The sequence below is a fragment of the Phalacrocorax carbo genome, chromosome 26 (genome assembly GCF_963921805.1).
Source record: "Phalacrocorax carbo chromosome 26, bPhaCar2.1, whole genome shotgun sequence".
NCBI classification, from domain to species: Eukaryota; Metazoa; Chordata; class Aves; order Suliformes; family Phalacrocoracidae; genus Phalacrocorax; species Phalacrocorax carbo.
The window spans coordinates 1536807-1606853 of record NC_087538.1 but is presented as its reverse complement, the minus strand read 5'-3'; the positions used below and the strand labels follow the sequence as shown (position 1 = coordinate 1606853).

The 70047-nt window shown below is 49.2% G+C and overlaps 3 protein-coding genes across 3 annotated transcripts; 2 read left to right on the top strand and 1 right to left on the bottom strand.

Moving 5' to 3' along the window:
* Positions 1–28315: 28315 nt before the first annotated feature.
* On the top strand, positions 28316–52410 carry LOC135317465 (protein ELYS-like; the record flags this gene model as incomplete). Its single annotated transcript, XM_064473759.1, has 19 exons — positions 28316–28436; positions 29643–29896; positions 32461–32641; positions 33429–33636; positions 34907–35023; positions 35983–36067; positions 38048–38198; positions 40639–40771; positions 40859–41040; positions 41515–41576; positions 45073–45160; positions 45928–46021; positions 47506–47629; positions 47759–47815; positions 49029–49175; positions 49924–50111; positions 50283–50427; positions 50522–50635; positions 52282–52410. Coding segments are annotated over exons 1-19 (2580 nt in total), but the record flags the coding sequence as incomplete, so codon positions are not given.
* Positions 52411–60543: 8133 nt separating this feature from the next.
* Positions 60544–61503, top strand: LOC135317539 (olfactory receptor 14C36-like). Its single transcript, XM_064473829.1, has one exon. The coding sequence runs from the start codon at positions 60544–60546 to the stop codon at positions 61501–61503; it is 960 nt and encodes a 319-aa protein (XP_064329899.1).
* A 5892-nt stretch (positions 61504–67395) lies between these two features.
* LOC135317464 (olfactory receptor 14A16-like) lies at positions 67396–68373 on the bottom strand. Its single transcript, XM_064473758.1, has one exon. It carries the CDS (start codon positions 68371–68373, stop codon positions 67396–67398), a length of 978 nt encoding a protein of 325 aa, XP_064329828.1.
* Positions 68374–70047: the final 1674 nt, after the last annotated feature.

Genomic DNA, 70047 nt, shown 5'->3' with positions numbered 1-70047 from the left:
AGGACTTATAGTTAGGACTGCAAACCTCACTGCTAGGGTCCAAACCCCTCCTTTTCAGGGACAAACCCTCTTTTTTAAATTCCAGACCCTTACTTCTATTACCCAAACCCCTCTTTTAACGCTCAGTGCCTCATTTTTAGGTCACAAACCCTCATTTTTAGCATCGAACTTGGACTTTTTATGGTCAAACCATCATTGTTTTGTTCCAAATAGTAATTTTTAGAGTCCAAACCCCTCTTTCAAGGCTCAAAGCCTCATTTTTTAAGTTCCAAACCTTCACTTTCAGCGTCCAAAACCTTCTTTTACTGCTCAGTGCCTCATTTTTAGGTCCAAACCCCCTGCATTTAGCATCCAGGCCTTCACTTTCAGGTACCAAACCATCATTATTAATGGCCAAAGCCCTCTTTTACTGCTCAAAGCCTCAATTTTAACACCCAAACATGCACTTTCAGGGTCCAAACCCCTCTTTTAAATGCACAGTGCCTCATTTTTAAGTCCCAAACCCTCATTTTCAGGGTCCAAACCCCTCTTTTATTGCTCAATGCCTTATAATTAGGACTGCAAACCTCACTTTTAGTGTCTCAACCCCGGTTTTAAAGCTCAAAGCCTCATTTTTAACAGCCAAACCCTCACTTTTAGGACCTAAAGCCCTCTTTTAACACTCAAAGCCTCAGTTTTAACACTCAAAGCCGCACTTTCAGGGTCCAAACCCCTCTTTTAACGCTCAGTGCCTCATTTTCAGGTCCCCAAAACTCACTTTAAAACACCCAAACACCTCTTTTAACATCAAGGACTTATAGTTAGGACTGCAAACCTCACTGCTAGGGTCCAAACCCCTCCTTTTTAGGGACATACCCTCATTTTCACGTCCCAAAGACTTACTTTAAAGCACCCAAACCCCTCTTTTAATGCTCAAAGCCTTATAGTTAGGACCGCAAACCTCACTGCTAGGGTCCAAACCTCTCTCTTAAAGCTCAAAGCCTCATTTTTAACAGCCAAACCCTCACTTTTAGGACCTAAAGCCCTCTTTTAACACTCAAAGCCTCAGTTTTAACACCCAAACATGCACTTTCAGGGTCCAAACCCCTCTTTTAACGCTCAGTGCCTCATTTTCAGGTCCCCAAAACTCACTTTAAAACACCCAAACACCTCTTTTAACATCAAGGACTTATAGTTAGGACTGCAAACCTCACTGCTAGGGTCCAAACCCCTCCTTTTTAGGGACATACCCTCATTTTCACGTCCCAAAGACTTACTTTAAAGCACCCAAACCCCTCTTTTAATGCTCAAAGCCTTATAGTTAGGACCGCAAACCTCACTGCTAGGGTCCAAACCTCTCTCTTAAAGCTCAAAGCCTCATTTTTAACAGCCAAACCCTCACTTTTAGGACCTAAAGCCCTCTTTTAACACTCAAAGCCTCAGTTTTAACACTCAAAGCCGCACTTTCAGGGTCCAAACCCCTCTTTTAACGCTCAGTGCCTCATTTTCAGGTCCCCAAAACTCACTTTAAAACACCCAAACACCTCTTTTAACATCAAGGACTTATAGTTAGGACTGCAAACCTCACTGCTAGGGTCCAAACCCCTCCTTTTCAGGGACAAACCCTCTTTTTTAAATTCCAGACCCTTACTTCTATTACCCAAACCCCTCTTTTAACACTCAGTGCCTCATTTTTAGGTCACAAACCCTCATTTTTAGCATCGAACTTGGACTTTTTATGGTCAAACCATCATTGTTTTGTTCCAAATAGTAATTTTTAGAGTCCAAACCCCTCTTTCAAGGCTCAAAGCCTCATTTTTTAAGTTCCAAACCTTCACTTTCAGCGTCCAAACCCTTCTTTTACTGCTCAGTGCCTCATTTTTAGGTCCAAACCCCCTGCTTTTAGCATCCAGGCCTTCACTTTCAGGTACCAAACCATCATTATTAATGGCCAAAGCCCTCTTTTACTGCTCAAAGCCTCAATTTTAACACCCAAACATGCACTTTCAGGGTCCAAACCCCTCTTTTAAATGCACAGTGCCTCATTTTTAAGTCCCAAACCCTCATTTTCAGGGTCCAAACCCCTCTTTTATTGCTCAATGCCTTATAATTAGGACTGCAAACCTCACTTTTAGTGTCTCAACCCCGGTTTTAAAGCTCAAAGCCTCATTTTTAACAGCCAAACCCTCACTTTTAGGACCTAAAGCCCTCTTTTAACACTCAAAGCCTCAGTTTTAACACTCAAAGCCGCACTTTCAGGGTCCAAACCCCTCTTTTAACGCTCAGTGCCTCATTTTCAGGTCCCCAAAACTCACTTTAAAACACCCAAACACCTCTTTTAACATCAAGGACTTATAGTTAGGACTGCAAACCTCACTGCTAGGGTCCAAACCCCTCCTTTTTAGGGACATACCCTCATTTTCACGTCCCAAAGACTTACTTTAAAGCACCCAAACCCCTCTTTTAATGCTCAAAGCCTTATAGTTAGGACCGCAAACCTCACTGCTAGGGTCCAAACCTCTCTCTTAAAGCTCAAAGCCTCATTTTTAACAGCCAAACCCTCACTTTTCGGACCTAAAGCCCTCTTTTAACACTCAAAGCCTCAGTTTTAACACTCAAAGCCGCACTTTCAGGGTCCAAACCCCTCTTTTAACGCTCAGTGCCTCATTTTCAGGTCCCCAAAACTCACTTGAAAACACCCAAACACCTCTTTTAACATCAAGGACTTATAGTTAGGACTGCAAACCTCACTGCTAGGGTCCAAACCCCTCCTTTTCAGGGACAAACCCTCTTTTTTAAATTCCAGACCCTTACTTCTATTACCCAAACCCCTCTTTTAACGCTCAGTGCCTCATTTTTAGGTCACAAACCCTCATTTTTAGCATCGAACTTGGACTTTTTATGGTCAAACCATCATTGTTTTGTTCCAAATAGTAATTTTTAGAGTCCAAACCCCTCTTTCAAGGCTCAAAGCCTCATTTTTTAAGTTCCAAACCTTCACTTTCAGCGTCCAAACCCTTCTTTTACTGCTCAGTGCCTCATTTTTAGGTCCAAACCCCCTGCTTTTAGCATCCAGGCCTTCACTTTCAGGTACCAAACCATCATTATTAATGGCCAAAGCCCTCTTTTACTGCTCAAAGCCTCAATTTTAACACCCAAACATGCACTTTCAGGGTCCAAACCCCTCTTTTAAATGCACAGTGCCTCATTTTTAAGTCCCAAACCCTCATTTTCAGGGTCCAAACCCCTCTTTTATTGCTCAATGCCTTATAATTAGGACTGCAAACCTCACTTTTAGTGTCTCAACCCCGGTTTTAAAGCTCAAAGCCTCATTTTTAACAGCCAAACCCTCACTTTTAGGACCTAAAGCCCTCTTTTAACACTCAAAGCCTCAGTTTTAACACTCAAAGCCGCACTTTCAGGGTCCAAACCCCTCTTTTAACGCTCAGTGCCTCATTTTCAGGTCCCCAAAACTCACTTGAAAACACCCAAACACCTCTTTTAACATCAAGGACTTATAGTTAGGACTGCAAACCTCACTGCTAGGGTCCAAACCCCTCCTTTTCAGGGACAAACCCTCTTTTTTAAATTCCAGACCCTTACTTCTATTACCCAAACCCCTCTTTTAACACTCAGTGCCTCATTTTTAGGTCACAAACCCTCATTTTTAGCATCGAACTTGGACTTTTTATGGTCAAACCATCATTGTTTTGTTCCAAATAGTAATTTTTAGAGTCCAAACCCCTCTTTCAAGGCTCAAAGCCTCATTTTTTAAGTTCCAAACCTTCACTTTCAGCGTCCAAACCCTTCTTTTACTGCTCAGTGCCTCATTTTTAGGTCCAAACCCCCTGCTTTTAGCATCCAGGCCTTCACTTTCAGGTACCAAACCATCATTATTAATGGCCAAAGCCCTCTTTTACTGCTCAAAGCCTCAATTTTAACACCCAAACATGCACTTTCAGGGTCCAAACCCCTCTTTTAAATGCACAGTGCCTCATTTTTAAGTCCCAAACCCTCATTTTCAGGGTCCAAACCCCTCTTTTATTGCTCAATGCCTTATAATTAGGACTGCAAACCTCACTTTTAGTGTCTCAACCCCGGTTTTAAAGCTCAAAGCCTCATTTTTAACAGCCAAACCCTCACTTTTAGGACCTAAAGCCCTCTTTTAACACTCAAAGCCTCAGTTTTAACACTCAAAGCCGCACTTTCAGGGTCCAAACCCCTCTTTTAACGCTCAGTGCCTCATTTTCAGGTCCCCAAAACTCACTTTAAAACACCCAAACACCTCTTTTAACATCAAGGACTTATAGTTAGGACTGCAAACCTCACTGCTAGGGTCCAAACCCCTCCTTTTTAGGGACATACCCTCATTTTCACGTCCCAAAGACTTACTTTAAAGCACCCAAACCCCTCTTTTAATGCTCAAAGCCTTATAGTTAGGACCGCAAACCTCACTGCTAGGGTCCAAACCTCTCTCTTAAAGCTCAAAGCCTCATTTTTAACAGCCAAACCCTCACTTTTAGGACCTAAAGCCCTCTTTTAACACTCAAAGCCTCAGTTTTAACACTCAAAGCCGCACTTTCAGGGTCCAAACCCCTCTTTTAACGCTCAGTGCCTCATTTTCAGGTCCCCAAAACTCACTTTAAAACACCCAAACACCTCTTTTAACATCAAGGACTTATAGTTAGGACTGCAAACCTCACTGCTAGGGTCCAAACCCCTCCTTTTTAGGGACATACCCTCATTTTCACGTCCCAAAGACTTACTTTAAAGCACCCAAACCCCTCTTTTAATGCTCAAAGCCTTATAGTTAGGACCGCAAACCTCACTGCTAGGGTCCAAACCTCTCTCTTAAAGCTCAAAGCCTCATTTTTAACAGCCAAACCCTCACTTTTAGGACCTAAAGCCCTCTTTTAACACTCAAAGCCTCAGTTTTAACACTCAAAGCCGCACTTTCAGGGTCCAAACCCCTCTTTTAACGCTCAGTGCCTCATTTTCAGGTCCCCAAAACTCACTTGAAAACACCCAAACACCTCTTTTAACATCAAGGACTTATAGTTAGGACTGCAAACCTCACTGCTAGGGTCCAAACCCCTCCTTTTCAGGGACAAACCCTCTTTTTTAAATTCCAGACCCTTACTTCTATTACCCAAACCCGTCTTTTAACGCTCAGTGCCTCATTTTTAGGTCACAAACCCTCATTTTTAGCATCGAACTTGGACTTTTTATGGTCAAACCATCATTGTTTTGTTCCAAATAGTAATTTTTAGAGTCCAAACCCCTCTTTCAAGGCTCAAAGCCTCATTTTTTAAGTTCCAAACCTTCACTTTCAGCGTCCAAACCCTTCTTTTACTGCTCAGTGCCTCATTTTTAGGTCCAAACCCCCTGCTTTTAGCATCCAGGCCTTCACTTTCAGGTACCAAACCATCATTATTAATGGCCAAAGCCCTCTTTTACTGCTCAAAGCCTCAATTTTAACACCCAAACATGCACTTTCAGGGTCCAAACCCCTCTTTTAAATGCACAGTGCCTCATTTTTAAGTCCCAAACCCTCATTTTCAGGGTCCAAACCCCTCTTTTATTGCTCAATGCCTTATAATTAGGACTGCAAACCTCACTTTTAGTGTCTCAACCCCGGTTTTAAAGCTCAAAGCCTCATTTTTAACAGCCAAACCCTCACTTTTAGGACCTAAAGCCCTCTTTTAACACTCAAAGCCTCAGTTTTAACACTCAAAGCCGCACTTTCAGGGTCCAAACCCCTCTTTTAACGCTCAGTGCCTCATTTTCAGGTCCCCAAAACTCACTTTAAAACACCCAAACACCTCTTTTAACATCAAGGACTTATAGTTAGGACTGCAAACCTCACTGCTAGGGTCCAAACCCCTCCTTTTTAGGGACATACCCTCATTTTCACGTCCCAAAGACTTACTTTAAAGCACCCAAACCCCTCTTTTAATGCTCAAAGCCTTATAGTTAGGACCGCAAACCTCACTGCTAGGGTCCAAACCTCTCTCTTAAAGCTCAAAGCCTCATTTTTAACAGCCAAACCCTCACTTTTAGGACCTAAAGCTCTCTTTTAACACTCCAACCACTCAGTTTTAACACCCAAACATGCACTTTCAGGGTCCAAACCCCTCTTTTAAATGCACAGTGCCTCATTTTTAAGTCCCAAACCCTCATTTTCAGGGTCCAAACCCCTCTTTTATTGCTCAATGCCTTATAATTAGGACCGCAAACCTCACTTTTAGTGTCTCAACCCCGGTTTTAAAGCTCAAAGCCTCATTTTTAACAGCCAAACCCTCACTTTTAGGACCTAAAGCCCTCTTTTAACACTCAAAGCCTCAGTTTTAACACTCAAAGCCGCACTTTCAGGGTCCAAACCCCTCTTTTAACGCTCAGTGCCTCATTTTCAGGTCCCCAAAACTCACTTGAAAACACCCAAACACCTCTTTTAACATCAAGGACTTATAGTTAGGACTGCAAACCTCACTGCTAGGGTCCAAACCCCTCCTTTTCAGGGACAAACCCTCTTTTTTAAATTCCAGACCCTTACTTCTATTACCCAAACCCCTCTTTTAACGCTCAGTGCCTCATTTTTAGGTCACAAACCCTCATTTTTAGCATCGAACTTGGACTTTTTATGGTCAAACCATCATTCTTTTGTTCCAAATAGTAATTTTTAGAGTCCAAACCCCTCTTTCAAGGCTCAAAGCCTCATTTTTTAAGTTCCAAACCTTCACTTTCAGCGTCCAAACCCTTCTTTTACTGCTCAGTGCCTCATTTTTAGGTCCAAACCCCCTGCTTTTAGCATCCAGGCCTTCACTTTCAGGTACCAAACCATCATTATTAATGGCCAAAGCCCTCTTTTACTGCTCAAAGCCTCAATTTTAACACCCAAACATGCACTTTCAGGGTCCAAACCCCTCTTTTAAATGCACAGTGCCTCATTTTTAAGTCCCAAACCCTCATTTTCAGGGTCCAAACCCCTCTTTTAATGCTCAATGCCTTATAATTAGGACTGCAAACCTCACTTTTAGTGTCTCAACCCCGGTTTTAAAGCTCAAAGCCTCATTTTTAACAGCCAAACCCTCACTTTTAGGACCTAAAGCCCTCTTTTAACACTCAAAGCCTCAGTTTTAACACTCAAAGCCGCACTTTCAGGGTCCAAACCCCTCTTTTAACGCTCAGTGCCTCATTTTCAGGTCCCCAAAACTCACTTTAAAACACCCAAACACCTCTTTTAACATCAAGGACTTATAGTTAGGACTGCAAACCTCACTGCTAGGGTCCAAACCCCTCCTTTTTAGGGACATACCCTCATTTTCACGTCCCAAAGACTTACTTTAAAGCACCCAAACCCCTCTTTTAATGCTCAAAGCCTTATAGTTAGGACCGCAAACCACAATGCTAGGGTCCAAACCTCTCTCTTAAAGCTCAAAGCCTCATTTTTAACAGCCAAACCCTCACTTTTAGGACCTAAAGCTCTCTTTTAACACTCCAACCACTCAGTTTTAACACCCAAACATGCACTTTCAGGGTCCAAACCCCTCTTTTAAATGCACAGTGCCTCATTTTTAAGTCCCAAACCCTCATTTTCAGGGTCCAAACCCCTCTTTTATTGCTCAATGCCTTATAATTAGGACCGCAAACCTCACTTTTAGTGTCTCAACCCCGGTTTTAAAGCTCAAAGCCTCATTTTTAACAGCCAAACCCTCACTTTTAGGACCTAAAGCCCTCTTTTAACACTCAAAGCCTCAGTTTTAACACTCAAAGCCGCACTTTCAGGGTCCAAACCCCTCTTTTAACGCTCAGTGCCTCATTTTCAGGTCCCCAAAACTCACTTTAAAACACCCAAACACCTCTTTTAACATCAAGGACTTATAGTTAGGACTGCAAACCTCACTGCTAGGGTCCAAACCCCTCCTTTTTAGGGACAAACCCTCTTTTTTAAATTCCAGACCCTTACTTCTATTACCCAAACCCCTCTTTTAACGCTCAGTGCCTCATTTTTAGGTCACAAACCCTCATTTTTAGCATCGAACTTGGACTTTTTATGGTCAAACCATCATTCTTTTGTTCCAAATAGTAATTTTTAGAGTCCAAACCCCTCTTTCAAGGCTCAAAGCCTCATTTTTTTAAGTTCCAAACCTTCACTTTCAGCGTCCAAACCCTTCTTTTACTGCTCAGTGCCTCATTTTTAGGTCCAAACCCCCTGCTTTTAGCATCCAGGCCTTCACTTTCAGGTACCAAACCATCATTATTAATGGCCAAAGCCCTCTTTTACTGCTCAAAGCCTCAATTTTAACACCCAAACATGCACTTTCAGGGTCCAAACCCCTCTTTTAAATGCACAGTGCCTCATTTTTAAGTCCCAAACCCTCATTTTCAGGGTCCAAACCCCTCTTTTATTGCTCAATGCCTTATAATTAGGACTGCAAACCTCACTTTTAGTGTCTCAACCCCGGTTTTAAAGCTCAAAGCCTCATTTTTAACAGCCAAACCCTCACTTTTAGGACCTAAAGCCCTCTTTTAACACTCAAAGCCTCAGTTTTAACACTCAAAGCCGCACTTTCAGGGTCCAAACCCCTCTTTTAACGCTCAGTGCCTCATTTTCAGGTCCCCAAAACTCACTTTAAAACACCCAAACACCTCTTTTAACATCAAGGACTTATAGTTAGGACTGCAAACCTCACTGCTAGGGTCCAAACCCCTCCTTTTCAGGGACAAACCCTCTTTTTTAAATTCCAGACCCTTACTTGTATTACCCAAACCCCTCTTTAAACGCTCAGTGCCTCATTTTTAGGTCACAAACCCTCATTTTTAGCATCGAACTTGGACTTTTTATGGTCAAACCATCATTGTTTTGTTCCAAATAGTAATTTTTAGAGTCCAAACCCCTCTTTCAAGGCTCAAAGCCTCATTTTTTAAGTTCCAAACCTTCACTTTCAGCGTCCAAACCCTTCTTTTACTGCTCAGTGCCTCATTTTTAGGTCCAAACCCCCTGCTTTTAGCATCCAGGCCTTCACTTTCAGGTACCAAACCATCATTATTAATGGCCAAAGCCCTCTTTTACTGCTCAAAGCCTCAATTTTAACACCCAAACATGCACTTTCAGGGTCCAAACCCCTCTTTTAAATGCACAGTGCCTCATTTTTAAGTCCCAAACCCTCATTTTCAGGGTCCAAACCCCTCTTTTATTGCTCAATGCCTTATAATTAGGACTGCAAACCTCACTTTTAGTGTCTCAACCCCGGTTTTAAAGCTCAAAGCCTCATTTTTAACAGCCAAACCCTCACTTTTAGGACCTAAAGCCCTCTTTTAACACTCAAAGCCTCAGTTTTAACACTCAAAGCCGCACTTTCAGGGTCCAAACCCCTCTTTTAATGCTCAGTGCCTCATTTTCAGGTCCCCAAAACTCACTTTAAAACACCCAAACACCTCTTTTAACATCAAGGACTTATAGTTAGGACTGCAAACCTCACTGCTAGGGTCCAAACCCCTCCTTTTCAGGGACAAACCCTCTTTTTTAAATTCCAAACCCTTACTTCTATTACCCAAACCCCTCTTTTAACGCTCAGTGCCTCATTTTTAGGTCACAAACCCTCATTTTTAGCATCGAACTTGGACTTTTTATGGTCAAACCATCATTGTTTTGTTCCAAATAGTAATTTTTAGAGTCCAAACCCCTCTTTCAAGGCTCAAAGCCTCATTTTTTAAGTTCCAAACCTTCACTTTCAGCGTCCAAACCCTTCTTTTACTGCTCAGTGCCTCATTTTTAGGTCCAAACCCCCCGCTTTTAGCATCCAGGCCTTCACTTTCAGGTACCAAACCATCATTATTAATGGCCAAAGCCCTCTTTTAATGCTCAAAGCCTCAATTTTAACACCCAAACATGCACTTTCAGGGTCCAAACCCCTCTTTTAAATGCACAGTGCCTCATTTTTAAGTCCCAAACCCTCATTTTCAGGGTCCAAACCCCTCTTTTATTGCTCAATGCCTTATAATTAGGACCGCAAACCTCACTTTTAGTGTCTCAACCCCGGTTTTAAAGCTCAAAGCCTCATTTTTAACAGCCAAACCCTCACTTTTAGGACCTAAAGCCCTCTTTTAACACTCAAAGCCTCAGTTTTAACACTCAAAGCCGCACTTTCAGGGTCCAAACCCCTCTTTTAACGCTCAGTGCCTCATTTTCAGGTCCCCAAAACTCACTTTAAAACACCCAAACACCTCTTTTAACATCAAGGACTTATAGTTAGGACTGCAAACCTCACTGCTAGGGTCCAAACCCCTCCTTTTCAGGGACAAACCCTCTTTTTTAAATTCCAGACCCTTACTTCTATTACCCCAACCCCTCTTTTAACGCTCAGTGCCTCATTTTTAGGTCACAAACCCTCATTTTTAGCATCGAACTTGGACTTTTTATGGTCAAACCATCATTGTTTTGTTCCAAATAGTAATTTTTAGAGTCCAAACCCCTCTTTCAAGGCTCAAAGCCTCATTTTTTAAGTTCCAAACCTTCACTTTCAGCGTCCAAACCCTTCTTTTACTGCTCAGTGCCTCATTTTTAGGTCCAAACCCCCTGCTTTTAGCATCCAGGCCTTCACTTTCAGGTACCAAACCATCATTATTAATGGCCAAAGCCCTCTTTTACTGCTCAAAGCCTCAATTTTAACACCCAAACATGCACTTTCAGGGTCCAAACCCCTCTTTTAAATGCACAGTGCCTCATTTTTAAGTCCCAAACCCTCATTTTCAGGGTCCAAACCCCTCTTTTATTGCTCAATGCCTTATAATTAGGACTGCAAACCTCACTTTTAGTGTCTCAACCCCGGTTTTAAAGCTCAAAGCCTCATTTTTAACAGCCAAACCCTCACTTTTAGGACCTAAAGCCCTCTTTTAACACTCAAAGCCTCAGTTTTAACACTCAAAGCCGCACTTTCAGGGTCCAAACCCCTCTTTTAACGCTCAGTGCCTCATTTTCAGGTCCCCAAAACTCACTTTAAAACACCCAAACACCTCTTTTAACATCAAGGACTTATAGTTAGGACTGCAAACCTCACTGCTAGGGTCCAAACCCCTCCTTTTCAGGGACAAACCCTCTTTTTTAAATTCCAGACCCTTACTTCTATTACCCAAACCCCTCTTTTAACGCTCAGTGCCTCATTTTTAGGTCACAAACCCTCATTTTTAGCATCGAACTTGGACTTTTTATGGTCAAACCGTCATTGTTTTGTTCCAAATAGTAATTTTTAGAGTCCAAACCCCTCTTTCAAGGCTCAAAGCCTCATTTTTTAAGTTCCAAACCTTCACTTTCAGCGTCCAAACCCTTCTTTTACTGCTCAGTGCCTCATTTTTAGGTCCAAACCCCCTGCTTCTAGCATCCAGGCCTTCACTTTCAGGTACCAAACCATCATTATTAATGGCCAAAGCCCTCTTTTACTGCTCAAAGCCTCAATTTTAACACCCAAACATGCACTTTCAGGGTCCAAACCCCTCTTTTAAATGCACAGTGCCTCATTTTTAAGTCCCAAACCCTCATTTTCAGGGTCCAAACCCCTCTTTTATTGCTCAATGCCTTATAATTAGGACTGCAAACCTCACTTTTAGTGTCTCAACCCCGGTTTTAAAGCTCAAAGCCTCATTTTTAACAGCCAAACCCTCACTTTTAGGACCTAAAGCCCTCTTTTAACACTCAAAGCCTCAGTTTTAACACTCAAAGCCGCACTTTCAGGGTCCAAACCCCTCTTTTAACGCTCAGTGCCTCATTTTCAGGTCCCCAAAACTCACTTTAAAACACCCAAACACCTCTTTTAACATCAAGGACTTATAGTTAGGACTGCAAACCTCACTGCTAGGGTCCAAACCCCTCCTTTTTAGGGACATACCCTCATTTTCACGTCCCAAAGACTTACTTTAAAGCACCCAAACCCCTCTTTTAATGCTCAAAGCCTTATAGTTAGGACCGCAAACCTCACTGCTAGGGTCCAAACCTCTCTCTTAAAGCTCAAAGCCTCATTTTTAACAGCCAAACCCTCACTTTTAGGACCTAAAGCCCTGTTTTAACTCTCAAAGTCTCATTTTCAAACACCCAAAGCTGCACTTGGATGGGCGAAACCTCTCTTTTAACGTTCAGTGCCTCATTTTTAGGTCCCAAACCCTCACGTATAGGGTGCAAATCCCTCTATTAAGGATTAAAGTGTTGTTTTTAGGGTCCCAAACCCCCACGTTTATGGCCTACGGCCATCTTCTGATATTCAAAGGATCAGGTTTAAGTCCCAAAGCATCACTTTAAGGGCAGTTACCGCCTCGTCGCTGCGGCCGCTCCCTGGCAGGCAGGCAGGCATGCGCAGGCCCCACGGCGGTCCCTGGGGGCTCCGGAGACACGCGCTGCACGGCGTCCATCGGAGGTGCGGGGTCGATGGCGCTCACGCCGCGGGGGCTGGTGTTGTTCCTCCCCCTCCGCTGCCTCTGCTTCCTCCTCCCGGGACAGGCCTTCCTCCTGCGCGGGTGCGGGGAGGGGCTCCGTGGCGTGCGCGCAGAGGCGGGCAGCCCTCGGCCTCGCTGCTCCGGCTCCTCTCCCTTCCCGCACGCCGGGCACGCGAGGGCCTGAGAGCCCGGCGCGGTGTGGGCCAGCTGCAGGGCCCTGCTTTTATAGGGCCCGAGCGACAGCGAGGTGGCTCTTGGCAGCAGGAGCCCATTGTGATGTCGATTGTGCCTGTGGGCGACGCGTGTGGCCAAATATGGGGGGTTTGGGGGTGGGGGGGCTGTGGCCTCAGAGATGGCCAGATGTGGGAGCGGGAGGAGGGCGGTGGGGGCTGAGGGCCCCTTTCCTGGGGCTCGCTCCCACCTGCTGCGTTGCTGGCCCAGGAGAAAGGCTGCCCCTGGGCCGCAGGGACCGCCCTGCACCTCCCGCCATGAGCCCTGGGCTCCAGCCCCCTCCTCGCACTGTGCCTGGGTGCCCTCGACGAGACGGTGGCACCCACGTTCCAGGCAGGCGAGCCCCACAGGCCTGAGGTGCTGCTGGAAGGCAGCAGGAGCCGGCTGGGACCCCTCACTGAGTGAGGTGTTCGAGTTCTCAGGTGTTGCTTTCTGCTCCCAACTATGAGTCTTTCTTAACTGCAAATATCTCCTGCGCTGTTCTGTATCATCCAAGGATAATAAACAGAAATATACACGTGTGAGGTAACAATAGCCTCTTCTCTGGCCTAAGCATTATGTACTACCTTGTTAAAATTCTCAGGTGTTAGTTGCCACTTCTAACTGTGATCCTTTCTTAACCGCTACTGTTATCCCAAAAAGGCAGGTTCCTTCGCCCAGGGTGCAAAACGCCAACCTACACACAGCCCGGAGGTATTTTATTTAATTCATTTTTGCACAAAGGTGGGTGAAGCAAACAAACCAACCCGCTTTTCAGGGTAACACTACTAACTGCTGCCCTATTCCATTTCATCCAAGAAGAAGATACCCGTTTGAGGTAACATTACTACGGTACATTCACGTATGAGCAGAAGCAGAAAAAGAAAAAAACCCAAAGCTCTCTCAGTGGGGTCATAAGAACAGTCGCTCTCACAAAGGCTGTTCAAGACCGAGTGTCCTGGTTTCAGCTGGGGTAGAGTTAAATTTCTTCGTAGTAGCTGGTATGGGGCTGTGTTTGGGATTTTTGCTGGAAACAGCGGTGATAATGTGGAGATGTTTCAGTTGTTGCTGAGTAGCGCTTACACTGGTCAAGGCCTTTTTCAGCTCCCCGTGCTCTGCCGGGTGCACAAGGAGCCGGGAGGGGACACAGCCGGGACAGCTGACCCAAAGTGACCCACGGGGTATCCCGTACCATACGACGCCATGCTCAGGATATAAAGCTGGGGAAGAAGGAGGAAGGGGGGACGTTTGGAGTGACGGCGTTTGTCTTCCCAAGTAACCGTTACGCATGATGGAGCCCTGCTCTCCTGGGGATGGCTGAGCGCCTGCCTGCCCGTGGGAAGGGGTGAATGAATGCCTTGGTTTGCTTTGCTTCTGTGCGCAGCTTTTGCTTTACCTGTTAAACTGTCTTTATCTCAACCCACGAGTTGCCTCACTTTTACTCTTCCGATCCTCTCCCCCGTCCCACCAGGGGGGAGCGAGCGAGCGGCTGCGTGGTGCTTGGTTGCTGGCTGGGGCTAAACCACGACAATCCATTTTGGCGCCCAACGTGGGGCCCAAAAGGTTTGAGATAACGACAGATTTTATTTGAATGTGCTAGATGGACTTTATAGCGGTTATTGCTGTTCAGCTATTGTATGGCAGGCTTCTGTGCTTGCTGGGGGCTCGCCTGACTTACTGCATGCCTTAAAATCTAGTGCTCATTAGTGGCGCTTTTTGCTTTCACTGCTCGCTGTGCTGCTTATCCCCTTCCCCTGCCGGGCCTGGGAACACTCTGATAACAGCCATGGCGATGCGCCTGGGCTGGCAGATGGCCAGGGCCCCGCTGCTGTTTCTGTGCTGCTGCACTGGACAGGCTGGAACTCCAGTGCAAACTCGAGTCAAAGCGACTGTGGCTCTGGATAAGTCCATGCTGCAGCAGGTGTGCCCCTGGAGAGACTGTGGCTCCCGGGTAAGGCTCCCCTTGGAGCAGGGACAACCCTAAAGGACTACAGTCTGTGGGTAAGTCCGAACCAGAGCAGGGGCAAGGGGAGGAGTTCATTACAACGTCAAACCTGATGGTCTGATCCAAATGGACCAGGGGTGGAGACTGCAATGGAAATACCTTCAAATTGTTGTAACCCGGGATTTGAGTTGCATGTTATAGGAATTACCACAGCAGGAACCACCCGAACCAATGGAGGACAAGCCATTTTCCTAACAGAACTGTTAGGAAAAATGGTAATTAACTCAGAAGAAATGGGAGGCACAAAGAGAGAGATTCTGACTGCAGGACGCACATGGAGGTATGTGGACTCATGCTAGTCTATCAGAGAGTGACTCGGGTTACAAACGAAATTCCCTTATAGAGCAGCTATTTCAAGCCATACCAATGCCAGGCTTGCATGTGAGGCTCTTCGCTCTTGCTGCAAAAGCTATTTCAAATCACAGCTTTGAATAAGAAACACTATACTAGGTTTGTTACAAGTACATTCATCATCCACTTGTTTCTTTCAATATCTGATCATTTCTATTCAAGCCAAGTAAGAACAGGGTCTCTCCCAATGTCAGGCAACACTGGGCCTGTCCAGCAAGCGTCAGTCATACCAGAGAGACAGTAAAAAGCTGAGTATTGTAAAACTCCTGCTTCGGCCCTGTTGGTGAGAGAACTTTTGAAGGGAAATATTTCTGGCCTTCAGGTCAGTCAAAAGCCACAGTCAGTCAGCTATTGCATTCCCTCTGGCTGTGGTTCCATGAATGGATCACACTCAGGTGGAATAAATCTGCTTGAGATGCTTGCAAGCACAAATGCTTACAAACCAAATCATCTCTCTTAGTCTGGCACTGCTTAGCTCATGCAAGGACGTAAGTTTACTTGATTTAGGTGTAAGGACGTCAGCGGCAAGTCCTCTGGAACCGGGGCTGGAAGTTGTATTTTAGCTTTACGTATCTGGAAATCACAACTCCTCCTCCTTTGTCTGGTTCACTAAGTAGCATCTACGTGAAGGGCATGAACAAACGTAGGCGAGTGCACAGAAATGTTCACCGTCCTTTAACTCTGCCGCATTCCCGATTTTTAACATTATTGTATTTGTGTGTATATACCATATATTGGGTATCTTGGTTAATTTCCTATTTGATAAAAATAGTCCATTTGCTTTCCCCGCCGTTTAATTTTAATGGTGTTTACTGACTGTGACAGAAATGTGCTTTGTTCGCTCAACACACTTTCCCCTGTGCTTTAATATCCTACTTTTTACTAAAGCATATTTTCACATTTTCTTGCCGTGTCAATATTCCAAACACCCATTTTGCACAAAGTATTTCACCAAGTAATTACATTCGGCTGCTCCTTGGCTACTGGCTCTAAAAAAAAATTAAATTTTTGAGGTTAATGGGTTTTCTTTATTACAGCTCAAAATACTTCATTGTCACACTTTACTAAATTGCCAGTCTTCCATGTCTCTGTTGGGGGGAAATACACACACACACCCCCAGCAGTGGGTTGTTGATTGATTTTTGTTCACATCTGCACAAACACATTTCTTATCCCGTGAAGTAGTTCTCTTTATTCCAGAGGACAACGCCCGTGCCATTATTCCTCAAAAGGAAACAAAACCATCTGCTTCTCATAATTTGCACTTGTATTTCCGGATTTCCTGATTATTTAAAAACCTAAATACTTTGGTATGTGCCACAAGACTTGGACCAACATGCTGTCTTCAGGTTATGCCATGCACGTGGGGTGAGTCTTTTATACACGCACCAGATCAAATTCACCCCCTGCTGATCAAGTATTTGACAAAATGTGTTTTCGTTAGCGATAACGAACAGCTGACCTGATACATCCATTAGTTAACTCAAAACTGTAAGATCAGCTCAATGAGTGTGACATTTGGAGCTAGCTTAGAAAGAAGGCTGGCAGTCACCTAACGGCTCAGAAATCTTTCAATAATTTTATTGACTTGTTCTTTGCCGCTAAATACTGTAGCTTCATTCTGAAAAGCTACTCTCAACGTTGCCTAAAGGCTGATGCTTTCCTACAGCACTCTCAGGCTAGCTTAACCCCTGAGCTTAAGGAGCAAAGGGGATAGGAAACCAAGTCACGCCATCAAGTACCGCTAATAGTCATGCTGTAACCAAAGTGATGAAATTAATCAACCAGGGATGTTGTTATATTCTGGGGACATGGAGGGTACGAATCAGCGTATCTGTCGATCTGTGTTTTAGTCCCTCGGCAATCATTAATGTGACCGAAACAACAGACAACGTGCTGCTGTCAGAAAAGGATGACAACATGTGGTTTCGTGTAGCGGGCTGAGAAAACCGGCCAGGACCGCCAAGGTTAAGGGCCAAGTAGGTAAGAGGTAATTCCGGCAGGGGGAGATCTGGCCCCGGGGAGTTTTCAGGTTGCTGGGAGGTGTGAAGGTCTGCATCTGGGATCAAGTCAGCTCAGCCCTTTACGGTTTTGAACTGCTTTTCATGTGGAGGAAAACTAAAAGCTTCTAACACTGGGAAGCCCTTTACAGCAGGACATCAAAGGGCTATTGAGACGCTCCTGCCTGAAGGACTTCAAGGTTTGCAGCTTTCCCTTGGGCGGGAGGTTTTGAGGTTTCCCCATTATTAACCTCTGGTGCGGCACACTGCCGTGGGGCTGGGGAGCACAGAGCCGATTAAGCGCAGACTTGCTGATGCCACGTTGTCACCGCGGTGGCCACCGTAAGAGAGCCCCGGCTGTAGTGCTGTGCAGCAGAAGCGACATCCCTGGGCTGTGTCTCAGCCGCTTTCTTACTATACAAATATCTGTGTACGTAGAGTAGTCAAGCCTGCGCAACACAGCTGCATTTCTTTGAGGACTGCTGTGCCATAAGCCACATCTTAGCCCCAAAGTTTTCCTTCCCCCTCAAGCTCGGAGCGCGCACTGCCCTTCACGCAGGGATGCTCTCACTGCCAATGTGTTTGTTCTCCTTTTCCCCTTTATAACCGTTCCCTTCCCGGAGCTTTCTATTTGCTGACGCCCTTAATATCCAGAGCTGTCAGGGATGAGAACCAAAGCCCTGCCGGCAGCTCAGGGAGGGTGAGCGGCTGCCCTTTTCCAAGCAAGCGGCTGAAATACAGCACGGTCAGCGGCGCTCTCAGTGTCCAGGCCTGTCACTGTCACGCTCCCACAGCACCTCCGTCTGCCCAGACCCCGCCGGGGGCTCAGCCACTGAGAGCAGCTGTCCTGGGAAGAGACTGGGGGGGCCTCGCAGGCCCTGGGGGCGTTGGCATGGCCCAGGCCCCTCTCTCCCTTCGTCCCCTCTCCAAAGCCCTGCCTGGGAGGAGGCTGCTCATCTCTCTCGGGAAGTGCAACCTGTTGATAGTCTTAAAAGAGGTTAAATGCAGCCTCTGTGGGGTCTGGCACCCCCATGCAGCCCCCTCAGGGCAGCCTCCCAGAACTTGCTTCCTCAGCAGGCACAAGCGATACCTGAATCAATACTGAGCTGCAGCAAAGTGATGAAGCAGGAAAAAATTCCATGCAAGTTTTCATACTCTGGGCAAGTTTGATGCGAGACGTGGTCACGCGAGGCTCTCAATAGGATCAGGTTAGGAGCGCACAATAAATACCGCCAGCTGTCCCCTGCAGCACTGGGGCTTGTTAGCTGACTTGTGAGCCAGGCTGAGCGTTGCAGTAAGGAGCCGTTCCTCCGGCCCCAGGGACCGTTACGCGCTCACCTGGGGCTGCAGTGAAGCATGGGTTCAGAGCTCAGTGTCAGCGTGCCTGGGCAGAAGCCCAAGCTGCCACCCCTTTGCACCCAAGGGGTAAGTGCCGTCAGTGGGTGCAGGCGCTGGGGTGCATTTCCCACAGCTCATGGCACTCTCTGTTGATACTGACATGAGGCATTAGAATGGCTAAGCCGCGCTTTGTTAGCTCGCCAGCCCAAAGGGCTGTGATTCAGGCCGATCGATAGTGGTGTTGCTCAGCGGGGTGCGAGCTGGTTACAGCACAGCCTCACCCTGTGGGGTTTGTTTCCCACCAAACAGCGGGAACAGATGAGGAACAGAGGGCTCTGCAAGGGGCGAGTTGTTCGATCTGAAGTGAAACACGAAGGCACAAGCGAGCTGGAGCGACGCACTGAGTCCCTCCTGCCAGAGCTGAGTACGGGGAGGTGCTGGCGGAGGGGAGATAATTTGGCAGCCTGGAGAGCAAAGCGGGCACTTGGAGGAAGCGGAGAGAGAAAGAAACAAGAACAACTGGCAAGAGCCTGTGGAGGGTGTGAGAAGCCAAGATTTAAAATCAGACCTTGAAATAATGCTGACTCAGCACAGCTGCTGCACGCTATTGCCAATGGTGAAAAGCCTCAGGGATTTTTAGAAGCAAAACCAACAAGCAAACCAACAAAAAACCAGCTGGGTGATTTTTTTCCCCCTCAGCTCGGTTACTTTTCCCCAGCCCTGGCCACTCTGCAAGGCGATGCTCGTCACCCATATCAGGGTGCCGGATTGGGCCCAGGGCAGGGCTTTTGCAGGCAGCACATTTCTTGTTCCCAGTAACGCAGTCGCTGGGCATTGATCAACAACTGGGGCAGTTGCCCAGAATTACCATTCTTGCTCTCTCCCCAGTTCCCTTCACTTTTGCTCTTCCTTTCTCTTTCTTTCTTTCTCTGTCTGACTCCCTGCCTGTATTTTCTGACTCCTCCCTGTCTGTCCTGCAGCCTGTTCCTATGTTTTCCTTTCCCTACACCTCTCTCCCGCTCCCTGGCCTTCTCCTTCCTCTGTCGCCGTGTCCTGGCCGCCTGGTTCCCCTCTGTGCTGCCGCCTGTCCCCTCTCTCCCGCCTGTATCCCCCGCTCAGCTGGCCCTGCTGCTCTCGGGGCCTCCGTCCTGCTCCCCGGCCCCTTCTGCTCCTCCTGCGTGAACCCTGAAACTCACGGTTTGGGACCTAAAAAGGAGGCAATGAGTGTTAAAACCGGGGTTTGGACGCTGAAAGTGAGTCGTTGGGTGTTACAAATGAGGCTTTGGCTGTTGAACGAGAGCTTTGGTTCCTAGAAGTGAGGGTTTGGCTGTTAAAAATGAGGCTTTGAGCCTTAATAAAGGGGTTTGGACCCTGAAAGGGAGGGTTTGGGGCATAAAAATGATGCTTTGAGCCTTAAACGATGGATTTAGACCCTAAACGTGAGGCTTTGTGACATACAAATGAGGCTTTGACAGTAAAAAAGACAGGTTTGGACCCTAACAGTGAGGGTTTGGGTCCTCTAAATGCGGCCTTGAGCCTTAAAAGTGGGCTTTGGACCTTGAGAGTGAAGGTTTGGAACTGAAAACTGAGGCTTTGAGAGTTAGAAGAGGGATTTGAACCCTGAAAGTGAGGATTTGAGTGTTAAGAAGGAGGCTTTGAGCCTTAAAACAGGGGTTTGGACTCTGAAACTCACGGTTTGGAAGGAAAAAGTGACAGTTTGAGCACTAGAAGACCAGATTCGATGCTAGAAGTGAGGGTTTGGGACCTAAAAATGAGGGTTTGTCCCTTAAAAGTAGGGGTTTGGACCCTAAAACTGAAGATTTGGAATTAAAAACTGAGGTTTTATTCCTTAACAGAGGGTTTTGGACCCTGAAAGTGAGGGTCTGGGACCAAAAGATGAGGCTTTTAGCCTTAAACGAGGGGTTTGGACTCTAAAACGTGAGGCTTTGGAAAGAAAAAATGATGGTTTGAGCATAAAAGGACTGGGGCCGCTGCTAAAAGTGAGGGTTGGGACCTAAAGAGGAGGCACTGAGCGTTAAAAGAGGGGTTTGGACGTTGGAAGTGTGGCTTTGGGTGTTAAAAATGAGGCTTTGAGTGTTAAAAGGGGGCTGCTGCAGGGACAGGGTTTGTGTCCACCGGAACAGAGGCTGCTGTCAACCCAGCGGCAGCCGCCAAACCAAAAATAACCCTTACACCTGGTAGCATTGCCCCAGTCCAGGAACAAACCCTAAATCCAGAGGCACCCCACACCTGGCTGCACCCACCAGACCTAGCAGCATGCACCTGACACAGCAACGCCCCCAAATCCTCAAGTTTCCCCCAAAATTGGCAGCAACCAGCAGACCCAGGCACACCCCCCAAAAACTGTCAGCGACCTGTCAGCACAATCAATATTTATACAGCTAAATAACAGAAGGATTAGACAATACTTTGTCTTCACTGCCCCCCAATCCATTTTCTTTCTCTTATTTCATTTTTTTTTTCCATTTTAATTTCACCTTGTTTTGCTTGTGGTTTTTATATAAGACCTGCTTTTGTAGAAGCGTGAAAGGTCTCTGTGGTCCCTCTGCTCATGAATCCATTTGCTAAAATAATGTTTTTGAAATCCTCTTTTTTGAAAACCTCTTTTTTACATATCTTACTGACCAGTTCATTCATGGCTAATATTGAAAGCTTTTGAAAAGCAGGAACGGGTTCGGTTCTATACAGGACAGCGCTGCTCAGAAATGGACCCCAGTCCCTGCTGGCCTCAGCGACCCAGTGGCACACACTCCTGTTACCGGCTCATCTGGTGGCTGGCTGTACAGAAATGTGACCTTTTTTGCCGTGGCTGGGGGTGGTGATGGTGGTGTTGCTGGTGTTCTGTCTCAGCTCTATAATCCATAAAGGAACAGAGACTTTAAGGTGTATCATGTTACTGGTTTGACAGGACTTGCATGCTAGAGAAGAGTTGCTCAAGTGACTTGCTACTGTTACAGCCTCTTGCTAGAAGGAGCAAGAGGGAACAGGGAAGGGTGTAGAGGAGGACCGGAGCAGCCCCGTAGCTGGTGTGTGCCGCCAGCATCGCCCTCGTACAGCCGTCTCGCCAGCAAAACGCAGGAGGAACAGAGCAGCTTATGGCCACTGCACGAAGCAGCTGCAGCGCGGGAAGGGGAATTTAACTGCGAGGCTGTGAGGCACAGCACGCGTGGTAGCCGAAGCCCCGCGGGAAACACGCGGAGATGTCAAGCTCTCTAAAGGACCCTGAGATATGAACAGCAAGAACTTAGCAATTGTTCACATGGTATTTCTTGCAGACGGAAGCAGCTGACGGCTTCCTCTTTATTTGCTCCTAGTCCAGTCCTTGGGCAGATAGGCCAGACCTTGCAGCAGGGCATGCCTGCTGGAGAAAAACTGCTAAAGCCGCCTCTTTGTTGCTGCTCCTGTAACCAGAGTGACAGAATTAACCAACCACAGATGTTGCTATACTCCTCGTACAGCCTTATCCAACTGGACGTTAAGTCTGGGGACATGGAGTATACCAATCAGTGTATTCTCTGATCTGCATTTTAGTCCCTCGGTAATCATTAATGTGAACGAAACAATAGACAATGTGCTTCTGTCAGATAAGGATGACAAAATGTGGTTTCGTGTAGCGGACTGAGAAAACTGGCCAGGACTGCCAAGATTAAGAGCCGAGTAGGTAAAAGGTAATTCCGACAGGGGCAGATCGCGACCACCGACTCACGGACCACCACCGACCCAAGTAACACCACCTACTCAAAAGAGAACAACAGAAGAGGATAACTGAGCCTGCGCAGTAATTTACATCCTGAACGAGCAAGTTTGTACCGATCGGTAGAAAGGACAATAATGAATATGTATGAATATGTAACTTTTTGATCTATAAATTGTATGGGAAAGGTGCGTAAGGTAGGCACGTTAGGAGGAGCGATCCCGCGTGCATCCGGCGCTGTGAATAAAGAATGCCTGCTCTTTAATACTAAATTGGTGTTAGAGAGCTGTTTCTGATTTTACCGCGTTTTTCGGTAACACTCCTACCAGTCTGTCACGATCCACTGTCGGGCTGAACAATTTGGCAGAGGTTAAACCCCCTTGCTTTCCAACCGACCTCAGGTAATTCTGGGAGGTTGGGGGCGGCTGGGCTTAACTTCTGACTGACTCCAACGTGTTGCCGTGGCCAGGTTCCTTCTACATTCTCGGGCACAGAACTAAGACTCAAAACGGCATCAAAGTGCCAAGTCCCTTCATTTGGCCAGCGACGGAGACGCGAGAGAAAAGCAGAGAAAGAGAGAAAAAAGGGAGAAAGGGGGGAGAGAGAAAACGAGAGCGACACGAGAGTGTTGCAATAGCTACCGCCGCGGGTCTGGGGCGGTCCGTCCTTCCGTGCGGTCTGTCCCTCCGCGCGGTCCGTCCCTCCGCGCGGTCCGTCCTTCCCCGCGGTCCGTCCTTCCCCGCGGTCCGTCCCTCCGTGCGGTCCCTCCCTCCGTGCGGTCCGTCCTTCCCCGCGGTCCGTCCTTCCACACGGTCCGTCCCTCTGTGCGGTCCGTCCCTCCGCGCGGTCCGTCCTTCCCCGCGGTCCGTCCTTCCACACGGTCCGTCCCTCCGCGCGGTCCGTCCTTCCGCGCGGTCCGTCCTTCCCCGCGGTCCGTCCCTCCGTGCGGTCCGTCCCTCCGTGCGGTCCCTCCCTCCGCGCCGACTGTGAGATTTGATTCTGCGCTTTTGAACAACTGAGGAGACGATAAGCAGTGAGTCACGTGTCTCTCTGATAATGTTTTCCTAGCGTAAGCTTACCTGGGGCTTGGGGCATGATATAATTCAATAGGCTGGAAAAGGAGAAAGAGGACAGTTACCCTTTTTCCTTGTGGTAAAGCTGCACTTGAGCCTGAGCTCTCAAGAAACACTGCTGAGTTTATTTCAGTAAAACTGAAATCGAGGGGTTCTAAGGCAGTGTTGCAAAGCCCTTCAGAATTCAAGGGACACCTGGAATTATAAACGTGAAACGTTCTTTTCTCCAGGTCATAGACGTTAAATAAGTCCATCAATCGCTCTCTGAGAGCTTGCTTGCATCTTTTTCTATATTTCAATATTGCTGGAAATTTTTTCAGTTTTCAAGTCCTTTAATGACGGTTCCCGGTTTTTAGTATTTCGTATAAAACCAAGATGTTGCTGCTGACCCCACCTATTGAATAGCTGCGTGTTTTAATTGCCCAAGCCTCTGGCTGAGTATTCATGCCATTGAACGTTACTCACTGAAGGTGTGTGCGTGAGGCGTGAATCCAACCTTCGTACCCAGGTGGCGAATAGGAGTTTCCCCAGGGACGGATCCAGAGCAGGGAATTAAGCTCTCACTCTGCACTGCGCTTTGGAGGAGGAGCGGGTTTGTGCCCCTTCTCCGAGTGGATGGTGAGCTGAGGGGTATTTCGCCCTTAGGGAACCTGAAGTTAAGCCAAAGAATGTCGAGTGAGTTCAAAACCCTGCCCAAGCCTTTGGAACATCCCGGCTCTATTCACTGAGGCAAAGGAGTATTTTAGCTGAGCAACACTTATGCTGGGTAAAATGAGAGGATGAGAGGCTTTTGCTGCTTCAAATACTCATGGAAATGTCATTTTAAACGTGGTTCTTCAGACGAGATAAGTCTGCACCTCTTTTCTTAGCAGGACAAAACTTCTGAGCCTGTTCCCAGAGATAGAAAGAGCAGAGGAATTCCGTGGAGTTCCATGGTGGAGGGGAAAGATCCCAACCCAAAGGGTGCCGTGCTGACAAGCAGTGGGAAATACGCGATGCCAGCTCTTCCTGCGTAAGTATGGAATGAATTGGACTGACCGAGCAGTGAACAAGAGAAACCACGCGCAGAAGTGTGAGTGGCGATGCAACCGAACTGGCCAGCGCCTGTAGTGACGGGGGAGGAAGCACTGTCATTGCGTCTTAATCTTAAAATCTGTGATACTGTCTCATGTTGCAGTAGGGTGGTCCCCGTGTTCATGCCCCTGGAAGCTGGTTAAACCTGTGCTGTGCTAAGAACGTGTATTTCTGCAAAGCATTTTGGTGGTGTTTGTAGCGGAGTCGTTCTCTTGGAGAGGTCGTTTTGGTTCTGTTTGATGTGGCAAAGGCTCCTTGCAAAACGTAAGAAATTGCCGCTGGACTGAGATGTCCCCCCCCTCTGACTTCTATGAACTCCCGTGTGTGGAAGGGACGGACCTTTTCCTGTTGCTGTAAATTAAGAAAACACTCCTGTGTGCTGAGAGGAGCGGCTGTTTTAAACTGCGCTTGGTAGCACTTCTGTTTTGCTGCCATGGATCTCCTTCTGGAGAAGCTGTAACACAGGCTCCTTCCCTTTCTAAAATGTAATCACTCAGAGACGAACTTGATCGGAGACTAACTTGGTGCTGTGCCTGCAATGTACATTTGCCGCCTGGCAAAGGAGAGGTGGGATTCATTTCACCTGATTTCTAGCTGTCCAAAAGTTATTTTTCTGGTCTGAGCTAATTTCTTGCTTGGTCAAAGGAAAGGGAGAGTTCTGCAGCAGGAAAATTGTTCCCCCCTCCCTCTTCTGGTCTTGTGGCTCTAGAAGAGTAGTTTAATCTGAAGGCCTATGTTTTAGAAGGCGAATGTGGAGTGAGAAGAATTCCACCTGTTCTCTTCCTTTGATAAAATCCAAAGCTTGGAAAAGTTTTCTTTGAGCCATCTTTAAACTTTTCTCTCCCACCAGGCCCTCTCCCCCTCCAGGGAAGCTTCTGTGCAAGGAAAGAAGGAAAAGCCTCCCTTTTTGCCAGAGGAGCCATCGCCCTCTTCTTCCTCCTCATCCTGCTCTGGTGATCCTAGTCCAGATGAGTTGTTGTGTCTCATTTGTGAAGATGCAATGTCCGATGCCGCTGTTAGTGCCTGCTGTGGAAACAGTTCCTGTGACGGATGTAAGTGCAGCTCCCACGGTTGTTACTTCAAAACATCACATCTGATCTTCTGAAAGCAGAAAGAGGAGATCAGGGAATTACTTTGTCACCAGCTCTATTTAAGACTTAAGCAGAGCCTGAACAGGAAAGGACTTTTCTCACTTAAAGGGAAAAAAGGCAGGAAGCTTTTTTCCCTTTTTACGTATGTAGTTAAATCCTCTTGACAGGCGGAAGGAGGAGTTTGAGAAGAGAGCCTAACTGCGCAGGTGATTACAGTATTAGATATCGAACGCGTTTGGTTTGTCCGCAGCCCTTTCCCTCACACAAAATTATAGAGCCATCTCTGGTGCCTTCCTGTGGTCTGCAGCCAACGGGGAGCTGGGCATTTAATCCACACTCCTCTCCACGGGAGAGGTGGTTAAAAACTTCAGAGCTGTGCCGGTTGTAGCTGGGATAGAGTTAATGTCCTTCAGCGTCGCTGGCAGAGTGCTGAGGGCACACTGATGTTTCAGCTGCTGTTAAGTAGCGGCTCCGTGTCGCTAAGTAGCGCCTCTGCTAGTCAGGGGCCTCTCCAGCTTCCCGAGCTCTGCCCGACAGGTATGAGTGGCCGCGCCAGGGACCCCTCTGCCCGCCCAGCTCCATCAGGGGTGATGCCCAGGTGCGAGGGCAGAAGGAGGCCCCGAGCCGTGCGTCAGTCGGCCAGAGTGAGTCGGCCAGCGTCAGTCGGCCAGCATCGCCTGCCCGCACTCAGCTGGCTGGCGTCAGTCAGCGTCAGCGTCTGTTGTCGGGAGTCAGTCAGGACTTAATCCTGTCGGCACCGCTGACCCCCCGCCTGGGGTGTGGGGCTGAGCGCGGTGGTTCAAGTGCCGCCTTAGGCCCGTCAGTCAGGGTGGCTGTGTCAGCCTTGGCTGGCAGCTGTCACCTGCCTTTGGGCACACGGTGCCGTGTCCTGCTCTGCTGAGGGCGGCTCCTCATTCCCTGCCTGCTTCAGCTCGTTTTCCTGCTTCCACGTGCCTGGGCTTTGCTGGTTTAAGGCAGTGAAACGAACTTAATCAGGCTTCCCTTAACTTTGTGTCTTCTGCCTAGTGAGCCGTCGGACAGAGCTTTGGAGGAAGAATGGTGACAAGCCCCTGCTGGTGGGGTGGTGTTTTACTGGTGTGGAGGAGAGGATACTTCAGTTGGTGGGAGCGAGTCCCCAAACCCCTGGGCCTGTCGCGTGGGCTGCCAACGTTTCCGCAGCTCCCCTCGTCGGGCGGCTGTTTGCAAGGGGTGTGTTTGAGCACTGGGGGTTCAGCAGCCGCCGGGCCCTGGCCCTGGGCAGCCTGCTCTGGGGGACCCTGCCTGCGCAGGGGCTGGACCAGCTGCCCCCAGGGATTCCGGAAGGCCTTTCTCTCCCTTGTGACTCCGTGACTCTGGAACTGGTGCTGCGAGGGCCCAGCGCTGTGGGAGCGCTGGGAACGTTGTCTTCCCTGGGCTCTGCCTCTGTCGGGACGGCTGCGTGTGCGCTCTGCCCTGAGACACTCGGCGCCTGCGCCCGCCTGTCCAGGTACGCCAAGCAGTGTGCAACAGAGCACACTTTCAGGAGTGACCTGAGGAGCTTTTGCTAGCTTGGCCGCGTTGGAGAGGGACTGCAGCTCCTGCATGCAGGAATAGTCGTGTTGGAGAATAACCATGGGAGGCAGCTGGGTAAAGGGGCTCTAGTGTCAAACGCTGATGTGTCTCGGGTTTGGGTTTTTTCATGTAAAGGGAAATGAAATCTGTGGTCTGCATCAGATACGGGATCGGGGCTGTTGGGGGCTGTATTTCTGGGGAAAATGTCACTGAGCCAGTCATGAATAGTAATTCAAAAAGCTCTATAATTGTGATCTTTCCCTGCTGTTCAACAAAGCGGATGCTGTTTTTCTCAACAGAGCATAGTTTTTCTTCCATTTCTTCTTCTTTGGCTTCTTCCCACTCTTTGTCCTCTTTCCTTAGACAATGTGACCCGAGCAGTGTCAGGCAATGGTGTCCCTTCTCTGACCACCAAGTAACGCTTCCCTGAGATCACTTTAGCTTCCACATCTGGCTGAGTGAAAGAATGACGCCCGTCAGCCTCAGCCTCCCTCCGTGCGAGAGTGAGCCTCTACGTGCACGAGGGAGTCCAGAGCTGGCTGAGAGTGCCTTGGGTGCTGCCCTTTCTAAAAGCGAAGGGGTTTCTTGCAGCTCTCCTTGCAAAGTGAGTGTGTGGTTTCACACGTGCATGAGCTAGCAGGACGGCTTACGGCCACAGAATGGAGATGGGCAAATCCCCTCTCCTTCTCCCCGGTGCAGTGTCCTGCCTCCTTCCTTGTGCCGGCTTTTATGCTTGCTGGCTCTCTCTGCAACCCCGTTTCACTCTCTAAGCTGGTGGGAAACTCTCTGCTCTTGTGGGTGCGTTCCCTGTCTGCTTGGGGAGTTAATGTGGCTCCTAAGGAGCTCTAAACCGTGTGCAGGTCAGGGCAAGGGAAGGCACAGGGATACAGGAGCAGAAGGAAGGAGCAGATGGAGAGATGGGGGCAGCAGCAAGGCCTCTCTTTTGGTGGCACTGAAGTGAACCTGGTTTGTGACATCACGTCTGCAGCTGCGACTGACCGTATCTTTAGCTTTTCCTTCAGTAAGCCCGTAACATTGTTGGCCTTTGAATCTGACTTTCATGTACTACATGTCAGTCAACGGTGACATCCCAGAACACTGACTTGGCTGGATGTGATTCTGCTCAAACATGTAATTTCTCAACTTGTTCTTTTTTATTTATTTTCTGGAGCTTTTTAATGCAAAACTCACTCTCTGACTCGTGCCGCGTTGCTTGACTTGACTCCAGTGTCTTGGGCTTTTTCCCGTGTTGTTTATCCTGTCAGTACCCCTGCGTCCCTTTTTGTTGGTGATCTCGTAGGCATCAGAAAAGCAAAGGATTCTGCTTTTGCTCTGCTGTGAGATCCAAACCTGTCCTGAGTGCCCTTTTGTTAAGGAAAAGAGCCGCAGGAGGTGGCCGGGAGATTATTCACGGCAAAGGGATGAAAGTTCTGTCAATCTCAAAAATGTCGATGGCTGTCAGGAGCCTCTTTTGGCATTGTCTTCTCTATTCACAGTGAAGAATGCGAGACCTCGCGGCTCAGGTAACGAGCAGCCTGCTGCAGTTTCCCGAGGTGACCATTCAGGCTCTTGGGGAAGATGAGCTCACCCGAGGGTCTGTGCTGCGCGGGCGGTTTTCCAGAGGTGAGCCTTTTCCTTGAAATTGGGTCTTGCTGTGAAGTTGTTACTGCCTGGAGGTGACCTGAGGCACGGGGTCACAGCATCAGCTGTGTCAGGTTGGTGCTGCTCAGGTGCGTCAGGTTTTGAGAGAACAGAAAGGATGAGCTATGACAAAATGATGAAAAATGTTAACATTAAAACATTAGTAGAGTTAAACTTTGAAAGGACAACAGCCTGCGCCAGCCTTGAGCTATTAAAATAACACGGGCAAGTCAGTGAGCCCTCCTCAACTTCTAATGGAATGAAAGGCAGTTTTCAAAAAAGTCCTGGTGTGGTTTTGGGCTGTATTTATTGGTACCATCATAACATCCCGTGCAGAACTAGTTCTCCCACAGTGTTAGAGAGGCAACCCCCCCTGCTTTTTCTTTCCTAGCCTGACTAAAAACAGAAGGAAGAGGAAAGCCCTGTTAGGCGCTGCAGCCAGGTTTGCAGAGCATTTAATGGGACGCAGAGGAGTGTCCCGGGAGAGCTGCTGAGAGCGGCTGAGCAGATGAGGTAGCTGACTTTGTCGGTGATCTGAAGGTAGAGCCGGGGGCCTGCCTGGGTGTCCGGGCTTCTGCTGAGACCATGTAGAATCTCTCTGTGTGACTGTAAGTGCAGTAGTTGAGTTAATACTCCCTTTGTGTTGGAAGTAGTTCAGTGAAACTAAATGTGCTAACTTCTCTCTGTGATCAGCGTGTGTAAAAGTTGAAATTGGCTCCCGCAGTGCCCATTTTAAGGTAATTCCTTGTTGAAGTCCAAACCCCTGCCCAAAGTAGGCGTGTGTCGAGCAAAGTTAGTCAACTAGAAAAGAATTGGCTGAGATTTTGCCATATTTGAAGTATGCTTTAGGAGTTGTATTCTCATATGTATTTAGATGATTTCTAGCAAAACCAAGCTGAATATGGTATAAAGACTAGAGACCAATCTATTGTAATCTTTATCCCAAACAAGCAGAATTCTTCAGTGCAGGAATGACAAGTCCAAATGCAAAATCATAAGGTGGTTCATTTTACGATGCATTGGTTGAGGATTCAGTGGGTGATTTTCAATAATCGACTGGAATTCGGTAAGCCTCTCTTGCTCTGTGAGGTACTTGTGTTGAAGCAAAGGGGCAGTGAGTGTGATTTTCCCGTTGTTTTCAACCCTCTCTTGGGAGTTTGCTTTAGCCAGCCTTTTCTCTTCTTCCAGGGAGAGATGGGCTGGCCTGGCTGGCGTGTGGCCCTCAGCTGGAGGTCGTGAGCGCTGTGACGGGAGAGCGGCTCTCTGCACACCGTTTCAGTGGAGCCCGTGAGCAGCCTCCCACCATCCGCGTGGTGAAGGAGGTTTCCTGGCAGACGGGAACGGGGCTGCTGGTTGGCTTGAGAGAAGCAGAGGGAAGTGTTCTCTGCCTGTACGATCTTGGAACATCAAGCGTGGTTACAGCAGTAGTTCTGCCAGGAAGGGTAGGTGCTTTTTAATGGGGGAAACGTTGTCAGGTGCTGCATAACGCTGTTTCAGGAGCAGCTTTGGAGCGTCTCTTTGCTAGGACGTCCATTGTCTCTATTGTGTCATCATACTGTCACTGCAGAGCGTCCAGTCGAGAGCACCTTGATGTGAAATCGTGGGGTTAACGGTACCGTTATCCTTTGAGTTTGCTGAGAGTCAAACAAGTTTTCTGGTTTTACAGTAGAGCACGTAGTTACCTCATTCTCCACTTTGACAAAAAGGCCTTGAAAACTACCTTTTTTTATAGCCAGAGTGACAAAGAACTCGTCCTCACCCTGCCTTTCAAGTGTTGGTAACATACATGTCCTGAATGGTTCATTATGTCAGAAATACTGTCTTTAAAACCTCTCAGACTTCCATGGCTGTGCTGTAGCTGACTTCGGCACATTCCCAGGAGTCTCGGACTAGCAAGCAGGTGACTTTAGAGCAAAGCACATTTTTCTGTTGACTTAGGATGGGAAAAAACAGGCTTCACTGCGTTACCTGGCAGGTGGTTACAGACTGACTTTCAGCCTGAAGCCCTTGAACCTCTGCTTATTGCATATGGTGCTTGTGCCGGTGGGATACTCTGGTGTAACGTTGCTAATTTTCCCTGCCCTCTCTAACCCATAAACTCAGATGACGTCCTTTCCCCTCGGCTCCTTATCTGAGTGTAGACAAGAGTCACCTTAAGGTAATGGAACATCAAGGTTCCCTCTGTCTTTACCACCTTAGAATCTGCGACAGATAAATACTTCCGTATTACTCAGCTTTCCAGAGCGTGGTTTGGTTTGACTTGCTAGAATCCAGGCGGGGTTTGTTTGTCTGTAGCGCTACAGTGTGATTGCGGGCAGTGAGCGTTTGTGGGGTGGTGATTTCTAACGAGCTGAGCTGGGTTGGTGCTCCGCTGTGTGGGTTTGCCGATCGTCCTGATAAATCTCAGCGTTTGAGATGGAAAGGCAAGCTGTGTGCTGGCATAGACGTGCAGTCATTCAGACTTGTAAAAGCAAATCTGAATTGAAACCATTAACGGTATTAAATTGGTTTATAACGGTTGCATGTTTCAGAGCTCTGGAATGGTATTTTCCCCACTCTTGCTGGTTTGTGTGAGGCAGAAGGGCAGCATGCAGAGTCAGGGAGCTGAGACAGGATTTCTGCGTTCGTTCCCAGAAGGAGCTGGCAGCAGTGTAGGAGAGCGTGCAAAGCCCAGCAACAGCCTAAGCATCTGTGTGTTATCTCAACAGGTTTTTTTCCATGCTAATTTCAAAGCACAGCACTATACCAGCTAGAGTGAAGAAAATTAACTCTATCCCAGCTGAAACCATGACAGAAACAATATAAAGTTGTCTCAAATACTGCGGGCACTTCTAGGAGTAGAATTCTTGTGGCCCAGGGGAAAGGTAAATTCTGTAGCAGATTGCCAGGCAGCGCAGTCACAGCAAGTGCTTGATACGGGAGAGGAGAGAACTTTGGGGCTTCGAGGTTTGGTCAATTTTTCCCCACCTCTGGGGAGAAAACCCAATATATTAAAAAAAAGGACTCCTTGTGGTGCTCACTGCTCTGTTCCGTTGTCGTGTAACAGGTTGCTGTTGATGTAAAGCTCCCTGGTGTCACTGTGTGACATTATGCAAGGAGGCTGAAGGGCAGCCCGTGTTCTTTTGTTGTGGAGCCTTAGTGCAGGAGCCCTCACGTGCTGGTGTCTCTGCTGGAGCCGTCAGGGCTGTCCCGGGAGGGGCTGCAGGTGCGGAAAGGTCTGTCTCCATCAGGGCCTTGTACTAAAGCTGCTGGCAGGCGGCTCCGCGTGTTACAGAGCAGCGTGCGCTTCTCCTCAGCCGGAGCTGGCTTTTGGCGAACCAGCTGCTGGGCTTTTTGCCGCTGTTTCGGCACTGAAAACTTTTCTGCTTTCCCTGGTTGCTCTGTTGATTCTAAATGAGGACTGGTGTAGCTTTCCCTAAGCTGGTATCTCCCTTCCGCTCTCTGTAACAATACTCCCTTGCCGTGGCAGCGGTGTGTCTCCCCTGCAACTTGGCCGCTGCCGCGTCTGACTGAGAGCCGAGATTTGCCCTAGTACCTGTTTGGCAAAGAAGGCGTGGGCTGTATCCCAGTGCTGACGGGCTGGGGGCCGTGGGAGAGCGAGAGTGAGTTTGGCCTTTCTTACTCCAGTCCCTTAAATACGGTCAAGTTTCTTGCATTTAACGGATTTTCTGTGTTGTCTTCGAGTTAATGGTTTCTAAGTGGAAAATGGAACTTGGTAAGCTGTGATAATAGACTGCACCATTGCAGTTGGAGTGAGCTCAGCGAAATCCCTGCAGGAAACCCCGTAAACGGAAGGCAGTAACGGATTTTTGTACAGGACATTTTTGGGGGTTGGTTGGTTTGTTTGTTTTGTCTGGATATAATTGGGATCAATGCTGTGTTTTTAAGTCTGAGAAACCTGTATTTACTTTCTTGCTTCTGATGGGCTGATTCTGGCTTCACTTTTGAGTGATTTCTCTCAAAGCTTGTCAAAGAGCTGAAATACTAACTTGTAGTTTTCCTGTAGGTAACTGCTGTAGAGCCCATAACTAACCCCGGAGGAGCCAGCGTGAGGCCTTGGCACCTGCACCGGGCTCTGCAAGGGTTTTGTGGCGTGGCAGCGGTGGCGACAGATGTTGGTCATCTGCTTGTGGTGGACCTTGGTTTGGATGATCTCTCTTGCAGTCAGAGGGAGAATGAACCATCGGGTGAGCTTGCGGTTTCTAAACTTGAACGGAAAAGTAAGAAAACTTGTGTCTTTTCAATCAACAACACGCATCCCGCTTTGAAGCTACTGCTGTGCAGACGTTTATGGCTGCTGATGACAGGTGGCGGTTTGACATCGTCTGGCCCTGAAAGGATTAAAAATGGGAGTGGCTTCATACTCCTCCTAAGGTTACAAATACCCCCTCCCACCAGGGTCCCTCTGTCACGGTGATTCTCACCAGTGAGGGGTAGGAATCTGACCATCCGAGGCGGTGCAGCTGCCTGACAGGAAGGTGTGTCGGACGTGCCCTATTTCCTGGGAATGTTCTTCTGCTTCTGTTCATTGACTTGGGGCAAAGTTGAGGCTTGTTTTTTAAAGTAAATATGCCTTACCAAAATCCCTGCATTTCACCAAACGGAACCTGTACTTGGTGTACTCGGATTGCATACGCTGTTTTTGCTCTTACAAGAGTGGCCTCGGGAGCTGGTGTCACTTCAAGTAGCTTCACCATGAGGCCCAAACTCCTGATGTGCAGAGCCCAGGAAGAATTTGTCTATGGAGGTTTCGCTTTCACCTGGTTTTGAAATAGGAGCGAGGATACCTGTCCAGTCAGAGAGTTCCTGTGTGCTCTGAATGCGTACAGAATGGGAAGAGCAGACAAAGTATTGCATCAATGGGTATTTTGCCGGGGACGGTAGAATTAGATCATCCATGTTGTCACGTCAGTGTTTCAAATGCAACCTGAATGGCCTAACGCATTCCTTTATTGTGTGGTTTTGTGCGTGCAGGTCTAACAGTTGTCACTAGAGCTGCTGCTGGCGTTTCACAAGGAAGAGCAACCGTGAGCAGAGCAGGGAGACATCTCTACCTTCAGTTACAGTGTCCTTCAGGAACAGCGCTCTCGACCCTGTGCTACATCAGCAGAAGCAACCAGCTCGCCGTGGGTTTTTCCGACGGCTCCCTGTCACTGTGGAATATGAAAACTCTGCAGCGGGAGTAAGTCGGCCTTTGCATTTGGTCACGCCTGGAGGTGCAGGGCTCTCAAGGCTCTGCTTGAGGAGGAAGTCTGTTAATTGAAAGAGCCCTTTTTCAGGGAGGGAAATGTGGAGTGTAATCTTGGCCTGTTTAGGAATCCCCTTCTGAAGTAACCATTGAGCCATACCTGGATTCAGTGGGCCGCCTTCTGCCCAGCGGGCTGGGATTGTTCTCCTTATTGTGCCCGTGGGCTGAGGAACTGCGGAAAGCTCCCTTCTCTGGGTTCTGTCAAGCAGTCAGGGTGTGAGAGAGCTGCTTTCCATAAGGCAGTTTGTTCCACCAGCAGTATTCAGTGACAGCAGGAGTTGTGTGTGTTTCAATGAAAGAGATTGTAGACATTATTTCTCAGAACCAGCTCCTGCAATGAGGGCACCCATTGAAAGGCTGAAGTATGTTAATGATGGGATTGTGGTGATCATATTCTTTAAAGCGTCCCGGTTGAAAGGAGTGAGACGTGAAGGATCAAGAGCTGATCTGTGGCTGAAAAGACATTCTCTCCCACATTTCAGCCTCGACCAAAAGAGGGGACTGACCCATGCCAAGGCAGCGATGCATGGGAATGAAAGTCTGCTTGGAACACTTGGAGGGGGAATAAGGGTCATGTCAAGGGATAAGCAACAGAGAAATGAGGGAGATGATTTCAGCTCTGCCAAAGAGCAATCCCCCCTAGAATATCTGACCCAATTCAGATCGGGATTCACTGAAGCAAATCTGCAGTGACTCACCGGGAACTATTGGCGGCATGAATAGAGAGTGGAGGGATAGTGAGGTGGCAGGAATAGATTGTGAAGGTGCAAGGAAGGTTCAGAAGTCTGGAGGAGAAAGGCTTTAGATAGTCCAAGTAAAGAAACAAGACACTACTGGTGTTTGGCGCTGTTTTCAGCTTGTGCAGAAGAGAGGCTGCATTTTCAGTTCAATATTGAAGCAGGCGACAAGAGTAGGAAGAATCTTTTGCCTGGCAGCTGAAGGAATCTTTCATGTTCCTGCTCCGCAGGCAGAGGAGGAGATAAAGCCAGGTTATTGCCCGTGCTGGACAGTAATTTCCTCACCTCGTGGCTGTTGCATCAAAAGCAGTCGCTCCCGTGACTCCCTTGTTTGAGACGGGAGTGTGACCTTCTGTGCCTTGAGGAGAAGCACGTCAGGGGCTCTTTGCTCAGAAGATGCTTCTCCCCTTCTACAAACAGGCAGGGCCACCAGGCTCACCTGCTTTCTGTTTTTGTTAACCCTGCAGGCACCACTGTCAGCTTGAAGGAGGAAGGATTCCTGTCTGCGCCGTTACTTTTCAAGAGCCTGAGCACGATCCTCACAACTGGTGCTACTTGTGGGCTGTTCAGTCGACGCAAGAAAGGTGAATAAAAGCTTACTATCGGCCACTGGTTGTTTTTTTTTTTGAGCATTTGTTCACCTAGAGTTGACCCACGTGTATTTGTTTTGTTGAATTAGCCGTGCAGGAGATTCTCTCCGGTATGGAAGGGGCTGACGGTGCGATTTGTACAGGATGTAACAGGGATGGAGAGGGACCTACTAGTTCCTCCCTGCTGAAAGGCAGCAAAGCGACAGTGGCTCTATTTCTGTGCTGGCATTCTTCAATGGCTTCCTTTGTTTCCTGATGACTGCTTCATGATTTGCCTGATATTCACACCGTGGTATGAAAATACCATGGAGCGCAGCGGAGGCTGCAGCTCCAGAGCACTGACGGTGCGGATCCACCAGCCTGCTGCCCCTAAAGGAGGAGGTGACAGCATGGCCGGTTCCCTGGTGCCAGCCTGAGCCTTGGTGAGCCAGCTCAGCTCGGCTGGCAGGGAAGGTGCTCAGCAGCCAAGTCGGTGGTTTCCTGCTGGGCTAATGACTGAAAGGAGGGTGTGGAAGGTGCCGTGTGTGCAGGGGAGGGAGTGGAGCTTTGGTGGGAAGGGAAGGGGAGAAAGATCTGCCCCTCTCGGCATCAGCAAGCTATTTACTCAGCTCGGCTGCTCATGGAGTGGCAATCTTTTTCAGTTTGACTGTAAAGCAGTTTTGATTGCGAGCTCTTCAATGCCCAGAACTGTTCCCAACCATTTTTACTCCACAGAACATCTTGAAGCTTCCAGATTGTATGGGTAGCCTTTGCCCCAGAAGCTGTTAGTGTCCAAATTTCCTCCTTTGTGGTTTAGCAGCTAAATGTGACCAATTCTTAGGTTTTGGGAAGGGCTGTTTTTCTTTTCAGTGAGACAGTGCTATTCAGGAAACCTCAGCCTAGACCTAAGGAAAGGGTAACGAGGACTATAAAGCAGCTTTGTAACCAAATGTCATCATTTGTACCTTTTCCAGTGAAGGCGATGCCGTGAGTTTACATCTGTTGCAGTTAGCGTTCGCAGACAGGAGGCCCTTGGCTTCAGGACAAGTCATGTACGAGGTAAGACGTGCACGTCCGTGAAAGGATGGAAAGAGTCCTTTTCCCTAAGGGAGTATCAGTGAAGTTGGCAGGGGGAATATTGACCATGACAATTCAGAGATGACTTAAAAAGAAAGAATCTTTTGCTGAGTCTTCCCGGGCACGGCCTTTGCCCATACTTTTTGAAAAGAAGTCATACAATTTCATACCGCCGTGTCGTGTGTTCCAGCCAGGGCCGTCTGCAAAGAGCCCGTCTAAATTCAGTTCCTGAAGAGGCAGCAGCTTTTACAAAGAAAATGATTCTTCATTTAAACACCAAGTGAATGGCCTGTAGGAAGAGAAGACAGGGCTTTGAGTAGCTCTGTTTAACCAAACTGCAGAGTTGAATAAGGTTCTGTCTGTCTCCCTTCCTTAAAACACGGGCGTACAGCTTTATTCTGTTCCGGTCTTCAGGTTTAAATCCTTGTTTTCCCTTTGAGCTCTGTCAGCAGGACTTCACATGACGCTCACCTGCAGGGTCTCTTCGGTGCTGGTCCTGAAACTTAGTAGCTCTAAAGAGAACTCTTTCTACTTTTTGGCTGCGTTACCTACGAACTCTGCTCTTGAAGCCAGCAAAATAGGCAAATACAGTAAAGAGTGGTCTGATTTGGTCAAAAAAGTATATGTAAATTTTTAGAAGTGGCTCCAAAGAGGTTGTGTTTAAAATAGAGGTGAACTAGCCTTACCTCTCTGTTATCTAACAGATAGAAGACGCGTTTTTAGAACGTATCATTTTATTCAGTGTTACGCCTGAAACCCTTGCAAAATCTTTTTGATGGGAAAGTAATCTTAATTCAGAGCATGTCTTTCCTGTTGAGGTGCGGTAGGAGAGGATCTGTGCTCTACAGCCTTGATATTTATTAGTAGTATTTCCTAGAATGGTTAAGAGAAAGCTTGCCTGTTCTCAGAGTAGGTGAGTTACATGTAACATATCAGGTCATACGAGAATGGATTGTCTCATGCCAGTTCCTTCTAGAGCTCTGAAACTTTAGGAAACTTGGGTAGAATGAGGTACAAGCAATTTTTTTATTTTCTGGTAGGTTTTTGGAGATTTTTAGCTGCTTAGCTTTTGGTTTTGTTTGGTTGGTTTTTAACTGTAGAGCTGCTCTTTGTCCACAATCCACACACCCATGTGTTGTAGGGTAGAGCATTTGACCAAGTGCTGTATTTGGAAAGACAGTATTTCAGTCAATGCTTGCTTAGCAATTGGTGGTCTCAGAGGTTCCACACAATCCTGCTGGAGTTTCTGTAGGTCTCAAAGTAGTTGGCTGACTCTGTAGGAATTCGTGCCCCTAAACGCCTTGCCCACGTGCATGCCATGTCCGCCGGGTTGTTTTGCTGTTGGCTGCACTTGGTGAAGGCAGGGAGGCATATTTCACCCATCAGTCCCTGAGGAGGTGAGAGGAGGAGCTGGCAGGAGCTGACGTGGTTTGAGAGAAGAGGGTGACTCAGTAAGACGTTCTCATGGCTACTCCCGAGGGATGGGCTTTCACTCTAGCGGTGTGTGCCTATAGATAATGCCTCGCAAGAGAGCTTTGGCTGCTGGAAGGCCACGACTCCTCTAACTTCATCAGTTCTGTGATCAAGTCATGGAGCAAAGCGCTTTGCATGCCTATGTATGGCATTATTTCAGATCTCTCTTTCTAGATAAATACGTAGGTTTGTGAAGAAACCGGGATGGTGCAAGGAATTCTGCAAAACACATTTAGAACCAGTAATGCGAGGGAAATGCTCAGTTCTGAAAAAGTGCAAAGCTTTTACGGCCAAACTTACCCGTTACGGTTTGACACTCAGTTCTCTTGCTTGTCAGCTGTAGTTTCTCTTTGCCATCAGATTAAGCGCCTGGGAGAGATACAGTACAATATGCAGGTTCTATTAGACATAGACATTCTTTCCTACTGAGGTATAATGTCTGCTTTTCTCTCAGAATGACCTTTCTCTCGCCTGTGATTTTTTCCGCAGGGTTTGGCATCCTGTGTTGAAAAGTACAGTTTGGATCTGACGGGTGGAGCCTTTCCCTTGAGAGGGCAGGGCAGCAAGGCCAAACTACTCAGCTGTCAGGCTGTAGAAATCTTTCCCAACTGCATTGACAGAGAAGACAGCGTTGATGAAGGTTTGTTCCTGATGCCCGTGTTTGGTTGTTCTAAACTAAATGGTTTTGGCATCCAAGCAGTGAATGCTGTTCCATACCCACAGCCTGAAAGTCTTCAATATCTGTATAGACTAACTTCTTGGGCTTATTTCAAAGGAAAAACTGGGTGCTTAGGTTCTGTGGGACTTGTTAAAATAAACCCTATTTTTCCCTTCAATGCTTGCTGACATGCTGTAGCGATGTCTGGTGGGGTCACCTCTATAACACCAGTCAGTCATTTTATTCCTCCAGCTCTCGTCTTTGAACAGTCAGATCATCCCCTCCATTGCTTAGGAATGTTCCCTCAACTTTCTTTTTTCCCCTCTTCCAACCTATGCCTGCACCTGCATCCAGCTGGCGGCCGGTCACGAGTGCTGTTCCCCAGGGCTCGGTCCTGGGGCCAGATCTGTTTGATACCTTCCCCAAGCACCTGGATGAGCCGGCAGTGTGCCCGCGTGGCCAGGAAGGCCACCAGCATCCTGGCTTGTATGAGAGATAGTGTGGCCAGCAGGAGTAGGGCAGTGATCGTCCCCCCCTACTCGGCGGTGGGGAGGCTGCACCTCGAATCCTGTGTTCAGTTTTGGGCCCCTCACTACGAGAAAGATACTGAGGCGCTGAGTGTGTCCAAAGCAGGGCAGCGAAGCTGGTGAAGGGTCTAGAGCACAAGGTTTAGTTGGGATCTTAGGGAAAATTTCTTCACAGAAAGGGTTGCGAAGCAGTGGAACAGGCTGCCCAGGGAAGTGGTGGCGTCACCATCCCTGGAGGGAGTTAAAAGACGTGCAGACGTGGCGCTGTGGGACAGGGTTTAGTGGTGGGCTTGGCAGTATGAGGTTTACAGTTGGGCTCGATGATCTTAAGGGCCTTTTCCAACCTAAATGATTCTACGAGTCTATGATCTGCCTGTGCACTTTGCCCTCTCTGTGTCTAATAGGTTCCTACACCTACAAGCTCTTAAAGCAAGAGCTTCTGGCTTCCCTTGTCCGGATCGACAGTTAAAACTCCTCTGGTGTCTTTCATTCCCTTGCAATAATGAGATGTGCATCTCTGGGTTTGCACATCCAGTGATGCTCTGAGCACATCTCTGAGCCGGCTGCAGTGATAACTTTCACAGCCTTTTGTTTGGGTGTGTGAATGCCCTTCCCTCTCTTCTTACTGGCCTTAACTTATGTCTGCTGTTACAAAGACCACACTGGCGTGACTTTCTAGGCTATTTGTGTTTATTAGCTTTGTCTTAGTCCTGAAGAGGCAGCTTCCACCTCTTTTGGGGTGCCATCCTCTAACAACAGCGTGTCAAAATCTAATGAAAACCCCTTTGGATTTTCTCCACCTGTGTCATGATTCTGAGGAGAGGGCCTTCTAAAACCTTCTCAAAAACAACCAACAGGCGCACCCACCAAAAAACCCAAACCAAAACCAACAAAAAAGGCCCTTTCGGTCCCCTTTTCATGAAGCCTGAGGCATGGAAAAATGCTTGTAATTTTTCTGATGGCTCCTCATTAGCTTTTATCCAGAAACTATTCAAGTTGTAGGCCCACATGAGCTTCTGTTGGATGTGGGTTGAGGTTAGAAATGCAGCTGGCTTCTGATTTATGAAACTAATTGACATCTTCAAAGGCAGTTTCAGTGGCTCACACAAGTGAAAGGGCACAGAAGCTCACGATGACACACAGTAAAGCGTGGGAGGCTCCCTGAGCAGCCCTGATGAACTCAGCAGAGAACAGAGACCCATTTTGCCAAACGACCTGTCTCCTGGTTCCCTGCTCTGTCAGGGTAAAGGATGCACCCCCCACTTTGCTCACATCTGGAGAATGCCTTCTCCCCAGAGACGACAGACCATGCCACTTCTTGAGAGAACCCGAGTGTAACATGGTCAATGTTTGATGTTAAACTCTTTGTTCCAGCCTCCTGTTTGTTGGGGTTGGGTTTTGGTGTTTGTTTTGTGTGATAATTGTGTTCTTTCATTCTGACTGTGCTGGAAAGGAGCTATTCATAACACCCGTAATCGAGTCGAATCTGGAAATTAAGAATGCCAGCTGAGTGATCAAGTGTATACGACAAGAATTTGTATGCTTTCTAAAAGCAGCAATGTATGTTTTCCTAGGGTGGTGGGTTGTTTTTTGGTTTTTGTTTTTTTCTAACCATCTTGATGCACTCTTACTGTATGGGAAACTTGATTACCTGACAATTGTGTATTGGGTTTGTCTTAGGACGGATACAGGTTGAACTCGCAAAGGGGGGGCAGCATGACTGAAACCTATCACAGAGGTGATGCTGTGGTGTACATTTTTAAAATTCTTCTTAGTCAAGTGTTGCGTTTCATGAGTGACGTAACAGAATGAAGCCAAAATAGAAAGGGATGTTTTGAAAATGTCAGATAGATTGTATTTTCTCCCAATAAGAAACAATGTCTTGTCTTTTCCAGTCATATCTCCTGACATCAGTGTCTCCGTCTTCAGCTGGCAAGTGAACACACGCAGCCAGGGAAAACCATCTACTTATTTGGGTGTATTTGACTTTGACTGCTGGTATGAGGCTCAAAAGCCAGGCTCACTAAGGTAGGTTTTTATGAAGCTGGTTTCAGTATCCCTCCCCATAATTCATTGGAAAGTCGGCGTTTAGCTTCTGCGCTTGTTTTCTTTCAGGCCAGAAGAATCCCTTCAGGACTGCCCCTATTTTGCACTGTGGTCACTGGACGCTGTGACAAGCACGACTGCTCCAAACCCCCTTCTGGATGTTGTGGTGCAGGAGCGCAGCCTAAGCTGGAGAGTTCCTCCTTCTTACCCACAACCTGAGCTGTGTTTTCATCCAAGCACCTATAATTTTGGTAGGTATTACACGGCTTTGAGTAGTGATAAGCTTAAACCGAGCTCAAATGCCATTTATTGGTTCTCCTGTTCACTGTTTGTCACGCAAAAACCCAACCAAACCGAAACACCCCAACCCCCCCCCCACCCAACTGTGATGACGTTGTACTGACCAAGTGTGTGCTGTTGTGACACCTGCCTGACAGGCGGCTGGGTCTGGGGGTTGGGTGCTTCTGTAACGCAGCCCGTGAGGTGGTGCTGGTGATCAGATGAAATGACTCTGGGCTGAAGCTCAAAGCGCAGCACCTCGATAGCCCCGGAGGTAAAATTTCTACACTCAGCCATTATTTTTCTAAAAAAGGCTGTAAGTGATGTCATGAGGAAAACGGGTACTCAGTTGTACCTTTCCAGAGGTTGCTGTGACAAAAATGTAAACTGGTGCTACCATCACGGTGAGAGTATGGAATGTTGTCCAACGTTCGTTGTCTCTGCAGATGGCACGTGCCTGCTGAGCTCTGGAGTTGTTCATGTGACGTGCAGCGGCTTCCAGAAGGAGGTGAGCTTTTACTGTGTCTTTATGGAGAATGTCAAGAGATGGAGCTTTCCTAAGCTTTCCATGGCGCTGCTTTCGGTGTCAGGGACTATTTAATGCTCCTCCTGCCCATCCACACGCGTAACTGCAATTGTACCCTGCCAGTTTTATCAAATGTAATGTTTGAGGTCCCCTCTTGGGAGTGTAAACCCACCGTTGCCTCCCGTTGAAGCACGATCAGGGACTGAATGTCTAGAAAGGAAGAGAGCGCTGCTGTAGGAGCAGGAAGAGAAAGTCGGGGAAAGCTGTTCCTTCTCTCTCATCAATGAGTGCAACTGCCTGCGTGGTCCTGAGTTCGGGTTTTGATCCCTGATGAGCTGGGAAAAGAGGACAGAACGGAGAAAAGGAAGCATCGTTCCCTCAGAACAACCTTCAGGCAGAGGAGCACTTGGTAGGAAGGGGAGAGCAGTCTTTCCCTGCCCTCATCTTCCTCTCTACTGGATTCCTCTCCAGATCTGTGGGGGTGCGTTGGGGCAAAGAGCCCTTGTGCACAGTGTGGTAGCTAACATGACCGTCTTGGCAGGTTGGCCTGGCCCATAGGCTGTTTCTTTTGCAAGCCTGATGTAGGCTCTTCCATTCAGATTGGGTGATCTGATGTCAGCTCCACGTTGGGAATAATTGGGAAATGCAGAAATTTGTCATACCCTTTGCTGAATTGAGACTAGATCATTCAGAGGCTTGTTAGGGATTTGAGCAGGAATTGCTTGTGAATGTGAGTAAGACAAATCTCAGAATTAGGGACAAGAAGCTTGGTTTGGGGTTTTGTTTGCCACCGTAAGTCGTACTCGGTGTGTTTCCTTGTCTGAGACTGGTTTTCAGAAAAAGATGGAAATCTGATGTGTGTATTCGAACGTGTAGAAATGGCTTTGAATGTGATGATTTTATTTAGAAGGGAAAGATACTTGTGAATGTGCTTAAAAAGCCAAAGAAAGAAGCAAACAAAAAGCAAAAGCCCTAAAAAGGACAATTTGATGAGGGCTCAGTCTTGGGCCCCTCGGGACAAGAAGGACATAGAGTTGCCGGTGCGTGTCCAAAGAAGGGCAACAAAGCTGGGGAAGGGTCTGGAGAACAGGTCTCATGAGGAGAGGTTGAGGGACCTGGGGTTGTTTGGCCTGGAGGAGAGGAGGCTGAGGGGAGACCTTATCGCTCCCTGCAGCTGCCTGACAGGAGGCTGTTGTGAGGTGGGGGTTGGTCTCTTCTCCCAGGTCACTAGCGATAGAACGAGAGGAAACGGCTTCAAGCTGCATCAGGGGAGGTTTAGGTTGGATATTAGGGAAAATGCCTTCACTGCAAGAGTGGTCAGGCCTTGGAAGAGGCTGCCCAGAGAGGTGGGGGACTCACCATCCCTGGAGGTATTGAAAAGACACGTAGATGTGGCACTTGAGGCCTGATTTAGGAGACATGGTAGTGTTGGGTTGACAGTTGCGCTCATTGATCCTAGAGGGCTTTTCCAGCCTTAAGGATTCTATGATTCTATGTTTCTATGTTCATTTCACCTGGAAGAAGTACCAGAACACCAGCTGCACTAAGCTGCTCCTTAACAGTGCACGTCTGTGCCTGCCTGTGCTTTGCCCTTCTGAAGGATCGCCACGGCATTAGAACACAGTGTTTGAAGCGCCTAAAACTGAAACCTATTAGAACATCAATGTTTCACTTCTTTTCTGTCATCTTGGGAAATGACAACTTAATGTTTGGGGTGTCGTAACTGCTTCATGTCTTCATAGCCTGGAAAGCTGCTTGATCTTGGCTTCGCTGCTTCCATGCAAACGTTGCAGAGTTCTGTTTGTTCTGTCCCCTTCGCGCATTCCTGATGGCAAACTTCTCTGCACCCCATGTGCCATGGGTATAAGCAGGGCACGTTGCTGGGAATAGTTAATTGGAACGCAGTAAATTGAGAGGATGATGCAGAGGCATGCAAATAAAGATTAGAATTAGCCTTTGGGAAGTTGACGTGTCAGGGGAAAAATTCCATGTGCTCCTCACAGCAACAAGCAGCCCAGCCTGTGATGCCTGAGTGAGTGTAGGGTTAGAAACAAGCACTTACTGTTGGTGGTTGGGATGTTGAAAGCAGGTGGGATTCTCCTTTGATTTCGCCTGTTACTTTTAGGAGGAGCAGTTAGAGGCGGTCTTGTCAGCTGCTGCCCAGACAGGTTCTGTAGGGCTTCTGACTGGCTGCATTAAGCTTTGGACATCTAAAGGTAAGACTTGTTATGTGGTTTTTATGTTGCATGGTTTCTTCGTTTGGAATTCTTGATTCATTTCTTTTTTGTTCTCTCTTTTTAAAGAGCAGCCAAGTTCTGCTGCTAATTTACAGTTTGCCCTTGACTGGACGTGGAGCAGAGTGATCTATACAAAAGACGAATTTGATGACATATGTGAGTACTAGTGCAGCCATGCTGCAAACCTAGAGTCAGTCTTTCCAGCTGAGCTCATTCAGTGATCTGCTGGTAGATGGTCTTGCCCGCAGATCTGGAAGTGCACTTTGAAACTCTGCAATGGCTCTGTAGGCTAACGATTTCATACCTGTTCTTGAAAAGGTGTTGCGCTGTTTGGCGGCTCCTGCAGCTCCACTGACCCGCAGAGGTTACAGGCTCTGCAGCACCGCCAGTTGCTTTTGAGCAACCTTAGCACAGTCTTGAACTGTTTTCTAACAGAGGCACAAGAGCTCGCCGGAGAAGGTTTGTCACAGTATTTCTAACTCTCTGGTATGTCTTATGAAGATTTGGAACGATGCTGGGGCTGTAATTGTGGAAAGAGGAGCTTCTGTTGGTTTTGCTGATTGGCAGAAAGTCAGATGTAGCAGGGAGAAGGGGCTTAACTGGGAGGGGTTGGGGCTGCCACTTACCGCGCGTTGAGCTCAGGGCAAGAGTTTGTTGGGGAGCTGGTGCGAGTGGGTGGGGAGGCTGCGGTCAGCAAGGAGCTGTGCAAGCACCCGGCTTGAAATTACAGCAACGGGATGTGGCACTGTGACAAATACTCCCTTTGATTGTCAGCTAGCAGTGCGTGATTGCATGCAAATATTGGATTGGAAATGACTAAAATCAGAGAGGAAGCCTAAATGAGTAACATGTGAAGTGAGTTGCATGAGTTTCTGTAGCTGTTTCTATTAGAACTTGTTCCTGGCATATTGAGGAGAAAAGAGAAAATCCCTTTGCTAGAGTAAACGTCTCTGCTACGTGAAGAACAGGTGCCTTATCCATGAGTGGATTTAGTAGTTCCAACTTCACTTTTTTTTATTAAACCTTCAGTGAATCTTCTTCTTTGTAAGGGTTGCTTGTGATTGTGGGCTTTTACTTCAGAGAAGGACGTGATACGGAGTGAAAAATGCACAGGCAAAGATTTCTACCGTGTTATTTTTCTACTTTCTCTTTAGTGCAATGAGGGGAGCTTTATAAAAAACAAAAGAAATTGCGCACCAACAGTCCTCTTAAGCTTCTTTTCATGTTTTGCAGACTTGATAAATAAGCTGGCGGTGACCAGCCTCGCAGCTTTGTATGCACGAGTGGTCCTCTGGTTCTGTGGGTCCCGCCTCCTGCCCGAGGGCTCAGGTAAGCCTAAACTGTCACGCGTCTGTAGCAGTCAGTGCTTCCTATGAACACCTGCTTCCCCATGGTTTTGTCAAGGCTTCATCAATACCAAGTCGTGCCCGTTCAGTGACAGCAGATGCTGAAGTTCTGCTGCTGAAATTGAGATTTCACTGTTTTTTCAACTGCGTCGTGTAGAATGATGGAAGCAGTTTCTTTCCGGGGTGTTTCTCAGAAACAGCACTAAGCCTCTGAGGGAGGGAGTTGCTCGTGCCCACAGCTTGAAATCCTTGGGATTGTAAACAAGTAACTCCTAAAGCACCAACACGGGAATGCTTGATTTTACAGTAAAAGCCTGACGTGCGTGTTTTGAACTTTTTACGGATTGTTTGAGGAAAAAATACACCTTGGAAATAGTTCATCATTTGGATGGGTTATAAACCCTATTGTCAGCCTTAACTGTCTTACGCATGTTCACGTGACACGTTTAAAAACCCATTCCCTTTGAGAACTGGGGGTATTTTTTTAGAGTGAACTTCAGCTGACACTACATGTTCTGGATGCTACATCACCTGTAAGCTTGAAATGGCACTTAGGACAAGGAGGAATTGACTCCTGTGTCGTAGGTCTCTTTTAGCAAAGGCAGAAGGAGGATGGCCTTCTTTCAAAGTCGGAGGCTGGCCTGTGCTTTTGATGCTTAGCTTGTGTGTTCTTCTGTCTTTTTAGTCAAAAACTGTAGGTTGAAAATGTGATATGACTTCTTTAACTTACTTCTTATTTATTGCCTGTAGGTTACGAGATGCGTTTCTCTAGACCTTTCTACAATTATCCTCTGATTCGGAGCTACTACGCTGGTCATCGACAGCAACTGGAGCGTTTATCAAGGTAGGACGTGCAGGAAAGCTCTAGAGCAGTTCCACTGCAAATTCAGAAGCGGCAGCGAGTGGCTTTTCCATCAGCAGCTGTATTTGCTACGCTTCATGCATTTGCTGGCAACACTCTTGACTGGAGTGATGCGTGTGTCCTGCTGAACAGAGAGGTTCCTTTCCCGTGTTGAAATGTTGATATATACCTCTGCTTAGTGCCCTTTGTTGGTATCATCATTGTTTTGACGTGCACGTAATTCATTGGCAATTCTGTGTCATTTGTTACCACTGGAAAAGGTCGTGTGGTGAGGACAGGATCAGTCACGGCCAGGTCAGCAAGGCACGGCCTTTGCAGAGCAATTGTTCTGGGCACAGAAGAAAGCGTGTTTTAGAAAAAAAAAAAAAAAAACAAAACAAAAACCAAAGCAAAAATAATCTCTCTCAATGACCAGTGATAGATGGCGATAAGGGGATTGGCCCAAATCTCCCACTCCCAAGCACCGCGGTGTCGTTGAAGGAGATGGGCAGAGTCACATGCAGCTGGCACGGCCAGCGCTCTCCTGGCGACTGGATAAAAGCCCCTTCCTCACGGGAGCTCCCTTTCCTGGGCTGGCTCACGAGCATAATGGTGATGTGCCTTGGGTTAGGTGAGAACAGATTTTTCTTTGGCAACTGTTCTGTAACCTAAAGAAAGTCCTCAAGTAGCCGTGGCTGTGGCACCGTGAACAAGGTGCAGCAGGAGGAGTCCAGGTGGAAGCTGCTCTATGTCAGGCGCTGGCTTTCAAGCTCCTCTTCCTGCGCGTCCTTCTCAGGTAACTCTCGTACAGGCTCACGGGCTCCTTAGAAGCACCACCTCCAGCGTGCTGCTTCTGCTCGTCCTCCTCGGGAAATGAAAGGCTGGCGTCGCAGCCCGCAGGAGCCTGCGATGGGCTTCTGAGGAATGCAGTGTTTCACAGGCCAGCCCTCCGTCACCGTGATGGCACGTGCAGAGGCGCAAACGTGCTGCTTCAGGGGATACCAGAATTCAGCTGCGGGCTCAGCTTTCTGACCGTGACTGTTTTTCAGTAACAGAAGCGAGGTGCTGAGACCAAAGCCTGACATTGCCGTGCTGGGGTCTCACCGCTGTGTGTGGGAACGCTCCCGCTGGGGGCGTGAGGTTTGGGGTAGCTTTGCTCACACTGCCCTTGTATTACAAGTAATGCGGCACAAAAGAAAAACTGAAAACTAAAAGGTCGCTGCAACTTTCCCCTTAATAAGGGAGCTTTTTGGATTCCTATTTGGAGCTCCTTTAATAATTCACTAGGATCTAATGAGCACCTTTCACCTGACTCCGAAATTTCTTTCCAGTCTATTTCAAGTCACGATCATGCCTTTGTCTGTCTGTTCCTTTCTTGGAGTCGTGGGAGCTTTAGCTGGGTTTGTTTTGGCTGGAGGAAATCTGTGACACCGAGAGGCCGCAATTAGTGTTTTCCTCTGTCAAATCCTCGCTACGTTTTGTTCCAGAGGCAAACGGGACTCTGACTGCCTGATGGTCGATGGGATGGTTTCCCAGTTGGGAGACCGAGTTGAGGAGATGTGGCAGAGAGATGAAGGAGGAATGGGGAAATACCCACCTCCTAGCTTACAGGTGAGTGTTGTGTTCCCTGAAAACAACCACCACCACCACCACAAACCCCAGCCCCAGCCCAGCCCTCCCCCAAAGCCAATGATTTCTCAAAGAGAGGACTTTTAAAAAGCTTCTACCTTTTCATTCCAGGCACTGCTGGAGCTCTATTTGCTAGAAGGCGTTGAAGAAAGCCACAAACATGCAATCGTATCCCTTGGAGTTATTTCTGTCACACCTCCAGTATACGCGCATCAGGGGTCTGAAATGTCTGTCACCTACGCGTTCGATGCATTTTCTAATTTGTGCTTCAAACACACTGCGGATGAACACGTGTAGTTAAGAATTAAGTCGCAGACAGAAGCATTGTTGGATTTATTTGTACTGTGGATTGTTTAGGAATGTTTAAAATGTTTTGTTGCAAAGTCTTTTCTGATGTGAGAAAACAGGTTTACTAAGCAATGTTAAAGGTAGAAAGCTCCCCTAGATTGTCTCAAAATGTAAACTGTTTTTCATTTTTGAAGCACCCACAGCTGTAGCAAACAGCTGCTTCCTCGAGCGATGCACTAGAATGTGCTGCTTCAGAGCAAAAGGATTTCTGACAGTGGTGTACCAGGACCTGATGTTGCTGAAATCATCCATTTTCCAGCACAGCTAAGAGGGCTTGCTTTTGTGCTGTTACAAGTGCGGGCACACAGAATAATAGAGAGAGAGAAGGGAGAAGTCATTGGGCAGAAACTGAACTTTTAAGCTGCCGAAATACACTGTGTTGCTTTGGTTGTGTGTTGCCTGACCCGAGAGGGGAGCCTAGAGAGCAGGGGCTTTAAAGCTGTTGCACCCCGGAGCTCTCTGATGAGAATAGACCCCCCAAAACAGCTGTCAGAAAGAGAAAACGACACTGCCGATGAGTGATCCACATACTGGTTTAAATCCAGTTTTAATCATGCAGAGCTAAGCTGTGCTGTAAGGACACCCTAATTTCACTTGTTTTATATACGCTGGAAAGGAGGGAAGAAACCAGCTGTAGAATTTGTTTGCTTTAATAATCAAGCATTGGCCGTTCTCGTGTTTTGAATGTCCAGCTGGTGGCTCCAGTGACTAAAGAGGGAGCCTGAGTTTCCAACGGGACTGTTTAAATATCGAAAGGCAACCTTTCTGAATGCCTTAGAGAAATCAGAGAGTCTGTCTTTCTGGTTATTTATTCAGAATGCAATTTTGTTGTTAGGGCCTGACTATCTTCAGGTTGCAACAGCATGAAATGGCAAGACTAATACATGAGTATTTTCTGCGTCCTACCACTATGATATTCTTATTTCCTTTTAGTATCTATTAATATTCTATTAACAATAGTAATAATGTTATTTCATGTGATAAATTGTTGGTCTTGCAAATCTATTAGCCTTAATTCGATACTTGATATCAGACAATTTACTTGCTGCTAGACATCACGCATCCCTTTCCGAACAAAACAGAACCTTCCGTCGACTCCTTCGCAGCTGCCTTTGCCATCCCTTCGGGCCTTGTTAAGCTTATTCGAGGTTTTTGGCTTCTAGACCACAAGGACTATGATGTAAGCATGTGACAGTTTAGTTGGGCACACATTGCAATACAATGCTATGATCTATCAAATGATGTAAAAACCCTGGTGCTTAGCTGATACCAGGTGATAAAACATGGGAAGCTTCTTTTGTAATGCTGCTTCAGCAGCACCTTCAGCAATACGTGATGATCTGCAGTTTGGTTTTAATTACGTTGAGAGGAAATGGATTAAGACAATGAAGAAGTCAGCGTTAATGCTTGACGTGTGACTTGCCAAAGCCGTCTGTTCAGGTTGTTCTCAGCAGAGCAGTCGAGCGCTTTCTCAAAAGCAGTGGTTTGGGGACTTTAACTATTCAAACTGCCATGCTGGCAGCAAGACTTGAGACAGAAGACCGCAAAAGTGACTCTTCAATCTAATTCATGTTCCCTCTGATGCTGAAGGTTGTTCTTTGCCCGTCACAATGTTAATATAACCTGTTTGCCTGGGAGAATGACTTGTCTTTATGAGAGGTGATGTTTGCCGACGGAGATTTGGTTATCCTGGCCAGGTGTGAATCACTCCTGTCAAAGGACTCCCTTTGTTCTGTACGGCTCACGGAATATTTTTTTCTGCAGACACTTCAGCATTTATATTTACCTGTCCGGTACCAAGCCCTTCATTAGTCACCATCTAAGTTTATTCAACAGAGATTCACCCTTACTGAAGACACTTTTGAATCGTTTTGTTGTGCGCGTGTGTGTCTCTATATCTTAAGAAACCTGATCTCTACCTTCTGCAGAGCTCCCTGGCCCTGCTGGTTGAACCAACTGCAAACAAACCTGTGTCGTGGCAAGACGTGCGAATTCTTCAGTCCCTCATGTGCCAAGGAGAGCATGGGCGAGCCCTCAGATACACGCAGGTGATGAAGCTCTCGGCCTCCAGCTGTAGCGAAGTGCGGCTTTTCCTCACTGTGCTGTTGTCCAATAGGTAAAGAAATACCTGCCACCATTTTGGCACTCAAATACTGTGAGAGGTGGAGAACAAACACTAGAAATCACAATCCCCTACACTTCCTTTGAACTTTGAGCACAATATCTGGGGGGCATCTTTTTGGTGATACCATTAATACGCCTTTACGTCTCACAAAATTAACTACAGGTGCATGGCGGAGGCTTGGGCTCTGCTGCAGGAGCACACCACTCAGTTAAAGGAGGAAGAGCTATTAAAAGACATGTATGACATCTGTCGGGAGATGGGACTAGTGGAAGACTTTCTGAGGCTGCCTTTCACAGACTCTGAACAAGTAAGTGTGGGCAAGAGGAAAATCTGAACCCCGTCTTTGCCAAGAGAAGAGGCAGGGTCATCATATAAGTTTTCAAATGTGTTATTTCTCATAGAAGTGTTTGGAGAAATTTTTACGGACTCATGAGATTCTTTTAGCCCGGCACCTGCAGCGTGCCAACTGTACGGCAGCCCCACAGCTGAACCAGGCGATGAACGTTCATCTCATGGTAAGCGTAAAAGTCCTGGCCAAGTGTGCAAGGTTCTCTTAGGGGTTACTAACTAGATTTAACAGTGCTCAATAAGAATCCTGCTTTCTTTATCACACCCTTCTTTGAAATACTTGCAATAAGCATCTGCACCTTTCGTTACAGCTGAACCTAAAAGTTGAACAAAAAATTTCACTTCTCCAAAGCGACCCTGTGAAGTTGGAAATTCTGTGTTCAGGGCTGTTGTTGACTCCACGTCAAATAGTTTGTTTGTGTCTGAGGATTAAATAAGTGTCGTGGTTTAGTCGGCAGCTCAGCCCCACACAGTCGCTCGCTCACTGCCCCACTGTTAGATGGGGGAGAGAATCAGAAGGGTAACGCTCGTGGGGTGGGATAAGAACAGTTTAATAATTAAAATTAAAAGAAACAACAGTAGAAATGCAATGTAAAGGAGAACAACGAGAGGCGCAAAGCCCCGGGGGAGGGGGGAAGGGAGGGGAGAGGGGGAAGGAACCGCCGAAACAAACCACACGCGCCGCAGCCGCCCACCGACCCAACGCCGCGCCGCCTCTGCGCTGCCACTGCCCGCCCTCAATATACTGGTCATGGTGTCACATGGTATGGAATGAACCTGCCATTGGCCAGTCGGGGTCAGCCGCCCCACCATGGCCCCGCCCCTCCCAGCCCCGCCCCCCCGCCACGCGGCAGAGCGCGGGAAGCCGGAAAGGCAGCCGCCCCCCACGGTGAGGAGAATTAACCCCTTCTCATCCAAAACCAGCACAATAAGTATCTTTCCTGTCAGCCACTCTTACCATTCAGATATTCAGCGACGCACGTTATGTAGGGTTCGGATGATTGGAGGTTGTTTGGGTCACTGTGGAATGAAGAGTGTGTTGTATGTCATCTCTGGTATCTCACACGCAGCTCTGGGTGCCAACCCACAGGCAACATTTGCATCATGGGTTGTTCTTTTTATTATTTCCTCAAGTTATAGCGTGAGGTCTGCAATTCCACAGCTTTCGTTTTACCACTTTTAGGACAGAAATTCTTACCTAACTTCTGAGTCTCAACATAGGCAGGTCAAATTCTGTGTTATGGGAACTTCTGTTGTGGTTCTGTGATCCATCTGCTGCTTTCCAGAACCATAGTTTCCCAGGGAAGCAAACTCATGGGGTGGTTCTGGAAGGTTGAGGTCCTGCGTTTGAAAGCTTCCATCCCGGGGGAAGGGGTGTGTAGGCAGCTTTCTCTTCCTCATTTTAATCCTCACTTCCTCTTGTCCAACGTAACCCGCCGCTGCCCTGGAGATTCAGTCACCTGGGGCAGCGGCGTTTCAGGAAAAACAAGGGAAAGGCTGCTGTTTTGTCAGCCACGTGAAACTTGTGGGTGCTGACAAGCGTGTCAGAATGAGGTTCTGCAGGGTGCCGGCATGGTTTTAGCTTAAAGTTGTAGGTTCTGCTATTATTCTAGTCTTCCTTCCGCTTGGCTAAAATTCCGGGTGAAGCTGGTGTGCGCTGATGGGCAGAACTGGCTGCCGCTCTGTGCAGGGGGTGTATTTTACTGCACCTGTAGAGGAAACGTATTCCCTAATTCGAAATAGCACCGACAGCTCCGTGCTATGAACTTCTTGTAACTATTTAACTTCTTGCTTTACGCTTCTCGTTCATCAGAACGATCGTGCTCCTCGCTGGAGACAGAGAGCAGTTGCCAGAAATTCTCTCTCAGCCCAGCACGGCAAGACCCTTCCTAGAGGTCAGAGGCAGCTGGCTGTAGAGAGAGCCAAGCCTTACCATCTGCCTTCGTCCGGACCAAGAGAAGGTAGTTTTTAGGGGGGGAATATAACGCACAACTAACCATCGCTTTGATTGCACAAGGCTGATCGTTTTTCCCTCGTGCTTTACAGCTGCAAGACCAAAGCCAATCTCGACAGTAACAAAACCAGCTAATGCAGGAAATGTGGATCCAAGGGCACCTTTCAGCAGTCGTGTGTTGGCCAAAGTTAGAGAGTTATGGGTAGGAAATGAGCAGAAACCCAGTTGAGAGAGAGTTTTTCTGTTATGATAATGTTTGCTATGCAAAATACATATATTTATATTATGGTAAATATGTTTAGAGAATTTAAGATGGCTAAAACTAAAACCCTGATTACCATCAAGCTATTGGCGTATGGATCTTGCTAGACTTGATTGTGTGATCAAATAGTAACCTTTTCCCACTTGCTGCCATGTTTCTGCTTTGTTTCTGCCTTATTTACTTAAAAATAGGCAGAATGATAAAGAGCAGGAAAGAGGCCAGTAGCTGTCAGATGAGTTTCCTACAGGTGGTGTGGCCAAATCAACCTCAGTTCTGGTATATTTGGCCTTGAGGGCAATGAAGGTCAGTTACTGCCCTTCTCTGCTGTCCTTTTGCCATGAGAAAAGACCAAGACCTTGGGCAGATCGTACTATAAGGGCATGCCCGGCGTGCAAATAAGGCCGCAGATAACTGAGTAGTTTAATCCCCCATCAGAACCTCTTCTCATGGAAGATGACTCTCAGGGTTGTCAGCGCACTCCATTTATTTGCTGCAATTTCATCCCTTCCCATGTAACCAACCATAACTAGCTTCTGGTGGGGAAGACGCAAGCTCCAGGCAGAAGCCAGCCCATAGCCTCTTGTGAGTTGTTAGGCAATGCTTGTAACCTCTTAGCCTAGGCCAGTCGGAAAATGCTATGAAATAATAGAATTTCTCGTGGTAAGATTGCATTTGTTTCTTATGTTGTTGGTACTTTTGTCTTCTGTGCAAAACTTGCAGGTTTCCATCGCAGGAATGCTGTTCTCACCAAAGCAGTCGCGATAATGAGTGCCTCTGAGATGCTCGGAGAGAAATGTTCTGCGGTTCCTTCTGAATTACAGCTGTTCCTCAAATAAAAAGCGTTTCCAATGCACTGAGCTGTGTGGGTGACCCATACGTGAGGCAGAGGGAAAAATGCAGGTGACGGTGCCTGATGTGCCTGTTGGTTCAGGTCACTCACTCCTGGGCCGTGCATCACCCAGCGTGGTTCAAGAGCAGGCTCACCCCACAGCAGCCAACGGTGTGGTGTGCCTTGCTCTCGAACTTGGTTTAAACCCAGACTAGACCATGAGTTATTAGTGAAAGCCTGATTGCTGGTAGTTTGATACTACAATTGTAACGTTAATGGACAGAGAGAGAAGGATGCAGGAGGGAGGTGTGTGACAGGCTCAGGGAAGAGCCCATGAGCGACGATCGGGTATGGTGCGAACAGAGGCTGGGTGCCCGTTGTGCGCCAAGAGCTCTTCAAAGCCCCCGCACTCGGGAGAACCACAAGCTGTGCCAGGTGGGATTAGCACAGAGTGGTGCTACATGGAGTAAATGGGTGGCACTGATCACCCAGCGGGCTTGAATAGGAAACCCCCGTGGCCCAGGAATCCTGGAAGTGACCATGGGCTGGCCAGAGGGCAAAGACTTTGGAATATCCCCAGAGGAGGGGGTGCCACGTGCTGAAGAGGCCCCACTGTGGAACAAACCGCCAGAAAATGAGCAGCAGTGTGCCCTGCTCACTGATGGGTCCTGTCGCCTTGTGGGGAAGCATCGGACGTGGACCATGGCTGAAATACAGATATGGGCAGGCCCGGCAATGGACTATATCACACTCCCACAGAGCCGCCAAGGCAAGCGCCTTGTGCTTACAGTGGTGGAAGCAACGCCCGGCTGGCGGGAAACATACCCCGTGCCCCACGCCACCGCCCGGATCACTCTCCTGGGGCTCAAAAAACAAGTGCTGTGGCGACATGGCACCCCAGAGAGAACTGAGTCAGACAACAGGACTCATTTCTGAAACACCCTCACAGACACCTGGGCCAAAGGGCACGGCACGGAGCGGGTGTATCACACCCCCTGTCACGCACCAGCCTCTGGGAAAACAGTCTGGGTTCTTCCTGCCTCAGGCAAAGGCAAACCCATTCGTGGCACTGCTTTTGCTCGAGGACCCGGGGGCACTTGGGGGTGATGCGGGAGGATGGACGAGTCCCGATACCGTCTTTAAACCAGAAACCAGACACAGAAGAGCCTTGGCTGTCACAGGAAAGTTCAGCGGTATCTCCATCCCCAAACAACAGCTCTCCCAGAAAGGCGCTCTCGTTCCTCAAGTCTTCTGCAACGGGAGAAAGAAATGGAAATGAGCAAATAAGAGCAGGCATCAGAGAATGAAAGAGCATTTCAAGAAGAAACAGATCTTATGTTTGCCCTGCTGATGCTTCCACGTGCCCAGAGCTCCTCCTTGCCTGAGGGAAGCCTTGCCTGCAACCTGAGGAGTGCCCAGGTGGCCAAGGAGGCCAACAGCACCCGGGCTGGTATCAGGAATAATGTGGCCAGCAGGATCGGGGCAGGGATGGTGCCCCTGTGCTCGGCACTGGTGAGGTCACACCTTGCATATTGTGTTCAGTTTTGGGCCCCTCAGTGCAAGAAGGACACTGAGGTGCTGAAGCGTGTCCAGAGAAGGGCAGCGGATCTGGGGAAGGGTCTGGAGAGCAGGTCATATGAGGAGAGGTTGAGGGACCTGGGGTTGTTTGGCCTGGAGGAGAGGAGGCAGAGGGGAGACCTTATCGCTCTCTACAAGTACCTGACAGGAGGTTGTAGTGAAATGGTTGTTGGTCGTTCAAGTTACCAGTGTAGAACGAGAGGAAACGGCTTCAAGATGCATCAGGGCAGATTTAAATTGGGTATTAGGAAAAATTTCTTTGCTGAAAGAGTGGTCAGATATTGGAAGAGGCTGCCTAGAGAGGTGGTGGAGTCGCCATCCCTGAAGGTGTTCAAACAATGTGTAGATGTGGCAGTTCAGGGCATGGTTTAGCAGACATGGTAGTGTTGGGCTGATGGTTCAACCTGATGATCCTAGAGGTCTTTTCCAATCTTATTGGTTCTATGGTTCTATGATCCTATTTGCTAAAACCTTCAACCAACACCTTGATCTTGCTAGAGTTCCCTCCACCCGCCTCTTGCATCCGTAGGCACTGCCAATCACTACCTCATGACTAACTGAGGAGCTAAGAAGCTCTCAAGGCTTTCCATCTCCTCCTCAAGGGATGTCCCTGTTTCTCCAGTTACCATTCATGCATCCTAAACTCACCAGCTGAGGCAGCTCACCTTGGTGAGGGGAGGACCTCCCCGAGGCACCTCCGTGCTCTTTGAGGTCGGAGCGCTTGTGCAAGGCTGCAGGAGGAGTGCGTTTGGTGCCCAGCACTGTACTGCAGGTGGTTGGTCTGCAGTGGGCGGGGAACGAGACAGGGCTGCTCCCAGAAATGGCGTGGGAGGGGAGGTCCGGGGGTCAGGGAAAGCAGGGTGGACATTCAGGGTGATGGTGTTTCTCTTCCCAAGTCACCATTACACGTGACAAAGCCCTGCTTCCCTGGAAATGGCTGAACATCTGCCTGCCGATGGGAAGCACTACACAGCTCACTTTGGGAGTCTCTGTGGTGCCATTGGCCAGCGTATTTGGCTGTTAACTGAAAGGCTGGTGGCTTGATCCCACCCAGGGACAGATTCATCCTTCCCTGCCCATGGCAGGGGTTTGGAACTAGATGATCTTTAAGGTCCCTTCCAACCCAAACCATTCTCTGGCTCTGTCAAAAGAGGAGGTTATTCAGTCCCCTCAGCAAAGGCCGAGGAAGGAAAGCAACCTGAGGCAAATTCCTTGTTCTGACCCTTGATTTTTTATGACTTTCCAATGCTCTCCCCCACCCCGCTCAGGGGGAGTGAGCGAGCAGCTGGGGAGGGGCTTAGCGGCCAGCTGGGGTCAACATGCCATTTAATTTGCCTTGTTTCTACGTTTAGTAAATCCAGCAGCAGTACTATGCTCTCAAATAATTTCTTCTTCTTCTTGATGACAGTAAACTTTATTTCTTTAACGTTATGCCTCCCATACATTCTTCCTTGACAAGACAGTTGTTTCTCCGTATTATGTTCTGGCATGAAGTTTTTAGAACAGCACTTTCCCTCTCCTTTCTAGCTGTTACCATTTAATGGCAACACAATTACTCGCCACGGGGAGGAATGAGAGCCTCATTCAGGCTGGAAGGCACCTTCCTAGATATCTGTAGGAAACATCCTACTTGAAGCAGGATCACACCAGCTTTCTCATGGTTTCATCCAGATGGGTCTTTGAAACTTCCAGGGATGGAGGCAGCGCACACTCTCCGGGAAACGGCTTCCCGTGTCTGACTGTCCTCACATTGCAGCAGTTTCTCCCTATATTGAGCCTGAGCCACTCGTGTTTCAGCTCGTTGCCTCCTGTGCTCCTGCCTTGCACCACAGTGTCTTCTTGGAAGCCTCACCACAGGCGATGCAAGCCTAGTACATCCTCCCCGCAAAGCCTCCATGCTCCAGGGTGTACAAGCGCTGCTCCTTTGGCCTCTCCTAAGAGGACAAGTGCTCCAGCCGTGGCCACCTCTGTGGCCCTCCAATGAACTTCTGTGTCCCTCCAGCTCGCCCATGTCTCTCTGACACTGTGTAGAACCAAAACCTGGGCAAGTCCTCTGGGTGTGGTGTAACAAGCGCTGAGCAGAGGGAGATAATCACTTCCCCTGGCCGTGCTAGCGCTCCTACAGCCCAGGGTGCTGTTGGCCACCTTTGCTGATGGCTCATCTCTTGCCTAATGGAACCCAAAGCCCTGCAGACCCTTCCCTGCAGAGCTACTGCCCGCCGAGGCAGTCCCTGGCCTGTGACACTGTCGAGTCTACATCCTCTTTAGGAGCAGGACTTTGGTTGAATCTTTCCTGGATATCATGATTTTGGTGACAAAGAGGATGGCGACAGACAAGCCAACCTGAGTAAATCCAGTCACCTTCTCCTTCAGACACCCAGAAATGGGATCTGAGTGAACACGGTCTGGGGCACGGCCTTTCGCTCCTCTGCACATCCTTTGGGCACTGGGGAAAGGTGCACGCGATGCTGTCATTTTCCATAGGCTCAGGGAGCTCCCACAGGCTCCACAGCCACTGGAAGACAATGGGGAGTGGCTTCCCTGGGACACTGGCCTGCTCACTCAGCTCCCCGCGATGCTGCCCCTCCTGTCCCATGGGCTGGGAGGGATTGCGTTTGCTCAAGTGAGCCCTGGCTTGATCCCATCCCCCGCTGCCTGATCTCCTCCAGAGTCCTGCCCTGAGTCCCAGAGGCCGGGAGACCTTGCTGGGGAAGGCTGAGGCAAAGAGGGCACAGAGAATCTCACATCTCTCTACCCCTGCCCTTACTAAATCCAGCAGTGCCCACACAGTGTCTTTGCTTCTCCTTTAACTGTTCCTGAAGTAGGAAACACTCCTTACGGTGCCCTTGAGTTGCCTTTCGAGTTCAGACTGAGTTTGGAACTGGACCCTTGCTGAGTTTGGAAGGTGCTGCCCTTGCAGACGAGCTGTGCTGAGCTCTGCAACCATGTCACAGCTCTGGCTCTTCAATGGAACACCACATGCCCGTTTGGAGAAAGGAGATCCTTCCCTGTCACCTTCCTGCTGTCCTGTTTAACGATGGGGCAATATAAGTGATTGTCCTGCCCAAATCGTTCCCTCACAGGAGAAATAACAGTGCTGGAAAGCCATGTCTCCCCCCAGCTGAGGGGGGGAGCATCAGGGATTCCTGCAGGCTGTTTCACAGCAGGTTCCCCCGGAGCCCCAGGGACACCTGGAGGGAGCCCCGAGGGGCAGAGAAAGGGCTGCCTTGGGCTGTGCCTCTGCTGCCGAGCTGGGCTGGGCTCCTGGCGTGGAGGGAGCTGCTGGCAATGAGGCAGCGCTGCCGAGAGACAGCTCTGCCCAGGAGCAGCTCCTCTGCCAAGCGCAGCAGGGCTGAGTGCACTGCCTGCAGGCACCGAGGGCAGAGGAGCCGGGCAGGGAGAGGGGAAAGGCAGCCTGGGCTGGGGGGATGCTGAGCGCTGACTGGGGGAGAAACCTTCACAGCCCTCTACATGGTAAGTCTCTGGCTTCAGGAGAACGCAGCTGGTGTTCCTGGAGGGATATCCAACAGCTGCTCCATCCCACAGCAGAGGTGATCCTTGAGAAGGACTCTCACAGTTGCCCTTGCACAGAGGAGGAGGAGGATGTGATGAGGAGCAGCACTTCCCTGCTGCACCATCAGAAGGACAGGGCACGGCGGCTGCCTTCGCCCAGGGATGGCTGCAGGGTTTTGCAGCTGTGTGTGCATCATGGGGTGCATAAGGCTGTCCTTGCGAGCAGGGTCCCTGCGCCCCAGGGGTCTGTGTGCTGGGGCAGGGACTCTGCCTGCTCAGGCAGCTCCCCACAGCGCTGTGGGGACAAGCTATGGGAGAAAGGAGTGACCCTGGCAGGGCAGGGTCCTTCTGCTGTCCAGAGGGTGCAGCGTGGGTCAGGCTGCTCAGACTCTGTGCACGTTTGCAGAGGGTTATTTTAAAGATGGATGTCAAGGTAGTGCATTACCTGAAAGGGTGTGAAAGAAGTCTGTGCTTTTCGTTTTCTCTTCTTGGTTGTCTGGGTGGGCTGTGGGAGATGGGAATGTATTTCTGTGCTCTGGGGTAGGCACGGAGACCCCAGCTCTCGTCAGGACTTGTCTGAGCTGCTCCTTATCCCCTGCGTGCACAGAGCTGTCCCTGGGCAGGGCCCTGCTGCCAGGAGGTGTGTGCAGGGCAGAGCTGAGCACACAGCATGTGTGGGATGGGCTCTGTGAGCAGGGAGAGGGAGGAGACGTGGGGACAGAGAAAGAGGTCCTGGCCAAGAGCTCCATGCAGCAGAGGCATGGGCAGGGAGGAAGAAAGATGCTCCCAGCAATGCTGTGGGAGGAGGGACTCAGGCGTCTCCCTGCCATCCCCTGCAGTGCAGATGCTTTCCCTGGAGCAACCCCCTGCTCTTTTCACTCACTGGGGACATGGCCAGGAGTTGCCCTTCCAGCAGCCTCACCACCAACGAGTGTGTCTGACTGGGTGTCCCTCTCCTGCCTCCCTTGGCACGGTACTTTGGCATGTTCTCCTCTTCTCTCTGTCGTCCTTGTTCTTACTGTTACAGTCAGTGGTGGCGGGGGTGGGGATTCGAGTGCAGCACAGACACCAAGGCTGCAAGTACTGTCATGCACGTATGTCCATGGAGGAAAAGCATCCAACTCCCAGCTTGTTAAACTTTGGGGCTCTGGGTACTGCAGTGTGTGAGGCTGGCAATAATCTCACCCTCTCTCAGGGTGTAACAAATGTAGGCAATGGGAGTGTTTCCTTGGGAGGTGCTGCTGGGCTGCAGGATGCCCTCCAGCAGGGCAAAGCTCTCCCAGGGCATCTCTGTGTCATGCGAGAGCCCCATGGGGAAGGTGCCTCGCGGCTACAGCCATGGAAATGCTGCTGGGTGGCTGTGAGTGGGCAGCTGTAATGAGCCCTCTGTGTCCCTGGCTGGGAGGGCAGAGCTGAGATCTCCTCAGGTACAATGGGGTTTGGAGGGGTTTGGAGATCTGCACTAAGGGACAGTCCCTTTGCCTCTTGGGACCCACGAGATTTCACCTGCAGTGCAGCAGAAATGCCAGGGGTTTCTGCACCTAAAGCACCCCTCAGCTGTGGTGGGGCAACTGGAACAGAAGACACAAAACACAATCCTCTCAGCTCTGCTCTGCACTCAGGTGAGTTGGGAGCGACAATGCTGAAAAGCTATTTGATATCAGGAGTCAATTTATACTGAGATCACCCCCCGTTCCTATTTACCTGTTGCTGTAGGGCTGGGATGACTCCTGCAGAGCCCACAGCAGAGCCTCCTGCTCCCTGGGGCACTCTCCCTCCGCCAGCACCAACCTGAGCTCGCTAAAGGTCTCCCTGAAAAGTGAAAGGCAGTTGGGGGCGTTTCTGTAAGAAACGCAACAGGTTTTTTCTCAAAGAAATCTGTCCTAACTTCTCACTTCCTTTACCTCCCTGTTCAGTGCTCCACACCCAGAGGCAGCAGATGTCCAACAGCAGCTCCATCACCCACTTCCTCCTCCTGGCGTTCACAGAGACGCGGGAGCTGCAGCTCCTGCACTTCTGGCTCTCCCTGGCCATCTACCTGGCTGCCCTCCTGGGCAACGGGCTCATCGTCACCGCCATCGCCTGCGACCACCGCCTCCACACCCCCATGTACTTCTTCCTCCTCAACCTCTCCCTCCTCGACCTGGGCTCCATCTCCACCACTCTCCCCAAATCCATGGCCAATTCCCTCGGGGACACCAGGGGCATCTCCTACACGGGATGTGCTACACAAGCCTTTCTATTTGTCTTTTTAGTGTCAGCAGAATTTTTTCTCCTCACGGTGATGGCCTACGACCGCTACGTGGCCATCTGCACACCCCTGCACTACGGGACCCTGCTGGGCAGCAGAGCTTGTGCCCACATGGCAGCAGCTGCCTGGGCCGGTGGGTTTCTCAATGCTCTGCTGCACACGGCCAGTACATTTTCACTGCCCCTCTGCCAAGGCAATGCCCTGGGGCAGTTCTTCTGTGAAATCCCCCAGATCCTCAAGCTCTCCTGCTCAGGCACCTACCTCAGGGAAGTCGGGATTCTTGTCGTTAGTGCCTGTTTAGGGTTTGGCTGTTTTGTTTTCATCCTTTTCTCCTATGTGCAGATCTTCAGGGCCGTGCTGAGGCTCCCCTCTGAGCAGGGACGGCACAAAGCCTTTTCCACGTGCCTCCCTCACCTGGCTGTGGTCTCCCTGTTTATCAGCACTGGCACATTTGCCTACCTGAAGCCCCCCTCCATCTCCTCCCCACCCCTGGACCTGGTGGTGGCAGTGCTGTACTCGGTGGTGCCTCCAGCAGTGAACCCCCTCATCTACAGCATGAGGAACCAGGAGCTCAAGCAGCCCATTAAGGAAGTGATTTCATGGATATCTGTCAATATCAATAAACTTTCCATCACTCTCCAAAAATGACATTTAGTGTATCCCAATGAAGACCTTTACTTTGTTTATTGATTTATTTTTTTTTTAGCTCTACCTGTTCTATTATTTATTGTTGTTACGTTCCTACATAATCGATTGTATTCATCTTACCCTCCTTATAAATGAACCTACCCCTGTCTATTACCTCAAATCTGTATTGATGTTTTTTGTAACGCCTTTTCAGAGCTGACACTCTCACAGCATCTCTGTAAGAAAATGATGCCTCCATCAGGCAGGACCTCAAGATTTGGCTGTTCTTCCAAAGCTGATGTCAACAACAGGCCCAGGAATTTCCCCCCAAAGGGCCTGAGCAGAAAGCTCATCGTCACCTTGGTGGCTGTTAGAGATCAAGGGTTGGGTTTAGGACACATCCCTTGATGTCAATTGACAGAGGAGGCAGTGCATGCTCACTGAGACACTGCCATACTGCGCCGTCCCAGCGCGCGGCAGGGCACAGGCATCCTCCAGGAGAGGAATGTGGAGCTGCCTGCAGCGCCCGCAACACGTGCATGGACCGTGTCACTGCCTGGAGCCCCACAAAGTGAGAGATCGCCCAAGGGGCAGTCAACCATAGGGAAAGCACTAAATCAACGTGCAAGACACAAAATTATCTTTCTTAATGCAGTAGGTATGATGGAAATGTTGAGAAGATTAAAAAAAACCGAAGCAACAAGGAAATAGAATGAAAGATGTAGAGAGGAGGAAGTGTCCTCTTGCAACTTGAAGCTTCAGACACTGTTGATGTTGCTATCCTCCTTGCTTTGTTCTGTCTTGTTTTAATATCCTGATCTGTGGGGGGATTTCGTGTACTGCCTTTGTTTGCAAAGGCAAGTGATCCCAGGATTGGGCTGGGATGCAGTTACAGGGACACGGGCACGTGGTGCCAGTGTAGGTGCCCTGGGACCCTCTGCCCAGGCTCCAGCTGCCACTTCCGAGGGCCTCTTGTCTCCAGCAGGTCCCCTGTGACAGCTGCCAGTGCCAGGCATGGGCTGCAGAGACACTGGCTCCTCCAGAGGCAGCGCTGGACACTCACAGTCAGACAGCGGAGCGCTGCCTGGAAACCAAAGAATTTCTGACACGTGTTTCAAAGGATGAGCACGACCGCCTCAGCTGAAACAGCTGAATACTTGCAATGAAATGTCAGTGTTTCCCCATGGTTTCTCGAAATGAGGAGTTTTCAGGATGTGCATTAATAGCAAGAGCAGAGCTATTGACCTTCCACTAGACTTGCATTGTCAGTGCTCTGTCTATTAGGCTGCGCATTTCATCTCCCTCATCTTTCACGCATTCCCACCTGTCCTACCTAAACTGACCACGTCTGACATCACCTTTCCAGCAGCCCATCTGCACAGAAACGCTTGCAATTGCTCTCCAGATTTCCCTTCCCCTCACTCTTTGCTCATTCAGGCACCTCTCAAATACACAGTTGCTGCTTTGAGCAGAAGGGAGTTAAAGGCTGCCTGTTGTTCCATAGTCTTTCTAAATGTGTCTTTACCCAACTCTTTAATTGTGTTTTTTTATCATATCTTTTCTGTCAAAAACATTTCCTGCATGATTTTGCCTTGTGGAAGGTGAACCTCATTTGTGGCAGCTTGTACTTGGCATACAATTGAGGGGTGGGTTTTACTTCAATGGTGAACCTTATCGGTTTTACTTTGTTTGTTCAAAAAATAAGAACCATCCCCCTTTGCCTGTGTGCAGCCAGGTCTCAAAGGAAAGCAGGTGGGAGCTGGTATGAAGGAGCTGCAACACCCAGCTGCAGAGACCAGTGGAGCAGTCTGATGTAAGGAAAAGCAGCACAAGAGCCAGGTGCCTGACGAGAGACATGCTGGGGCTGGGGAGGTGCGGTGGGAGGTTGTCCTTACTGTGTCAGACCTGAAGGGACAGCTTCCCTGACCAGTCCAGGTCTCCCTAGGAGAGACCCTGGGTCAGTATCTATTGGAGAGTGCTGCCATTGCCTCTTCTCTAAACTGAAAAATATTAATCTACACCCTTTAAAATAAAAAGTCCTTTTTATTAGAAGCTCCTTGAAACCTTTCTCCATAAGTCACCAGGAAAGTTCTCTAATTAACTGTACAAGACTTGAAGAAAATTAGAGGAAGAAATAGAGCTCGTTTGGGCTTTCTTTCTTTTAATGAGCCCCATCGCGTCTTTGGTGCCGAGTCCTTCAACCTTGGGACTGAGAGGAGATTGCGCAAACCTTTCCTTAAGTTAAAGTCAGAAAAAAACCCTGAAGTGTCTTGAAGCAGGACTGAGTCCCTCTGAGGAGGGCCATTGCTGAGAAAGGCTCCCCAGGGACTCGTTAGGGCAGATAACTGGAAGCCGTGACTCCAGGGAGGCCAAGGTAATGTGCCGGCAGCTCGGATGCTGGGGAAACCCTGCTTTGCCTCATGAAGCAGAAGGGCCAAGCTCTGAGCCCCAGCCCCGGGGAAGGCAGATCCTGTCCCTCACACAGCGCTCAGGGCCCTTCCTGGGGCAGGGGGCTGTGGGGTGTGTGATGGTGAGTGAAGGACAAGGGTATGGCAGTGCCCAGCCTCACTGGGGTGTGCGAGGAGGCGAGGAGGCCCCCGTGCCTGAGGACAACGTGTCTCCTCATAGGCCTTGCTGGCAGAGACACTTGCCAGAGCCACCGGGACAAAGCCTTGGGTTCTCCTGGCAGCTTCCAGCCTTGCCAGCGCTCTTTGCCTTCTCTACCAGAGCTTGCCCTGTGCTGTCCCACAGCCGATGCTTCTTCCCTGCACACTGGAGACACCCCCCTCGCTTCCCACCTTGCTCTCACCTGCCATTGCCATACAGTCACTGACGTCTGTCTGTCCTCACGCTCTGTTCTGTGAGACACAGAGAGGGACTGATCCCATCCTCCTTCGGGAGGACTTCATGTACCACAGCACGACCCTTTGAGGGACATCTCTTCCCCCTCATGGCCACTCCCCACCTCCCAGGCTGCCCTGCGTGGCAGTGCTGCTCTCGCCTGCTCTTCCCTCCCTCCAAGGAAAGCTCCACCACCTGGGAAGCAGGCGTCCCAGCGCGGCAGCCTTCCCGTGGCCTTTCCCCTGAGCACCAGAAGTAACCTCACCGTCATCCCCGCAGGCTGCCGCCCTTCAGCTTCTCCATAGACACGGCCAAGCTGCGTGCCTGCTGCTGCCCCATCAGGCCCCCGGGCAGCAGAGACACGACACCCAGAACAGAAGCCCCCTTCGTGCAGTGAGCCCGGCTCCTTCGGCAGAGGGGATCTCACGGTCGCTGTGCCAGCCAGGTGCCTCCTGCCGGCCTCTCGGAGACGCTGGCAGGTGTCAGCTTACAAGCCCATACCCCAGCCATGGGTCAAGGGCTGACCCACCGGCTCTTTCAGAAAGAAGTGACCTCACAGTCCCTTTCCCAGCCACGGTCCTGCTCTTGGCCTGTCACCTCCAGAGGCACAAGTGACCTCCCAGCCCCCTTCACAGCCTTTGGCTTCCTCCTGGATTGGGAGTTCCCGAGACACAAATGACCACACAAGATGTACCCAACCGTCACCCTCCTTGTGGCCCTGTAGCCCAGGACCTGAGCAGATAAAAGTAAGCTTGGTTCATCAAATTTATCAGAGGGATTTCCTACCAATACTTTGAGTGGAAAAAGGTTCCTCAGAGGAACTGCTGTATTTATACTGGTGCGATTTATATCACTAGTTCTGGCTCTCTAATCTTTCTTCTTCCTCTGTTTCTTCTGTCTTCAAACAGCTCTCCCAAGACAAGACAGTCATTGAATGTGAGTATTACTGGGGTTGGAAAGATACCTGAATGCCATTGTGCTGGGTGTTGCTCAGATGGAGTCAGCTTCTCCAATAACAGCCCATATACTGCTGTGCTACATACTCCTGGCTAGAACAGTGTTGATCACACTAGAGTTGACTATGTGAGATGGATCAAGGTCTTCCTGTAACTTGGCATCATCCACAAGGAGTTGAAAATGTGTTTTGTCCCATCATACAGAGGGATACTAAAAAGGTTCCACATGGGGGTCAAGGGCTGGTCACTGAGGGAAGCAACCAGTAAGTGTCTGCCAGGAGGACTTTGTACCATGGATGATATTTGACCCTCATCATTCAGCCAACTTCCCACCCACCACATACTCCACTTCTTCAGTCCAGCTGTCAACAAGCTGTCAAGTGTGTCCCTGCCCCCATCCTTTCTGCCCCACAGGCTGTAGGTGAGAGGATTGAGCAGGGGCGGGGATGGTGTTGGAAAAGGGCATCGTCAGACTGTCTCGGGGGGCTGTTCTGGGCATCACTTAGACAACGATGAGAGAGGCTGTAGAAAAGAGTGGCACTAGCGAGGTGAGAGGAGCAGGCGGAGAAGGCCGCCTGCGTGCCCAGCTGGGCAGGAGGGCTGCCCCAGGGTGGCAGCGCTGGTGCACACAAGGGATGCCGGCGTGAACAGAAACTGGGAGACTGGGCCTAAGCACCAGGTTCTGAAAGCAGAGAGCAGGAGTGTCATGGTTTCACTGCAGGAGAGTTCCAGCACTGGGGCAAAAACCACAGAAAAAATGGTCCAGTACATCAGGGCAACAAACCTTCATCCAGCCCAGGCACTCTGCAGCCCCTCGTGCCAAACTTGCTCCCCAGCACGGCAGGAGGGAATTGGCCCAGGGGCTCCTCAGGCAGCTCCTGCTGCCCCAGGGACAGGGCAGCCTGCCCCAACCGGGCACCTGCACCAAAGGATGTCTCTCTCCATGCCTCACGGGCACACACACAGTGCCCTGCTCCTCTCCCAGCACATCCCATCTCCCCACAAGATGCCTTTCCCCAGCTAAGCACACCTGTGCTGGCCGGGCCGCCCATTCCTGCACCCTGCCCCCATACTCCCCACAGCCCCGAGCTGGCGGTGCTGCTCTGCAGAGAAAGTGGGCTGTGGTTCACTGAGGGTAAGACAAATCACCCACCAGGCTCCTTTCCCTGCCCCTGCTGTGTCCCCTGGGCTTGCTGAGCTCCTGTTTGCCACTTCACACCCAGATCTAGAGTGTTGTTTCTGGGCGACACCGTGCTGGACAGGCTGGTGCTCGGTGGGGTCCATTCACTGCCAAGTCCCTGGCACACGCTGTCCCTCCCTGCACATCCCCTCTGCTCTCCTGGCAGCTCCCAAGTCCCTCCAGAAAAGCATTCACCTGCCATCAGCCCTGTCACATGCTCCAGAGCCCCAGGAGGGTCAGTCAGAGACCATTCACCACCTGCATGGGTGCTGGCCACCAACAAGCACCACCTGAACCAGCCCTCAGTCCCTTGAAGGCCCTACTGGGACCATGACCTCATCACACTGAGCCCATGGAGAGCAAGCAAAACAATGAACCGATTCCTTGGGCATGCTCTTGAGAGCATTCTTGGGCCTGCTCTTGAGAGCAACTCTGGAAGAAGACATAAGCCTTCAGGTACTGCACTCAGGAGATGCCCTTTCCTGATGGAAACGGTGTTGTGGTGTTATGTGCCTTCCTGAACGCACAGCACTAGAACACAGCAGGACCGTGACCAATCTCCAAGAGCACTCAGGCCTTACACCCGCTCAGCAGCTCAGGAGGAGAGTGTGGACGTGGGAAGAGAGCAGCTCTGAAAAGACCAAGAGCTGCTGCTCCCTGGCAGTGCTGCTGTGCCGGGACACTTTTTCCCCCCACCTACGTCCACAGGCACGGCCCCTGCAGCTTCATAGAGGTCTCAGAGGAAGGGTCTTGCACAAAAAAGTTGATGCAGGGTCCTTTTTTTTCTGTTTAAATACACAGAGAGCACAGTTCCTCATTTACACAATCTCTGGGTCAAATTCAACAGTAGACAGTGAATTAGAAGTGGGATAGATAATAAAACTTCATTGTGCACTTGCACACACCCCGAAAATATTTCAAGGTAAAATAGGCTTGTCATGAGTTCCATTCTGAGTGCTGTGGAGAAGGCAACAAGCAGTTTCTTGCACCTGAAAAACATCCATTGATCAGTTTCCCCACGGCATCCTTGAGCTCCTGGTTCCTCATGCTGTAGATGAGGGGGTTCACTACTGGAGGCACCACCGAGTACAGCACTGCCACCACCAGGTCCAGGGATGGGGAGGAGATGGAGGGAGGCTTCAGGTAGGCAAATGTGCCAGTGCCAATATACAGGGAGACCACGGCCAGGTGAGGGAGGCACGTGGAAAAGGCTTTGTGCCGTCCCTGCTCAGAGGGGAGCCTCAGCACAGCCCTGAAGATCTGCACATAGGAGAAAAGGATGAAAACAAAACAGCCAAACACTAAACAGGCACTAACGACAAGAATCCCGACTTCCCTGAGGTAGGTGTCTGAGCAGGAGAGCTTGAGGATCTGGGGGATTTCACAGAAGAACTGCCCCAGGGCATTGCCATGGCAGAGGGGCAGTGAAAATGTACTGGCCGTGTGCAGCAGAGCATGGAGAAACCCACCGGCCCAGGCAGCTGCTGCCATGTGGGCACAAGCCCTGTTGCCCAGCAGGGTCCCGTAGTGCAGGGGTGTGCAGATGGCCACGTAGCGGTCGTAGGCCATGACCGTGAGGAGAAAAAACTCTGCTGACATCAAAAAGACAAATAGAAAGGCTTGTGCAGCACATCCCGTGTAGGAGATGTCCCTGGTGTCCCAGAGGGAATTGGCCATGGATTTGGGGAGAGTGGTGGAGATGGAGCCCAGGTCGAGGAGGGAGAGGTTGAGGAGGAAGAAGTACATGGGGGCATGGAGGCGGTGGTCGCAGGCGATGGCGGTGATGATGAGCCCGTTGCCCAGGAGGGCAGCCAGGTAGATGGCCAGGGAGAGCCAGAAGTGCAGGAGCTGCAGCTCCCGCGTGTCTGCAAATGCCAGGAGGAGGAAGTGGGTGATGGAGCTGCTGTTGGACATCTGCTGCCTCTGGGTGTGGGTCCTATAGGAAAAGACAAAGACAAGTTAAGACAGGTTTCTCTGAGCAAAAACTATGCCATTTCTTTTAGATCCTCCCACTGTGTCTCGCAAAACTTTTTATACCTCTGGGGAAAGTTTCATTCAGGTCCCTGACTTGAGCCTCACTGTGTGCTGGCTGAGCAGCCAGGACTCTGTGTGTGGCCTCTCGAGGAGTCATCCCTGCCCTGCTGCACAGGGTACGTGGGAATGTGGCGGGGGAACAGGCTGGATATTCAGCATTTGTCAGACAAAACCACGCCAATCGCAGAAGGGCTTGTTCTCATCTGCACTCCCAGAGATAAAGAATGTGGGCAGCAGAAAGGAGTTTTAGAGCATTTTTTTCCTACCTGCACACCATGACTGGTTCTCTGAAGTCAGAAGTTCCTGCATTTCTGCCACGCTTGGAGTCACCGACTGTGAGACCTGCCTAAGGGGCAAAGGGATTCAGTGTGGCTCTGGGCAAAGTGATGGGGCTTGTTCCCAAGTGCCCTGCTCTTACATCTTTTGGTTTTGGAGGACAGTCTCACTCCTATGTTACTTTGAAAAGAAACCAGACACTGCTGAGAGCAGAGGGATCACTAAATGTCTCACCTTTTCTTAATGTATCTCAGCAAGGTCTCAGCACCTGCTTCTATACAAAGACACACATGGTTCATTTCACAAACCCAACAGCATTTCCTCAGCTGTAGCATCTCTGCGCTTCTCCATGGGACATACAGATAACACCAAGATGCTATAGGAAAGATTTGCATCCTGGAGGGCAGCTCAGAGCTTGGAAGGACACCCCAAGGAGATGCCCAACTGTCCTGATGAAGAGAGCTCAGTCACAGGCACACAGCGCGTTCCCCAGCCACACAGACTGCTTTGCCCACAGCCCCACAGTTAGAGAAGAGCTTGGGCACTTCATTCCCATGGAGACACTTGCCTGGGAGGAATCTCAAGATCAGGGCCTGACTTGGCTGCTGCAACTCCCATGCCCTGAAGAGCCTGACAGCAAGAACTAGATAAGAGGAACAATATCACAGGCTAGTGCAGAAACAAGGACGAATGCAGTGATGGTCTGGCTCAGAGAGGCAGTGGAGAGACAGCCGAGCACTCAGGGAAGCGTTACCCTCACCCAGCTGTGCACGCCAGCTCCCAGACATCAACATTGCCCTCCTTCCCACAGCATTTCTCATTTTAATTTCCTCTCATTCCCTGATCATACCTCTGCTGTCTGGACATTTTCCTCCTCAGAGGTGTTTGTCTGTGCCATGTCTTCTCCCTGTCAGTGCTCACAGCCCCATCCCAACCTCTGTGCACTCACCTTGGCCCTACAGAAACCTGCCTGTTTGCAGGGCACTGCCTGGGCACATCTTCCTCTTTGCAGGTGGGAAAGGGCAGGTCAGGACAGCCCTGGTGGGGCCAGCAGAGGTGATGCTGGTGCAGTCCAAAGGCAGAGGAGTGGCTGAAGGCACTTCAGGAGGCTCCCAGTAGACATGCTGGTCACTCAGAGTTACAGCTCAGGAGACTCAGTAGTTGTTCAAACATTACAGCTCCTATTCTATTTCTCCCATCCCCCCATCATCTCACCCTTCCCCAAGTAGGAAATTGAAAACAGACCCTGGAAAGCTCCTTCTCTTTACATCAACCCCC

What these genes read in the sequence shown, in the direction of transcription:
- LOC135317464 (XM_064473758.1), bottom strand. Translation starts at nt 68,373, where the DNA reads ATGTCCAACAGCAGCTCCATCACCCACTTCCTCCTCCTGGCATTTGCA.
- LOC135317539 (XM_064473829.1), top strand. Translation starts at nt 60,544, where the DNA reads ATGTCCAACAGCAGCTCCATCACCCACTTCCTCCTCCTGGCGTTCACA.